The sequence below is a fragment of the Brachionichthys hirsutus genome, chromosome 11 (assembly GCF_040956055.1).
Source record: "Brachionichthys hirsutus isolate HB-005 chromosome 11, CSIRO-AGI_Bhir_v1, whole genome shotgun sequence".
Taxonomy (NCBI): Eukaryota; Metazoa; Chordata; class Actinopteri; order Lophiiformes; family Brachionichthyidae; genus Brachionichthys; species Brachionichthys hirsutus.
In genome coordinates, this window is record NC_090907.1 from 13307869 (window position 1) to 13379411 (window position 71543).

General features: G+C 44.2%; 3 protein-coding genes across 6 annotated transcripts; all 3 read right to left on the reverse strand.

Annotated features, from left to right (window-relative positions):
• Positions 1 to 5634: 5634 nt before the first annotated feature.
• Positions 5635 to 11876, reverse strand: ech1 (enoyl CoA hydratase 1, peroxisomal). Its single transcript, XM_068745259.1, has 11 exons — positions 11792 to 11876; positions 11440 to 11515; positions 10744 to 10912; positions 9983 to 10071; positions 9780 to 9904; positions 9378 to 9426; positions 9078 to 9142; positions 8858 to 8928; positions 8472 to 8543; positions 7741 to 7891; positions 5635 to 7664 (listed from the first exon to the last, which is right to left on the reverse strand). The coding sequence occupies exons 2-11, from the start codon at positions 11474 to 11476 to the stop codon at positions 7560 to 7562; spliced, it is 933 nt and encodes a 310-aa protein (XP_068601360.1). The 5' UTR covers positions 11477 to 11515; positions 11792 to 11876; the 3' UTR covers positions 5635 to 7559.
• Positions 11877 to 12263: 387 nt separating this feature from the next.
• Positions 12264 to 22955, reverse strand: LOC137901753 (heterogeneous nuclear ribonucleoprotein L-like). 2 transcript variants are annotated; one of them, XM_068745794.1, is made up of 13 exons: positions 22837 to 22955; positions 21751 to 21866; positions 21283 to 21520; positions 21034 to 21119; positions 20578 to 20674; positions 20172 to 20244; positions 14676 to 14747; positions 14313 to 14557; positions 14053 to 14174; positions 13444 to 13645; positions 13171 to 13232; positions 12973 to 13067; positions 12264 to 12797 (listed from the first exon to the last, which is right to left on the reverse strand). In XM_068745794.1, the coding sequence occupies exons 1-13, from the start codon at positions 22912 to 22914 to the stop codon at positions 12739 to 12741; spliced, it is 1545 nt and encodes a 514-aa protein (XP_068601895.1). In that variant the 5' UTR covers positions 22915 to 22955; the 3' UTR covers positions 12264 to 12738. The 2 variants fall into 2 exon arrangements, with proteins under 2 accessions (XP_068601895.1, XP_068601896.1); XM_068745795.1 differs by lacking the exon at positions 14676 to 14747.
• Positions 22956 to 23341: 386 nt separating this feature from the next.
• Positions 23342 to 31335, reverse strand: srsf7a (serine and arginine rich splicing factor 7a). Of its 3 annotated transcripts, XR_011105710.1 has the most exons (9): positions 31168 to 31335; positions 27988 to 28215; positions 27399 to 27590; positions 27214 to 27312; positions 26840 to 26881; positions 26683 to 26727; positions 26009 to 26113; positions 24719 to 25193; positions 23342 to 24016 (listed from the first exon to the last, which is right to left on the reverse strand). XR_011105710.1 is itself a non-coding variant. In XM_068745797.1 (8 exons), exons 2-8 carry the CDS (start codon positions 28203 to 28205, stop codon positions 23965 to 23967), a joined length of 753 nt encoding a protein of 250 aa, XP_068601898.1. In that variant the 5' UTR covers positions 28206 to 28215; positions 31168 to 31335; the 3' UTR covers positions 23342 to 23964. The 3 variants fall into 3 exon arrangements, 2 of the variants coding, with proteins under 2 accessions (XP_068601898.1, XP_068601899.1); XM_068745797.1 differs by lacking the exon at positions 24719 to 25193; XM_068745798.1 differs by lacking the exons at positions 23342 to 24016; positions 24719 to 25193 and adding an exon at positions 25645 to 25788.
• Between the last annotated feature and the right edge of the window lie 40208 nt (positions 31336 to 71543).

Below are 71543 nucleotides of genomic sequence, written 5' to 3' on the forward strand. Positions count from 1 at the left end.
CTTCCCTTTAACGGGCAGAAACCTTGGACAGAACCTAGGCTCGTGGTGGACACACCGTGATCAGGATCTGTCATGGCATGTGTGTGCAGGTGTCGGTCAGGTTGGCTAATGCAGGGAATGTTTCTCATAATAGGCTCTTCAGTGCTCTTTTACCGGGATCCTTAGGTTTTCCCTCATTGAGTGTTCTGTGCTACAGGTAAGTCTGTCTGGCCCATGCTGTCAAATGTGGAACGCTATGTTTTTATATAGTAAGATGACCACTTTGGGTCTCAAAAATAAATGAATAAGTAAAATTACAGGCCTAAACAGATCTTTTTACTTTCGTTCATTGCTCTATTCTGGGCTATGAAAAGGAAAACGTCTTAAGTTTAAATGTTTGTATTTTCAAACAAAAAATCAAATAATCTCTCGTTTCCTTGTTTTTTCTTTTTAATATTGTAAACAAACTACATTAAGATTCACAAAAGAATCATGAGCAGCCAGTCAAGGCAAACAAAAAATTGGATTAGAGTAAAATCTGAGCTGTGGCATTTATGTCAGCAACAGTTTCAGTAAAGACCAGAGCAAAAAAAACATTTAGTTTAAATGTCTGCTTACTCAATTCTAATATTGTTTCTTGTTTATTAGGATCCCCATTAGCTCCCATGGAGTGGTTGCTAGTCTTCCTGGGTTCCGATGTTAAAAGGAACCCAGGAAGACTAGGTTCCTTTTAACCTAGTCTTACAATTTACAAAACATTTAACAGCTACATAATGAATATCAAAAATCACATTGATAACGCCGCTCTTACAAGAGAGTCGCACAAAGCAGTGAATTTATTGCACAAAAAGAGTTTCTGCAACAGATCCTTTATTTTCCTCTTTAAAAAAAATATAATTTTTAGTGTCTTTAATATTAAAAGGGAGAGCATTCCATGTCGTTGCTCCTCTATAAGCAATTGTTCTCTTTAAAAAAATGATATTTTGCCTTTGGACAACCAAATCACATGATGATGATGATGATGATTTTTATTTTGGTTGTCAGATTAAGACAAAAAAATTAATAAATACAACTTAAACAAAACTAAATATACATTACAACCAAAAAAGGAATAGGCAGAAGCAATGCTTATTGTAGCCTATCCTATAATACATACAATTATTAGATCGGCTTTACATATCAAATGATTATTTACGCACACTTTTCATATGAATTAATTATTTGACACTTGAGACATGTTTTGAATTTTGATAACGAAAAAACATTGTTTTAAATAATCAGATAACTCATTCCACAGTTTCACTCCAAGAACAGAAACACACCTCAACTTCACGTTGGTTCTTGCTTTAACACATTCGAACATAAATACACCTCTCAGATTATAGCGGGTTTCCCTTCATTTGAAGAAGTCATTTATACACTTTGGGATATTGTTATTTTTCACTCTATGAAGAATCACCAATATTTTAATTTTCACAATATCAACTAATTTTAATGTTTTATTTTGTATAAATAAATTATTGGTTGGTTTAAAATATCCTACTTTATTGATTATTCTAATAGCCTTTTTTTGTAATTTTCCTAATGAACCTACCTGCGCTCCCCCATATTTCTGCACAATATGATAGGTAGGGTACAACCAAAGAACAATATATGAGGAACAAAGCTGTTTTGTTTAATATGTCTCTTGTTTTGTAAAGTATGGCGATAGATTTTGACACTTTGCGTTTAATATATTCTGCATGTGGTTTCCAACTGAGTTTACTGTCTATTATTACACCTAAGAATTTAGTTTCATACTTTTTCCATTTCTGACAACGCAATCTTGTGTACCATTAAGTGTATATAGGAATATGTGACAGCCATCAAATAACCCTTTCTTCACAGAAAAAAAGTTCGGAAATAAATAATAACACTATTAATAAAATAAATAATAACACTCATAATAAAATAAATAATAACACTATTAATAAAATAAAAAATAACACTATTAATAATATCAATAATAACACTATTAATAAAATAAATAATAACACTATCAATAAAATAAAAAATAACACTATTAATAAAATAAATAATAACTAAATAACCCTTTCCGGGTTCGTCACAGAAAAAAAAGTCCATGGAACGTTAACTTTCTGGTCGTATGTGATCATCATTAAAATCTTAGATGCACCCCATACCATTATTGATCCCCCACCGGCTACTGATGTTGTATGGAAAGGAAAATAATAATAAAAAAAATAAAAAAAATATTATTATTATTTTTTGTCTCAGGGGGCCGGGCCAAATGTGGATGGCAGATGGCCGTCCACCATGAGCCCAGGTTCTGTCCAAGGTTTCTGCCTGTTAAAGGGAAGTTTTTCCTTGCCTCCATTGTTCTTGCTCTGGTGGGTCAAGTTGGGTCCTGTAAAGTGCCTTGAGATGACTTTCTGGCACTATATAAATAAAACTGAACTGAATTAAATATTTGAATTGTACTGGAATTATTGATGATGATTCGTTTATTTAACAGGGACAGCGCACATTAATAAACATTTCTGTCAATGTGCCAAAATTAGCCAAAAGGCTATTTTTCATCTGTTGTCCCTGGACAGAAATTCCATGGCCCCAAAATATATATACATATGAAATAAAATTAATAAAAATACAGATATAAAATAACCACATAAATAAAAACTATATCAACTAAAACAATTTCAAGTAACAATAAAACATAATGTCTATTAACTAAAAATTTATAAAGCAACTAAAATCATAAAACAACAGGTGACAGTAAAAAACAACAAATTAAACAGCAGTTTCTTTCAGTGGTTACACAACTGTGTGCTAATGAGCCATTCCTTAAGGTGAAATTTAAATGCATTACAGCTCTCTGGATTTCTGACAGTAACTGGGATAGAATTCCACTCGTGTGCAGCTTTAAAGGAAAAGGCAGACTGACCAAATGAGCTTTTCCTTAGTGGGACAACACAGTCGCCTCTTGCAGCACCTCTAGAGACTCGATGTGTGGCAGTTCTTACATCCACAAACTGTCCGAGCGGAGGAGATGTTAAACCATTAATAATTTTGTACATCAGACATGAATTTATATATTTAATCAAATTTTCCCAGTTTAACAATTTGTATTTATTTAATATTGGGCAGTGGTGAAAATGTGCTGGTTTTTTGTCCAGAGACTGCAGAGGTATTAGAGTAGTGGTACTGGCCTGCGACCAGGTTGTTAAGCAGTAAGTGATATGCGAAAGAATCATTGAATGCATATACGTCAACGACGCCCCCTATTGATACTGTACTTTATTTTACTGTTGAGTTTTTATCATTATTTTTATACGATTGAATTAACATTAATGTGCAAAATATTTATGAGCTACACGCTTTTACTGCCTTAATTTTTGTTTATTTATTTTAGTTTTTGCCTTATGCATATTTACGTATTTATTGTTATTTGATCGTTTCAGGGTTGGAACTATTGTTTAGGAAATGTTTTCCGCACGTGCGCTAATTAGTGATGCAAAGCCAAGCATGTCACAAGTTCCAGAGAAGTCAAGTTTAAAGTCCTCATTTCTGCTTCAAAGTAAGGGTCAGCCAGCGAGGTATGTTATTTACGTTTATATATTTATTTACATGCAATTGTTTGTACTTTATTGTATTTTATGTTGCTTTTAGTTCGACGGTGGCCTTGATGGTGGCGTCGTATGTTGTAAAGCAAGCCAGCAGTAAAAAGAACTCTTCGTTGACTTTCGAACGGAGAAGAAGAGGTGGAAGTGATACACGCCATAAAGTAAACAGCAGGTATATCTCCATATAAGGACATTACAGTTAACGGCGTCTGCCATATTGTGGTATCAAAGAGGGAATATATTGCGTTCATGTGACATTGCAACATTCTAAAGAGCCTGTAATTCATCCAACAGTTTGAGCAGGTAGAAAGTCTACAGCGTAACTATGGTAACTGTCAAAATGGCGATTTCCGTTGCTTGGTTCATGGCTAGTATCTCTGTAATTCCAGTGCTTGTCCTAAGGATATATTATTTTCCTAAAGATGTTCAAAAATACGAACATGATTGTGGTCAGATGAAAGGACTTGAAACCAAATGAATATGAAATGTTTTTATATCCAAGGTCTCATGATCATTGAGAATGTTCTCATTTACATTTCCACCATAGAGTTGTATTGAAACTTGACATCCAATTCTAGAATGTGAAGGCAGCCTATTCTCCCAAAAATACATTTTTTTCAAGAGTCGAAATTAATTTTAATATTTCCTTCTGTGCTGGCGTCCATCTGGCGGTCTCAGTGATTCAAATTTGTGCTCAAAAAGCAGGAGAACCTGGACCCAGTGGCACCGAACAGACCTCAAAGGCCATCCATCTCTTATTCCACTTTTCCATTGCCAGGCCGTGGGGGCAGCAGTCCCACGGGGGGGCACATGAGGATGCCCCCCGTGGGGCTGATTTCACAGCTAGCATTATCTAACCTTTTTGAGTGTGTGCATCCCCTGGGCTTCTAAGTGAAATCACGAGTAGCCCCTGATGACGTGAGTTCACAGGCTGGTTTTCTAGAAATGAGGACCTGCTTTTAAAAACAATTGTTTAATTCACTTAGTTTTCATATGAATCATCTTCACAGCAATCTTTTCAATAACAAACCAATTATTGTGTTCATAAGCATGCTTTCATGACAGGCCTACATAAAATATATTATCAATCATTGATTGATTATTCTTAACTTTTTTATTCAGTGACATGTCTGAGGTGGTTTCTAGCCCATCAGTTTATTAAAAATACAAAGAAAGCTTTTATTATTGCCATTGTTACACTGCAAGCACATAGTGAAATAATAATGTACAATAATGTCATTAAATGACCTCATGAAACAATGAAGGCAATATGGGAAAGAGGAGCTCCACACGACAAGCGATTGACCGATAATATGTTTAACGAGGCGAGTAGACGGTGAAGCCGTAATCAGGCGGCGCTCCACGGCCAGCCTGTATCCTGTTTAGGCTTGATGTGTGTTAAAGCAGAAAAGGTCACTTCACACAAGTAGGTCGATCCAGAAGGCAACAGTTCTGTCATTGCATGTTTTCCTCGATCCACACATTCCTTCTCACACCCAAACTCAGTGTCCTTCCAGAGTGTGCCGTCTTCAGTCAATCAATGCCTTGAAAATGATGTTTGAAATCCGTGCTGAGTTTAGATAGATGCACTATTTTGGCTACTGCTCACTTAAACGGTGGCAAGACGAGTTTCGAGCAGTGGGGAACAGCTCGTCTCTCTCCTCACGCTTCCTCAACCACAGCTCAAGTGTCTTTGTGAATCCGTTCACCCTGTCATGCATGTTTAGGATGTGAGGTGTGACCTTGCAGCGACAGGTGGAGTTCGTTGAGTTTTGTTCATACTCAGTCAAGGTTTCCCACGAGACATCCAGCGGACGTCAGCGTGGACCGCTGTCCTGACAGCATTTAGGAAAGTCTGCAGGTGAGTTAGACGGGAATGAATAAAAGCGGTAACTTTCACCACATCATCCGAAACAGCACCCGACTCAGGGCTCACTCTCTCAACAGTGCATCCATGACACATTTGTTTTGTGTCCGAGCAGCCCCTTTACTCCGTCTGTGCAGATGTGCATGCAGCATTTCCACTCCAAATTGTTCTCTTTGAAAAAACTGTCATTAACCTCAATTCAGTTTCAGTTCAGTTTTATTTATATAGCGCCAGATCACAACATAAAGTTATCTCAAGGAATTTGGGAATATTTCTTCACCCATAGTTTTTCCTGGCCGTGTTTAGCAAAATAAAATACGCTCATTGATATCCGATTCATTCTTGTCATGCTCAAATACCAAGATCTGAGCCTCTCCGCTGACATCCCATTTCACCCAACTGCAGAGCAAACTGCCCCCCCTGTTCATTTTAGAAACCACCTGTTCCCCAATATTAATGGACAGATCAGCGACCCGACGGGACAGTGCTGCTCGACAGGCCATTTGCTGCTTTTTTTAATCTGTAATGTATCTATAATTATTGATTATAAGACTGTGAGAATAAGCTCCTCACCTATTGTGAGGCTTTTTGGAATTGGCAGCGAGCGATGACGCTGCGTAAGAGGCCTCCAGCGCCTTGCTGGAGACACTTTAACTCTTTGAGTGCCATTCGCTTCGGAGCAGATTTTTTTTTAAACCAAAACATTCACTGCCAACCCCGACATTGAAATCTGCCTCTTCAACAATCAATAACTCCGGAATGGGGTAATTAAATTAAAAAAGAGGAATATAATCTCATCAATAAACTTTATATTGTGCAATAACTATTCAATAAATATTTAATAATTACACACCATCTACTCGCCATAAATTGTGGTCCCAATAATTACTTCTGTCCATCATGTTCACGTTTTTTCTTTCATAAATTCCACATTGTTTTTTTAATCCGGGTTCTTGGTCTCTGTGCTGAAGCTGTTTGAATCCTTTATTGTCTCGTTATCGAAGCCGGTCAGCTGCAGATAAACCGAGTTTTAACTCTTAGCCCCGTTTTCTCTTCTTGGAGGTCATCGGCTCCCCCTCTTCTTCCTCCTCTTCTTCCTCCTCAGTTGGACTTTTCTCCTTAGCAAAGAAGCTCTCCAAAGACATTAGTTTTTTTTAATTAATTTTCGCTAGTTTACGGCTGTTTTTTTTAGCAACGTATCAAGAGGCGACTGTTACGTTGGAGAAAATCCGGTCGTTTCAAAATAAAAACCTTTCAGACGCTAATAATCAATACAACGGAAATTGTATACATTATTGTTCTTTCTGTGCGGCCCGGTAACAAAAGCCTCACGGACCGGTACCGGGCCGCGGCCCGGTGTTTGGGGACCCCTGATTTAGAGACCTCCCCGGGTTTTCCCACTCTCTGGATGCTTCGCGGTTAAATGTCGCCGTAGATGAGACGGCTTCATTGAAGTATTCGCCAAGATCTCACCGCAGAAGAAGCACTGAGGCTGCGGGGAACCCGACGATGTCCAGGTGAATCCGTACGGCAGGTATTCTTTCCGTCACTGAACTGTCTTTGCTCAGACTTACCAACCGTTTGACGCTTGCCGGTCGGGAGCCGGTAATATTGAGCATTTTAGCCACTTGTCCATCAACAATTTGACGTTTTAACACCGCATACATGTCAATGAGGTACGCTATTTTAGACTCTTAAAGAATTGTACATTAAATATAAATATTGTATTGTTATTGTGGACAAGTTTGCCTATATTAATTTTACATAAAGATAAGTAATTTTTTTAAAGGAGTTTTTCATCGTTTCCCACGTACCCCCTGCATACTCTTGCGCCTAGATGGGCGCTCGGGCCTAAATAAGTTCCACGTCATTCTGCACATAGATCATTCTTACATTTTACTATAACCCACAGGATTTATCATCAAGAAGCCACATTTTAGACTCGACCCAACAAGAATCCAGATCTTGGACACAAGTCCCCAGACTCAGAAAAACAAAATGGCGTGCCGTCGGTGTTCCGGCAGAATGGCCGCGGCGGAGAAAGAAAGCGGCAGCTTTCATTCCAGAGCGGTTCTTTCCCTTCATGAGCGTCAGAGTTTGGAGAAAGCCGCCGTCTTTGGACTCTTCTTCTCCATGGTGGCCTGAGCTGATTTCATTACATCTTGAGACTGGAGCATGCTCATGTTCCAGGTAGCCTGGGAGAAGATTCAGTGCCGACAGATTAACGCAGGAAGCTTCACGGGGAGCGGGCTGAGAAAGGGGAGATCTCACCATGTAGTCCAGTCCCTCCGCCACGCTGTGGTCTCTGGAATAGATCAGGTTGATTTTGGTGCCCTGCACGGCTACAGGACTGCGGCCGGCGATCTCGCCGGCCATCTCCAGCGCTCCGGCCATCATGGCCTCCTTGTCTGCAAACACTCGACTGGAAAGGAATTCAAAATATGAGCCTGATTTATCTGAGACGGCACAACGTGTCCAAATCAATAATAACTAGAGAGACAATCAGAGACTGCAGACCCCGCCTCCAAAAGACTATTGGATCTTGTGAGACAGTAAACAGGGCTTCCGGATCAGAGGGGCCAAACCTGCTCTAGCTTGCTGCTCTGGAACGTACTACAAGACTCCTTCTGGACTCTTTTTCCCATCATGCCATTCGTGTCCCTCCCTCTTAAAGTGACACTTTACAGCACAGGCACAATTCCAGATGTAAAAATAATTCTAGAATCTGGATCCAAATCCGGATCAACGCCATTCTCGGGGAGGACCGAGCCACGGACAGAACCTTGCTTGTGTAAACATTTCAAGTTGATTGGGTTACTAGTTTTTGAGTTATGCGCTCGGACAGACAAGCAAACAGACAAACGGACCCAATTGCAATACCCTCGCCTCCCCTTCGGCGAGGGTAATAAAGACACAGATGTTCCCACAACTGGACAACGTGGACAGACCGTCCCGCTCCTGTAGGACCGTCGGAACAGGTGAAGAAGAAGTGAAGGTCTCACCTGACCAGGCCGCTGCTCTGGGCTTCATCGGCGTACATCTTCCTGGCGGTCAGAGCCAACTCGTTCACCAGGCTGGAGCCGGAATCACAGGAAGACAGAATGGTTTGAAACATGACTTAAAGCTCAACAGGTGTTCACGGTAACTGCGTGCTCTAATGTGAACTGCTCCTGTGTGACCTGAAACTGTCTAACCTTAATCAATAGTTTCTGTTTTAAGCAGCGCCTCTTCAGATTTCCATTTTGCAAAGCTTTTTTTTGACTCTGCCATTTTATTTAAAGGCAAAGTTCTCTCCTTTCTCATGTTTCATGTGTCCAGGTGGCAAAAGTGCACGTTAATAAAGGAAAATCAATAAAAAGTCAAATAATAATAACAATAATCTGTTTACCTCCGGCTGCCGATGACTTTAGGAAGTCTTTGGAGAGTTCCAACGTCTGCTGCGAGTCCAATATCAACTTCCTGCGAAGCCAACCAGAAAGATTGTAGTAGCGCCCCCCCAAAACGGTGAAACTGCCCCGTCACCCACTGATGGGTTCATCGGTACTGCTCGTACGCTAGAAATGATTTTCCTTTCCACGTCCTAGAAGAGAAGTTGCACCTGAACGCACCTTCACCTGGAACCAGGCGTCCTGGGTGCACAGTCGGATATCACAGGCTGTGATCAGGTCAACGCCTAGCGGGAAACAACACCCAGCGTGAGCATCCAGCAACACCCAACATCCAACATCCTCCCGCTGTCATCCCTCCGGTCATGAATTACGATGACTGAAGGCTCACTAAGGAAACCGCTCCGATACAGCGGCAGTGAAAACCCAAGCTTCATCTCGCAGTGCGAAACGGGCCGCTGGTTCCACCACAACAGTGTGATGATGACGACGATGATGACGATGATGATGGTGGTAGCCTACCTGCCCCCACGCAGGCTCCGTGGACGGCCACGACGACGGGCTTCGGACACTACAAGGAGAAGATAATCAGTTCCCTGTAACAACCCAACGTTTTCCGCTGATCAGCGGAAACATCCCAAAGAAAACACACATAACGCAACTAAGTAAACAGATGTGGTCGCCATAGAAACCGCTACAGCCGTCCCTCGTTTATCGCAGGTGTTACGTTCCAGGACCCCGCGATGGAACGAAGATGTTTATTTTACCTGTATGACGCCACCCTCTGCCGCATCACCCTCTAACACACGCCTACAAACGCTTTAGTATTACAGTACAGTAACTTTAGCATATTTCTTATGCTCCATTAGCTGAACAGGATGTAATCCTTCGGTGTGACAAACAGAACCAGCTTCAGAACCCGACCTTCTCGATGACGGAGAAGGTCTCTTGATATTTGGCGACCGTCTTCCTGACGTTCCAGGAAACTCTGGCCACGTCGTCGCCCTTTGGCTGGAGCAGGAGGTCGGCCGTGTCCAGCAGGTCGAGGCCTGGCCGGCGGAACGACAGAATAAGCACAACCGCCTAACCGAAACAGAGCGGTAACACGAAACCCGTGCGGCGCGTACCCGCCGTGAAGGCCGGCCCTGCTCCAGAAAACACCACCACTCTGCAGTCGGGGTTCCCAGCGATCCCATTAAACAAGTCCACCATCTCACTGGGAGCGTTAAAAGAAACACGTTAGCATCAAGTGCTCCAATCACGACCTCACTGGGCGATTCCTAAAGGCGTCCAATCATGAGCAAAAGTTATTCTGTAAAATGTATCATTTCAAAAATATTTTATTTTCTATTGCTTGTTGTGAAGCATTTTGTAAAACTATCGTTTACAAACATCAATACTGTTAACTTTCTTAATAGCCAATATTCTTTCATTTCCACTTTTGACGATGCGACTTTTCACGAACGCTTTCACACTTACTGCATTAAGGTATTCATGCAACTAAATATCTTTTGTCATTTTCACCTTTAAAACTTTATTGCATCGAATTGGGAAATGATTGCCAGCATCAACACCTGACAGAAGTTATTCATAGATATTTATCATTTATAGCAAATTAGCTGGAGGCCATTACTCAAATGCATTTATGAAACAGAACATTAAACGAATCAGAAAAGGTAAATCCAATAAATTAATACCGCTGCTACCTTTGTCTGTTTGTTAGTTGGTAGAATTTGTTTTGTTTAATGTGGAAAGTAGATTTCGAGGCGGACTAAAGCGAGGATCCAGGACATTTTTTCCACTTTTGCTTTATATTAGTAATTCTGGAATTTCCTGACACACGTAACAAATAAATAAAAATAAGTCGCATGCAGATCATAAAGCTTGCCTCCAGAAGGCTTTGTTCATGGCATTGCGTTTCTCCGGCCGGTGAAGCTCCACGTGCGTGATGAACTCTGCGGGGTGACTGGTGGCCAGGGTGGTGTATGGAGAGGCAGAACCCGCCGAAGAGGACATGGCTCTGACCGCGGCCTGAGAGGGAAGCCGCAACGTCCTGACTGGAAGGGCAGAGACAGAGGATCAAACCAAAGCGTCCAAACGCTGATCCGGGAGGACGAGCCGACACCAGAACCAGATCGGGTGTTTACACATTCTGTAGACTTCTGGAGGCCGATCTGAAACCAAGACAACGCTCAACCTGTGACCCTTCACCTACAATGAAGTTCAGCCTTTATACAGAGCTAAACTCTTTAAGATAAATAAATAAGCACAGCACAAGGGTGAGCATCAAGCATGCACCGCTTATCGCTTCCGCTGTTTTCTTCTTCTATTATTTGTATTTTGTGTTGTAACTGAGCACCAGACGGAGCAGCGCTCCTAACCTCGTTGTAAATCCACTATGCAATGACAATAAAGGCTTTCTATTCTATTCTATTCTATTCTATTCTATTCTATTCTATTCCATTCTATTCTATTCTATTCTATTCTATTCTCTCGAGGGCGCAGAAAGCACTCAGACGTTTCAACGCACGCTCCTTCATAACACGACGAGCCGCTAACAAACACACGAAACACGCTCACTTACGTGTGGCTACAGCCGGCCTGGCAATGCCCGACAACATTCCTTCCGTTCGAGTCCAAATTCCGTCGGTAAAAGCAAACTAGAGCAAACAAGGAGTATAAAGTCACTTCTCGGTCGGTGTCAGCGGCTCCGCGTAGCGTCGTGACCCGGAGTGACGCGCTTCAACACGGGCTAACGCGAGATATCAGCTAGCTAGCTGCTAACACCAGATGCTAGCCATCTAGCTAGCTGCTAATCAACACCAGATGCTAGCTAGCTAGCTAGCTGCTGATAAACACCAGATGCTAGCCATCTAGCTAGCTGCTAATTAACACCAGATGCTAGCTAGCTAGCTGCTGACCGACCGCGGTCCTACCAGATCTCCCGACGAGTCCTCAGCGTCCAGCGGCCGGACTAACGCGGGACGCGGCTTCCCACAGAGTTCAGCGTCGAGACTAGGATTTAGACTTCCTGTTGAGATTCCTCGCTTTACGCGGCTTTAAATGGGGGAGTTGCTGAAATGTGTTGCCAGATATGTACGACAAAAACAAGCGATCAGGTCGGTGGAAACAGGTTCACGGTCACACCTGCCCAGGTGATGGACGGACCGGAGCTTGGCGCCGAAGTCCCGAAGCACCTGCAGCAGTTTGGACCGGACATCCCCAGAAACCAAAGCAGAACCTTTCGAGTATTATTGTTAAGGTATAAATCCTAATACACAAACCCCAAAATAACCATCAGAGATCCATGAATATTCACCCGTTCCAAGTCAAACATGTTCACAGAACCGGCAGGTAAATATTAAAGAACAAAAATACAAACTGCACAATTGAGTCAACTTCAAATGTTTACTTTAGTTTATTTTCTTAGAACAAAATGCATGGTCAGCATTTCAGACATGGAGATGCAGAACTGAAGAAATAATTAAAAGAAAAAGAAACAAAGAACCTTTGATAAAAGTTCAAAAAGACACATTTTACAAAACCATGTCTGCTGCCACTGAGCCTCCTGAGCATAAAAACAACCATTTCAAACATGCCGGCTCACATGTGAGATTTCTGTATAAGCATAATACAAAAAGTAAGGACAACTCAATACTGAAGATACACGGGTACCAATACTAAAAAATAACATCGGGGCATAAAGTTTAATTTAAACATCGGTAAGCATTTAAGTCTCATATCAAATAGGGAGAGGCAATTGTAATGTGAACGGTACGAGTTTAGAGAATTGGAGGTTATCTTTCATAATCCACCCCCCCCCCAAGCAGTCGTGGTCAAAGTACGCAGTGTTGGAATGGTGGCTGACTCGTGTGTTCCTGGCTCAGTTAGCGTGCTGAACGGTGGAGAAGCACAGTTTGAGGGTGTACGGGTAAGGACCAGCTGGAAAGAGAGCAGAGCAGAAACACACCATGTAAAGAATATTTATATTCATTTACGTTTGCAAAAAGATACTGGCAATAGGAGTTCTGTCCATAAATCATAACTTTGAAGGTCATTCAGTCTCAACCTCTTCATTCTCTATTATGAATTGTCCAAATACACGTCTTCGACGTACTTGCGTTTTTCATCTGGTAGTGGTTCATCATGGCCAAAGCCTCCATTGCGTCATTGATGGACTCCCACTCCAGCAGGCCGGAAGCACTGCGGTCACTGGGAGCAGCGCCACCTGGTGGCGTGACGAGGCGGTTAAGACTCGGTTTACTCCCGATACAAATAAAAACAAACCCGTCTCCATCGGCACCGTGAAAGCAACTTACTCTTTCCCGTGAACATTTTGACGTTGACCGGGGGCTTGATACCGATCTCCTCACTAATCTGTGACGCACAGAACATTCAGTAAAGACGACAGCCGAGCAGCAAAGGAGAGTAACAATTATAGGCAACATTATAATCATACAAATCACAATAAGATAATATACAATCATAACTGCAAAAAAATGTTTGTTTTTTTATAAATAAATTCACTGTAAATTCACAAGTAATCAGACTTTTGTTTTATGACACTATACATGTTCTCTCTAGAGACCTGAGAGAAGATCTCCGTGGTAACGTCCGGCTGGGAGTTGAAGAAGTGCAACACGTTGCTCGGGTGCTGAATACGGTTTTTGGCCGCCTGTTCTGGAGAGGTGAAGCGGTTGTTCCTGGAGCCGTGGAAGTCCTTGAAGCTACTCGTACCGTCTTCCAGCTCGTAACACTGACCGGGCACAATGGCCTGCTGCTTGGACACACTGCAGGGAGAAGCATTGCCGTGTTAGTTCTAGAAGCACACGCGTGTTACGATTATGGGTGGTTTGTACACAGCAGAGCTTTTATCCACCTCTGCCATTAGCACAACAGCTCGTGTGACACCGATGCGGCAGCACTTGAGGCTCTGCTCCAGAGCAGAGATACCTTCTTTGAGATCGAATTAGGCCCGAGCGCCTTACAGTAGGGGCATACTTTACACTCAATATACAGTAAATACAAACATGCACACACAAACAAAAAGGGCATGCAGACATGGTGGACACATAGCAGTGTTCAGCGCCTTGCTCAAGGGGTGAACCGACACCTCTTAAGCCATCGGTTCACAATCCGTACTTTGATCCACTCTGGGCTTGAACCGGCCCCCCTCTGGCCCCCCCGGTGAACTCACCACACATTCATTCTCTGTGCGAAGAGAAAAGTGTTGTTGAGATGAGTGATGGCGCGGTCCACTGCGTAGCAGTCGCCCATCTCCACCATGGCGGCCCCCGGCTTACTCTTCATGAACTTCACCTGCCGGAAACAACCGACGTCAGGAGTGAACCGTTTTCTGCTACACCTGCTTGTTGTTTGTCCACCACTCTACATTTACAGCCCGTTTTTCGTCAAAATGTCGCAGCAGAAACACAAACATCCATGTCAGACACTGACCCGCTCTACGTTGCCATAAAGACAGAAGATATTGAAGACCCGATCAGCATTCATCTTCTCAGGGTCCAATCCGTACAACATGACAACAGGAGACTCGGCATGGCCTCCGTACTCTCCAGGGGGAGGGGGAGGAGGTCCGTAGCCCGGCCCGTAGCTTCTTCCACCACGTCCTCTCATGGGCGGACCCATGCGACGTCCTTCGTAGGGCGAAGAGCCGTAGCTTTCATCATAGCCATGGTAACCACCTTGTGAAGAATGGGCCAAAAAGCAAAACACGTCAGAACAGGAAATACGAGCGCAGCACCTTCTAGATGCAGCCACGCTTCAGTGGATTCTGACGCTCCTCAGGCGTTAGAGCCTTACCGTACTCGGGGGGGTGGTCGCCCAGCAGAGCAGGCTGCCTCTGACGCTTGTTGGGGTTGGCATTCACATCATCTGTGAGAGCAGGACAGGCAGGGAAACAGAAAGTAACATCAATACGACTAGACTAGAAAAAGGAACGGCTGAAACGGCTGCATGACAAACCAGCACCGCTGAAATCTATGGACTCTGCTCTCGTCAAGCACGGTAAGAATGAATGTTTATTCTTCAATAGGCCAGCTTCTTGTTTGTTTGTTCCGGATAAAATGTGCAGCAGCATTATTCCATCACTGTGAATACATTTCTAGATAACACTGGTCTAACGATCAATAACGATGCAGAGTAACACAAACATCCCTCTGGTAAAATCAAAGTGCGGTGATGAGTAGTCGATCGACAGTTTGAGTTGACATTAACAGCGTTGTTATTCGGGGGTCAAACGTTTAAAACTAAAAGTTAAATGCCTTCAGTGACGCGGAGGCTAACGTTAGCTGGAGCTAGCTGCAGCCTTTAGCTATAAACACAGATAGATCGGTGACCGAGCTACCCGTTAGTGCGTAATACAGACGTAAACATTAGGTTAAGCACATTAAATCCGACAGTGAATCAGCCCCAACACTAATAACCAGACTTGTAGGAGCTCCTAGCATTAGCCCAAGCCTACGGTAGTGTAAATTAAACTACTACTTTAGTAGTTGTTCATTACTGCATAGAGTTCACTTCTTTAATGGCTCAACTGGTCGCGTGTTCTACAGCTTGACGCAGCGCAGACATTTCTCGTGGTTGTTTGTCGGTTTAGGGAATAAACCGGACGCCTCCTTACAGTCGTTCGGGGTACTGGTCGGCATGGTTACACAATCCGCGACTGCAATGTTTCACCATTTTTGATGACTTTTTATTTGCCTTTGTGTAACATGCAAACCGAAGCATGCTAGGCTCACACACAAGCACGCGTAGCCCAGAGATGACGTGCAGCGTCATGATTGGTCCACCGTCATTCGGCCGTGTTTGACGGGAACGGTGAGAAATGGAAAACATGGCGGTGCTCACAGATCACCTAGGACAGACCTATTCAGTCGGTGGCTCGTGCAGACTCCCAGCTTCAATATTTTCTCAACACTGTCCCTTCTACGCTTCCGTAGCAACGTGATTAATTCTTTAAAGTGATAACCCGGGCTTTAAAGAGAGCGAAACCCAGAGTCAAAATAAATAGCTTCTTTAAATAACCCATTCTGATTAGACACGCATATCTTGTACTCGATTACAAAGACTGAAGTGGCAAAAAAATAAAAAGGTTTGAAATACCAGAGCCAATAAAGCCTCAATGTGTCCACTTCTAAGCAGTAATTGAATAGGCCTGATCTAGGGAAGTAAAACGGCTTAAATGTTAAATATAAAGTTTGTAGAGATACACACACCTGCATTGCTCCCATTGCCGTCTGCATCACCTTCTGTACAGGTACACAATAACCATACAAAATCAGAATAGAAGCCAGGTTAATCAAAAGCACATGCTTCAAGACAAGCGTGATGCTGAGCCAGAGCGCAGTAAAACCTCACGACAACGCTGGCTCGGCACCAGCAGGCGGCCGGCGGCGGCCGGCGACGCCCGGCGACGCCCAGACGGACACTACGTTCAGAATCTGCTCCTTTCCTTTCAATGTCTTTGTGACCAATTCAAGAAATGGCATGCTAACTTTTATTATCAACTCATCTTTCAGTTATTTTCAAAGATTAATCAATATATTTATTTCAGTTTTTAAATGAAATAAAACCAAAAATAATTATAAATTGCTTCTCAGCCGGTAAACATAACAAAACATAGCACATCCTGACACTTAAGATTAAAAGAGCAATTATTTTCAGGATGTTTTTCGAAAAACGATTCCAATGACTCAAATTATTGGGCAATTGATAATGCTTAAAATGGCAGTGACATCAGAAAATCAGGAATCATGTTACTGTGCTGCAGAGACGAGTCGAAAATGAAGGAAGCAGGAAGAACCCCATCATTTCAAAATAAAGGCCTCTAAGCACAAATCTCTGACAGCGATAAATTCACAACATAGATGATCAAGTTTCTTTCACACGGACGGGGGGGGGGGGGGGGGGGGTCCCTCGAGCAATGGTAGGACAGACATCACTTGTTATTAACAGAGATGCTCCTGGGTCAACATCATCCTATGTAAATGAGTACATCAATCCCCAAAGAAACCATCACATGAATCCAGGCGACCACACAGATTCTTGATGGCTGCCAACAGAAGGGGGGGCAAACTGCCATAAGGTAGGTTTGAGTGACACTAGAAATGCAGCCCGGACAGAAGCACAACCATCACCCTCTTCCAGAAAGAGAGAAATCGTCCCTGTAAGAGGGAGAACCCAGTCATATCAGTCTTGTGTGGCGCTGTTGGTGCCGGGCTCCGGAGCCGTGTGGTGCTGTGCAGTTATGTTTCCTGTGGAGGGTCTCGGTTTACTTACTGCATGCTTACACACAGTGGGAGGAAGACATTTGCTGCAGAAGTTCCACTCAATTCATTTCATCCGATACGCTTATCCATTTCCTCTTTTGGGGAAACAACTCGCCACCTGAGGATCGATTCCTGGTAATTTCAGGTTGAATTGGCCTTTGGGAAGGTCGAGTGTCCATCCTTTTAGGAATAGTTTGCTTAGCACCCACTGGTAGGCCTTGAGGCTTCCATAGAGAACATTTCAGTTGGGAAGCTGCATCCTCTTAGCCGCACATTGCCACCTGCATCACATGGAAGGCGTTACACAGGTTCCAGAGAAAAAAGGACTAACTAAACAGTGATATGCAAGGAGATCAGAGGAGGGGGGGTGGGGGGAAAGAGCAAGAGAGAAAAGATGAATTCCACGTGAGAGGAAACACACGCACAACCAGAAATGGGCCTGTCTGGACTTTCAGTGTGCTCGATGGTGTTGTCAGCAATGTCGTCTTCATCAGTTGTCTCGTGTCGACTCCAATGTGATTGGCTACAGCTTGATTGGGCGGTACGAGCCATCTAATGGATCAGTTGGTACGGCGGCAGCACGCAATAGGGCCCAGAACAATAGGAGGGGGGCCACGGCTCGTGAAAATGTGATCCTGGTCGACCGGTTTGTATCAGTGTGGCTCATCTGCTGTGTGGCTGCTGTGTCTTCTCTGTTGTCAGTCTCCATCTGGTGTTGATGCAAGCTTTGGTCTGCTTCAATGTGTCATTCTCTTGGCGGTGGCAGGGGGACCAAGCGTAGCCCAGTGCCCCAGGTTCCCCACCCTCTAGACGTGTGCGCTGTCTTCGCATCTCGTGCTGGAATGCAGAGTTGAGGAATGAGGGGTTTATCAGTCCTACAGCATCATGTCGAATGGTGTCCCGGGGGACGGCTGGCCCTTTGTAAAGTGTCCCCAGTGAAGAAATGGATACTGGAGATGATGGTTGCAGAGTGGTGCTTTTGTCAGCATGTATGTGCCTCTTCTTAGCACAAACGCCTGCGTGTTTTCTCGACTTGCTGATACCACAGATTGTTGGGAGAAAATGAGAGTTAACACGAGGTCACTCGTTTACTGATGCTGGTCCTTCGCTCTGTATTCACTCTTCAGAAAAATCACACCTCAAAATGTGCGTTAGGGTGCTTTCACACTGCCGCCGTTTGCTCCCATTTAAACTGACCAGAGTTCCTTTCCTCAGATAATCCGCTCCGTTTGGGCCAGTGTGAAGGCGCATCCGGACTCTGGAGAGGAACAAAAAAGTCCGCCTGAAAAGGAGGGTCTCGGTTCCTTTGGGCGGAGCAAAGGCAGGATCAGCTGTCCGTAGTGACGCTACGCGGTGCGTCTCCGCTAGAGGAAGTACAGCGAGCACGCCCAGCCGCTCTGAGGGGAAGCTAGTTGCCAAAAAAACTAAAAGTGGTGAAATATGTACCGCTGTGTGTCGATTTAATTGACTAAATATGCGTTATAATACTTTAATCTTTTGTTCAGAATCAGCTCCTTATCACCGGTAACTGACACGACTTCTCCCCGCAGCGCCACGACGCTTTAACAGTTAAGCTCGGAGTGGAGAATCAGCTGTTCAGCAGTGTGGTAGTTTTTCTGAACTGAGCCGGAGACTTTACGGATCCCCGGCGACGTGTTTGTTAAAAACGACTAGCGTTGTGTAACATTTATGATTTAGGCCAGAACTAAATGAGATTCCCTCCTCGAATGAGCAGCAGCCGGCGCACTCAAAACCAAAACAAACATGGGAGAGGGCGGGACTTCCCCTTCTACTTTGTCCAATCGACGAGCGCCCTTTTAAGCCACGCGACGCTGCGCCGAAAGTTCGTTTCGCAAAGAAATCACAGTGTGAACGCAGACCTTTCAACTAACTATAAATGCAGGATTTTGCTCCCAAAGGAACCGAGTCCTCTTGGTGCAGTGTGAAAGCACCCTTACAGATGTGTCTGACAGCTGGACATTTTGTTTTACCTGCACTGAACAATGAGAGTAGCTCACCTCAAAATACATTTGGTTGGAATCGACCAGGCTCAGTCTTGATGGTGTGGGATTTGTTTTCAGTGACGACTTTTGAATTCAAAGTTGAAACACATGTTGCCCCAGAAAAAAGAAATATTGCTATAATGTTGAATTTAATGCATCAATTTAATCTGAGATGCTCAAAAACCCTGCAAAAAGGTGTGGTGAGGACAACAGGAACAGCATCTCAGTCCACTGAAAACTGGTTTGTTTCTTCATGCCCGTCTCAAACTAAGGAGCCCAAAGGCTGCAAACAATGAAATTACCATGGGGTCCTATTGACGGGGCCTTCTGCAGAGGTGATGAGTAGCAAGCAAATGGGGGGGGGGGGCTGACCAGTAACATTTTCTTCAAAGTGTCACGTAATTAACACATTTGGAAGGTGTTCATTTCATTTCATGTGCCAAATTGTGCCGGAAGTATCTTTAACGCTGTTGTGACAAATAAGCCAGCGTGCCAGTCAAGAATGTAGATCAACATTTTCTTCCAGAACGACTAAATGAACACTGGTGTCAAAAAGCAGAGGATCAGGTATTCATGCATCACATCTGCTTCCAGTTGTCCAACCAAGTCTTCCCCCCGATGCGTTCCTGTTATTCCCACACACAGCAATCCCACAACATTGGGATTTGATTTTTGACTACACACGTCAACATTTTTTCCAATTAAATGATGGAAACTAATCTTCACATATAAAACATGGAATATATAACCTAAATGTTTTACACATTGCGTCCCTGATTTCACACCTTTACATTCCAGCATAGGAAAAACCAAATTGTGCATGAAGCAGTGTTAATTCCCCAAAGCAACACTTCAGTCATTCTGCTACTGTAGTGGTCTCTAAATAATACCACATTAGCGGCATCGTCAGTGAATGTTGTCTCTACAGCAGCCCGATTCCTCCTCACAGCATCAGGTTCTAAGCCACGCAGCACGGCCAGCACGTCAACGCTTAGCAAAGTGTCGGCGGTGCATTCAGGGTTTACCTGGGCCTCCCAGGTTGGGGTTTGTGTAGTCCCAGGTGTCTTGGTCATTCTTGAACACATTCAAGCGAGTGGGCTGAGGAAATACGAGTCACGAATACAGAACATTTCAGTCATCTTAAATACTGAGTTTTTGCAAACGTCATGCCAACATATTCAATAAGTTTTAAACAAAGTGTTCCAAAAGTGACTAAACTACAGTCACGTTGGGTCTGAAACATGGGACCAGTTTATAATTTAAACAAAACAAAAGCCGAAGTGCGATAGATGCAGATTAAATTAATGGCAACTGTCCTCATTTATGTACCGTAAACCAAAAATGAGTTTCATATTAAATCACTGCACAGAGTTTAAAACAATAACCTTGTTGAAGCTATAGCATTCATTCGGACGCGTCCTGCAGCAATACCTTGGCATACTCGATTTTCAGCGTGCAGCAGCCGGAGTAGATGTCCGCTCCATTGAGGGAAGCCTTGGCCCGTTGGGCACTTTGCACAGAGTCAAATGTATATACAGTGTTAAGGTAAACACAGGTTCTTAATGAAAAGAGTCCATAGTTAGATACAAGAGGCACTTTATCAGAGGAAACATTACGACTAGTTACCTTTGATTAGTTGGGTTTTACGCTATAATTAGCATGTGTGAAATCCACCCATGTGGTTCATGACTGTATGAAACAGGGTTGTTGTACCGCAAAAAAGCGCGTTTCAAACTGATTTTAACAGTACGGGTAAGTTCCTGGTACAAAGCTACACCAACATTCAGCCCTAAAACGTGAACAAAATTCAGCCGTCCATATTGGAGACACAAGAGCAGTCAACAAATTCCAATCCGATTACCAACCGGTATCCACAGAAAAGGATATTCAACCATTGCCTGGACGCCGTTCTTCCTGAAGATAACAATTCTCTGGACAGGGCCACAGTTGTTACAGATGGTGTAAAGGACATCCTGTGACCAGTTTAAAAACACATACCGGTAAAATCAGAATAACACCAATAATGTGGCGTGTAAACTTAGTTTAAAGCAAATATTAGTAGAAGTAGCGCAATAAGCTTCTCGCCATTTAGTTTGCCTTATAACCCGAGTGTACAGACCGGATCTTTGCTTTTACCGTGGTGATGGGGTAGATGGGGTTCATGATGGTGAGCAGAAGGACATTGTTCACACTCCTAGAATCATCAGAGTCTCCTGGCCTGGAGATCTTCTGGCTAGTGGAGTAATTGATGAAAGCTGGGTGGCCAGCGATGTAAACTTGGTTGTCTGCAGCATAGGTGACGGCTGTGGAGGAGCCATTCATGTCCTCGTACTCCACAAGTGCCTGACGCTTCTTCGGCATCATCACCACATAGCTGAAACCAAAAGTAATGAAAGAGTAAAATGAAAATCACGATACTTGGAAAGTAAATGACAAACACAGGCAGTCGCTCTCTGAAATTGTATTCAAATTGTGATAAAAATCTGCCATAACCCCAATCCTAGATTTTGCTAAACCCCAGAATCAGAGAACAAGGAAGGTGCAATGTGGAGAAAGAAGAATTTCTTACAAACGGTTAACATAGATACGAATGTCTTTCCCAACCTGATTGCACCAAATTCCTGCAAGGCATCCCCAAGATCGGCCTCTGTAACACCGTCCACCAGCCCCCGGACGTGCACCACCACAGAGGGATGGGTCCTGTGAGGATCCTCGTATCCCTGGGTCAAAGGAAACTCAAAATGAGCAAACGGTGGCAACTTTTAAAATAAAAGAGCACCACGTGTTGCTTCAGCAGTAGTAAAACAAAACAACAAGCATGTTCGCTTTTCAATAAAAAAAATATATTTTTCCGTTTCTACCCTTTTATTCTCGACCATCAATTTTGACACGTCAATTTCATGTAGTCCTTTCTATAAGGGATTTCTTTTACGATCCTGTTTCTCTCAAACTCATGCAACTTTTTTTTTACACGCATCAGATTTTTGCATGCCATGCAGCATATCGGTGTCGGTAATTAAATGTAACTTTTTTAGCATCTAATAGGGGAAAATGCATTCAGATAATGTTCAGATCTTATCAGTCAGTGAGCAGTGAGCCTGTAATTTAACAATAGACTCCGGAATTTATTCTCTTCGCTCATTTTAACTGCGTTTTAGGACAAAGCAGAGCGATAACTGAGCCATTTGTTAGATTTTGCTGGCCTTGGAATACTTCTAGCAACACTGGCTACGATTTAGGGAGACGGTGGCTGTTATTTATCCGAGTATTGATTACATGAACTATAATCGAACTGCTAATACGTAATTTATTCATGTTTTCATGTCAAATAGCCACTGATGCTAGCAGTAAACAACGTCGATGCTATAAGTATCGTTAGCTCGTGGCTAGCGTTACCTACACGAGAACAAAGCCGGGGTCAGCAGAGGCCCTGCCGTGGAAACTGAGGAAAAAACACTCCCCTCGGATATGCAGAAGTTACCCTTCAAACGTCGACATATGCCCTTGTTGATCTCATGTAGAAAATATGAGCAGAGTTGCACAAAACCTACGAAAATCAGACTCAAGCGACAAGCATTCACACAAACACGGACGCAGCTAGCAGCGCGTCGAGCCGCATTTCAATGGCTGACACTAGCAGCGCCGCTAGCTACGTGTTAGCCGCGAGTAGCTCGCGTTATAGCAACTCACCGTGGCCATTCCGTCGGTTTTCTGTCTTTTCGGCGCCCGGCCGTCTTCACTGTAGTAACGGCTCGTTGTGGTAGCCATGTTGTCCAGGTTAAAGAGGATAGTGCTAGTGAATGGCGACGAACTGAAATGGACGGAGAAGTCCAGAAAAACGAGGCTTCTCGAACCGCGCCCAGTAAAATGGCGCCGTGTGTTACGATTGGATGACGTCGCTGTCAATCTCTGATGATCTCCGGCGGCAACCAATAGGGAGCAAGGGGCAAATTCAACTTCAGCACATCTAATGCTCACGAAGACATTTGTCATCGTTTCCCTTTTGAGAAGTACACTGAAATACTTGCATACATAAACCCAACATTACGTCATATCTAAACGCTCATTAACAATCATAACGCAGTAGCGCAGCACTAAAGCCTAAGTCTAATCCCAATCTGTCATTGTACACGAGAAACACCAGTACACACACACACAACGAATTTTCATTTACAGTGATTGGGACACAAAGGGGGAAGTATTTTGAGGTTTATTCAAAAACGAAACAGAACAGAACTGCTGAACCAGCCCTTACCCAAATCTAATTGATGCACTGTATGTATGTAATTTAAAATCAGAGGTCACAGGGGCAAATTGGAAATCAAATCAGTGATGCTGATCAGGATTGTAAAAAGGGAAATGCAGCACAACAATAAACAGTAAGAATGTAACCTCATTCAAAAGCATGCAAGCAAGAGACTAATGTCACAATGAGTGGATATATGAAACATTCAAACCAAAAAAGAAATGGGAGAATACATCGTTGAGGTTTGGGTATAAATGTTATTTTTCAATACATCCTTAACCAATGCGTGAAATACGCCATCTTCCACTGCCCCACTCATAAAGTCAACTGTGTTACGTGCAACACTTGCTATGTGTGCAGCAGCACTTAAAACAATCGGCATACAATGGAAATTGTCTGCTACACGAACTATATCTGAGGCTGCACACACAGACTGCAGAGGAAATTCTCCTTTAAAGACTTTGACTAGACAGACAGCTACAGAAAAAAACAACACATTGTCGGGCTGCAAAGGCAGAAAAGGTCGGGGATCTGTCTGTTAAAGAAGTGGAACAAGGGATTAATAGTCTTCTTCAGTCATCTGCCGGCGTAGGGCTTCGGTTTGGACTTGCCGAACGGGAACGACTGAAACAGAAAACAATCAACGTTAGCTTGCCACAGGGGAGGACGAAAAACGATCAGAAAAGTCATCCCTCATAAATCAAAAATGTAAATTCAATGTCTATTTCTAAGAGATTGGACTGGACTGGACAGATTTGTTTAAATCCCTCATTGGTTTTATCTCAAGCCAGATTTTCTTTAATATATAATTTTAAGACAATGATCTTTGTATTTCTGAGAAATTACTCCTGGGTCAAAGGATAAATGGACACCCCCAGCATAAGCTAAAAACTATATCAAATGAATGACAGAATCCTGGGTAGTTTCTATTTATTTTTTACCTACAACAGAATGAGAATAAATTTAGATACACAAAGAGGGGGGTGGTGCTGGGGGGCAGCACAAACGCTCTGAACAGACCAGTGGATAAACTAAAACAATCTCTTTTACAGCATTTGACTGAAATTACATTAAAGCAGCGCACATGGTAATAATCCTACGTGCATCTGACGAAGCCTCCTTAGATTTATCAGCTCATTACCATCCTCTCCTTCCACTCCACCATCCATGCACTCACATGCAAACACATTTGTACACTGAGCATGCATGCTAAAATAAAGGCTAAAATTTAGCTTCGTGATCGCCAGCTTTCCAGACTACATCAAGCCTGAACATTTTCTTTTCACCAAGAACATGAGCTTGTCAGGGGGGTTGATTTTTTGTTACCTTTGGAGACAGTAGCAGAAACAACAAGTACAGAGTGCGAAGGATGAACGGACTGAAGGACGGATGACTACAACTTGGAGAGACACTGCGCTGGAGGCTCTTGAAGACTGATCTCTCGTCAGCTCTCTCTCACTTTCAGAAGCTAAGTCAGAGGCCGAAGAACTCTGGCAGGTAGATAATGGATTAAGTGCGGGTCAGCCCTCCGGTACGTCTGAAGGCCGGCTCTAGGAGAACAACTCTATGTGTGCGTGGGCTGATCTCGTCTGAGCGTGTGCGTCGGTTGAACAGACGGCTGCGGGGAGGGTTCGGTCGGTCGGTCGACCTCTTTCTCGCTGTCTAACACCAGATGCAGGCGAAGGCTGATCTCACGTCAGCGCTTAGTCACCCTCCCGCAGGACGTGCACACCGCCAGCTGGCAGACCGTGGGCCTGGGATCAGCTGTGGTGTCAGTGCAGCACTCAGCTCCCACCACACGCTTTAAAGAAAATATGAAAAATAAACAAAACTGTGCTGCAAGATGCGGAACGAAAGTCACAGCAATGCTGCCGTTTTGTCTGATCTCAACTATAGTTTCCTTTAAATCTAGCCAAATTCAAATCTGAAAAAAACATTTACAATGTTACCTGGACTACATTTCCTTAACACTTGTCAATTCAATAAATAGGAATTTCTCTCTTGCTCTGTTAGCAGAATGGAGTTACATCTGAGATCTAAGAAAAGCAAGAGTACAGAGGAAACTGGGTGCGGCTTGCTGGGCAGAGAGAATCTTCCATGTGCTCTCTTCTTAAAACACTGGCAGTGCAGAGCTACAAAGATTTAGAAAAAAAAGAGCACAAGAAAGAGGTCTGATCTTTCATCTACTTATACATCCCTACAGCAGACAGAAAATCTGAAATTGTCCACCCCCCCCCCCCCCCCCCACCCCGACTCCACTACTGGCCGACGGCGGAGGCAGACGTAGATCTCTGTGTCGAGGAGGCGATGGGTCTTGTTGGCGGTCCATCTCGCCGTCACGTTGCAGCACGATGCTCCCGGGCATTCCCAGCCTACGATGGAGAACCTAGCTCTGGCTAACAAAAATAAAATGGCTGACCCTTGCTAAGAATGTAAACCAGCTGTGAGAAATCTAAACTCTTGTCTATCCTGACTTTATAGGAAATTCATCCTGCAGACAAATGCGTTAGATACATCAAGAAAGCCCTTTTCCTAAACTGATACCGGGCAGGACTAAGAGCTCCGCATTTCCTTTGGACACAGTTTGAACGAGAAACATCCAGAGGGAGCGTTTACCTGTTCCTTTTGTGGTTGGCTGACTTGGATCTTGAGCGGGACCGAGAGGCGGACCGTCGCCTGGCTGCAGAGCCAGACCGAGATCGGGATCGGGATCTTGAGCGACTGCAGAAAAGGAGTTTCAAAATAAAGTTACACTCGACATACAATCACGTAATGCGATTGTAAACTGTATATATTAGTGGAATGGCAGTTATCACTGTATTGATATATGACGGCACCATGCACAGGATGACATGCATGCTGTGTTCATTAAGAACTTTTCTGATGATCCGAAACACGGAGCAGCATCAGCCGTTGCTTCTAAGCTCAGAGTGTGTAGCGGTTCGACAGGGAGCCACGGCACATCAGGACATGCTGAAATGATATTCGTGTGAGTTCACTCCCATGTAAGCGCAAACCTGTCCTCGGGCCCACTGGGATCAATAAGGTATTCTGGTTTTACTATTGAAGACGGGATTTAAGGTGAACAAAAAAAATACATGGATGAAACCAGTTTGTGGCTTTTTTAAGCGTTACCGATGCCATAAGGAAATAAGCTCTAAAACAAGCTCTACCAAGAGGAATTTTTTTTAAATATATTTTTTTTCTCTCACGCTACAATCGTGTCACCAGAACAGAGATGGCTGCAACAGACCGGTTCAGACACAGCCTGGAATCTGGACTCAACTCACCTTCTAACCGGAGTCCTTGACTTGGAACGGGCTTGGGAGCCAGACCTATCGTTACAGGAAGCAAACCGGGTTTAATCACAACTACAACAGCTCGAGTGTTGAATGCTTGTTTGTTTCTCAAGGAAGGTGAATCTCACCAATCCACCAGTGTGCTTACCTGCTCCTGCGTCTGGAATAGGAGGGAGATCGGCGACGGCTCCTGGGAAAGTACAAAGAGCATATAAACAAGTCTGTGTCGGACAGCTGTACATAAAAAAACTCAATACACACTTAGAAACAAGTTAGAATATTTTGTTAGTGTGCAGAATTACAGTATCTAAATATGAATTCGATGTCAGGTGCAGATAATCTCCGACTGGATGGCAAATTGCCAAATCGAGACATTTTGTGCTTTCAGTTGGGTCGCCCTCTGGGTGTTTCTTACGCTAATTAAAGACTTCAGAACAAATTGCTGCAGTCACATTTGAAATAAAACACAAGAACAAGAATTTCTGGTTCCCATTTGGTGCGTCTCTTTCGGCGCTGGCATACCGGCTGTGGCTCCGACTGCGAGAATGTGAACGCGAGCGTGAATGAGAGCGATAGCGGCGTCCACGAGACCTGGACCTGGAGTGGGACCGCGATCGGGACCTGGAATGGAAAAACAAAGCTTGGTAAATTTGATATCTACTAGGTATTATCAAGACCACAAAGCATAATCGACTGAATTCATTCACCTGCTGCGACGACCTCCTCCTCCTCCTCCTCCTCTCTTGCTGAAACGGTAGCAGTCGTAGGCGTAGTGGCCCCGGTCCCCACACTGGTAACACCGATCATTGGGGTCAAACTGGCGGCGACTTGGGCGCCCACGTCCCTTCCTGGAAAGGCCTGTCGACAGCTCCACGCGAACACGGGAACCACAGAGAACCCTGAAGGAAAGTTAGCAAGAGAAGGAGAAAAATGTCTCGTATCCAGCATAATTTATGAACACGGCAAAGGCAATTAAAAAAATACAAGACAGCACAAAGTTCAATAGTTATTATGTATGCTTAACCATAATTAGGTGCTAAAAGGTAACAAAATGACCAATGAGAAATGAAGTCATAAAACAGAAAAGATTTTGTCTTGGACTTTTCAATTTGAGATTATTTTGTCAGTTAGAAGGCAATACAAAAACCTAAGATTGCAAGCACTAGACATGAGGGCTAAATAGAGATAGGACTTTTGAACGGCAGTACTAACTTGTTGTTGGTAACAACTTTGCTTCCTATATGCCCTTCAAGAAGTCAAAAAAATAATAATCACATGAGATATGTTACAACTTACTTTCCATCCATTCCCTTCACAGCATCTTCTGCATCTCTGGGATCCTCAAACTCCACGAAGGCAAACCCAGGGGGGTTCCTGGCCACCCAGACGGTTCTCAGAGGTCCGTAATAACTGAACGATCTCTCCAGCTCGCCCTTGGCAGCGCCATTGCCTAAGTCACCCACGTACACCTTACAGTCAGTGGCCCGAGAAGAACTACGGGAATGGTGTGACATCTCCCCTTGCCTGTTGGGAGGGGGGGAGTATGCGTTAGTAGATCTGGATAATGTCAGTGACCTCTTCACTTTGCTACATCCACAGATAGCACAGAATGTCTATATTGCCAGATATACCTCACCGTCAGAACATATACTCATAAAATTGTGTTTTGAGACCCCAGACAAGGTTTGAATTCTGTTCTGGGGATATTTCTATTCACATGTAAGACTTTTTCACAGTGTAAATAACAACTCGGAGCATCCATTACTGGGAGGAATAAAACAACCAGCCTCTCTTATTCCACTGGTCTCATTTATCCCAAAATGTGAACACCTGTTTTCATGTGCAATATCTATCCAAGATCTAAAGTTCATGCAAATCTGTTAAAGCATTTTTGTTTTACATTTGGATTCTCATGACATTCACGTGAAAAAGCTTTATTGGATACTACAACGACTCTCTAGGACAATGTTCACAAAAGTCAATCAAAGAACAAGATTTTTGGGCAGAATGTCTCCTTTTGTCAACAGAAGTGCTCTCCGGACGCTTGCTGGAGCCTCGTTCAGCCCCTCTTTGACTATGCTAGCACCTCCTGGTATTACAACATCAAAATGTCCCTGAAAACCAGGCTCCAAACCTCCCAAAACAAACCGATTCGGCTACTCCTCAATCTGGGGCCCATGACCCACCTTCTTCCTGGACATTTTGCTAGCCTAAAATGGCTCAGGGTAGAAGACAGGGTTAAACAACTCAAAATGGGATTGGCATTTAAAATAGTCAATGCAGCTCTGCCCTCAGTCCCCTCAATCCCTGCATACCTGACGGAACACCTCCACAGATTTAGTGACACCCACAGCCACAACACTAGGTGCGTTTACACGGACAAAATGTCTTTATTCCGATCAGAGTTCAGAGTAAAATTGTGATCCGATGCGCCGTGTTCATGGACCCTAAAAATCCGATCCGATTAGGATTTGCGTGTTCATGCATCACACTTTTGATCGGAACAGAATATTCTCACATGCGCAGTTTGACCAAAAGCACCGGAAATGGTAGAAGAAGAAGCGTAGCGTAGCAACTTCCGCTGTAAACAAATCATCGCTCCGCGCTTTCCTGCCTGAAACGTCAGCGTTATTTCGCTCGTTTTCCCCGTTTGTGCTTTTAGTTTCCTCCTTTAATGTCTCCGGCAACATGTTTGCCTCAGATATTGACCAGTTGTCTTCCGCCCGCCGTGCTTTTCGCTCGCTCTGCTTCAACTAGCTTCCGGCAATAGCAGCAGCGCGTGTAGCTGACGTCACAGACATGCGCAGTGAGGACGGCTTGTACCGATACGCCGGAATAAGTGTTTTCATGCGCCCTGACCGGGTTACAAATCGGTATAAACCACCCCTCTCCATCGGGATAGAATTGTGACCGGATCAGGCTGGATTGGGTTAGACTATTCCGGTTAAGGTGTGTCCATGAAGCATTTTTATTCCGATCAGGATTTTAACCGGGTTAAATGTGTCCATGTAAACGCACCTGCTAGAGGGAGCTCAAACAACAACCTGATTACCCCCTCCTACAGGACTAACATGGGTAAATCATCTTTTTACAATACTGCCCCCTAAGGGTGGAACTGTTTGACTCCTGCCCTCAAAACATGCACCTCTTTGGCTCCTTCAAAACGGCCCTAAAAATACACCTTTTAGGGGGACAGAAATGGAGATAGTCATCACGACTCTCTCCGGATCAACCCCCCCCCCCCCCCCTTTTTGCCCACCTACGTTGCATATATTATGTGTCTTCTTAATTTATCGTTATTTTACATCTGCGGAGTAATTTATTTTTATTTTATTTTATTGGTTTATTTGTATTGTTAAATGTCGATGATTTATGTACGAAGGACTTTCAACGGAAACAAGACCGCAAGGGCTCTTTAGAAATGCTCCTCTTAGACAGGATGTTTGACTGTACTTGTACTGTAATACATGCTACTGTTTACTGTACTTGTACTGTAATACATGCTACTGTGTGACTGTACTTGTACTGTAATACATGCTACTGTGTGACTGTACTTGTACTGTAATACATGCTACTGTTTGACTGTACTTGTACTGTAATACATGCTACTGTTTGACTGTACTTGTACTGTAATACATGCTACTGTTTGACTGTACTTGTACTGTAATACATGCTACTGTTTGACTGTACTTGTACTGTAATACATGCTACTGTTTGACTGTACTTGTACTGTAATACATGCTACTGTTTGACTGTACTTGTACTCATAACGTTCTATCTAATATATTCATCATCATCATCTCATTTCGTGCAGATTAATATTTTTTGTGTAATCATCAAAATACTAAAAACAAATCCTCATCTTGCATTACTCAAGAAAAGGATTCCCAAATTATTCACTGTATCAGGATTCAATACTGAATTTAATGGCCAATATTCCCACCAAGTTTTATAATAATTTCAGTGCTTTTTGTGCAAACGGACAAACAGATATCACTGATCACTAAATATCATCAAATGAGCTCTAACTAGAAATAAGAACCGGAAACCGGCGCAACGGAATAACAGGCTGTGTGCGCGCCAAACGCAATCTATTCTCTCCAAAATAAATCACATCATGTCAGCTATTTAAATCAGCTTGCATTATCGAACTGTCCCGAGAGGAGCGGTGTAAAGCTCTCGGAATAATCGATATTAGATAACGGAATCGCGGTTGTTGATTATTTGTTAAAAGGGGAATTCGTTTAGGGCGACCAGAGGTCCATTATACTTTGAAGTCGTACCTTTTACAGCAAAGTAAACCTCCTTTAAATGTCAATGAGATAAATGGAATGTTACCGTATAAGATATCAAATGCTATAATTCTAGCCAAAGAGCCCATTCACAAAGAAACGATGTAAAACACGCTCCACGCACCAGGCCTTGCTCCCCGCCTGCTCATAAACAATGGCGACCGCACGCGTTAGCTGCCATTACCTTCTTCCGTCGCTCCGACTATTTCTGATTCAGTTCCAGGCAGATACGAAAACGAACCGTCCCCAACAGGAGCCTGAAGACAATAAACAAATAAAAGACCGTTTCTCGAGGACGAAACCGCTAAACAGCCACGCGAATGGACATTGACGAGTGCTTTACGTCCTCCTACAAGGCTAGCCGACCGGGTTACCGCCAGCAAACGGAAACGTCACTTCCGGACCGGCGCACTCGACTCCCAGTGGATTTATGACCGTAGCAAAATCACGACGTATTCGAATGTTTGATACAAAGTTGCTTTTGATGCATTCAAATGGCCATTGATCAAAGATACACTATTATAAATTGTATAATGGTAGTCAGGTGATGTATGATGATGACGTCACTATAACCTATATCATTCTTCAACAGCAATAACTGAACTGAGCGGCACTCAGGATGAGGTAAACCTGGCAGGGAAGAGGCTGAATATGAATAAATGAGTTCTTAACACATCCAAATGTAAATCCGAGAGGGAGCACCACAGGGTGAATGTGGCGGAGGCCACCACAAGGTGTCGCCCTCTCCTGGGGCCAGTTTCCTGTCGGGTGAAGTGTTTGCTTGGCCCACGTGCATGGTTCAGAAGCGTCTGATCTGATGAGCTAATCTGGTGACTATTTTAATATGTTGATTTTTCGTATTAGGGTTTAGGTTTTAAATGTGTTTTGCTTGATGATGATGATGATGATGAATATATTTATTAGATAGAATGTTGGAGTACAAGTACAGTCACACAGTAGCATGTATTACAGTACAAGTACAGTCATACAGAAGCATGTATTACAGTACAAGTACAGTCAAACATCCTGTCTAAGTGGAGCATTTCTAAAAAGCCCTTGCGGTCTTGTTTCCGTTGAAAGTTCTTTGTACATAAATCATCGACATTTAACAATACCAATAAAACTAATATTAAATTGATGCAAAATAACAATAAAATAAAATTAAATGACACCACGGATGCAAAATAACAATAAATTACAAAGGCACTTAATATGTACAACGTAGGTGGACAAAAAGTTTTAGACGTATCTTATTAAATGTGTTTTAACAAATGGTACTGTTGTATTTGTTTGCTTATTTCAGTGTTTGTGTCACCGCTGCCTGCTGTCTTTCGTATTAAGTTTAGTTTGAGTTTTGTTTTGAGTTAGTCCGCTCCGTGTCGTACATCTGCATTTTGTTTATTGCGTAAACTTGTACGAGCGGACTAACTCTCTTACCTATTTTTATTTCTATCTTTATGTTTCATTCTTTTCTTGTTTCTTTATGTCACTTCCCTCCCTTATTATCCCGTTGACACTCCAATACCCACCATACCTGATCCTATTTTTATGTGTGGTTTTATTAGTGCATGGGTTTGTGGTGTGTTGCTTTTAGTTTGCAGTGAATTGGGGTGTAAACATTGCAGGGTTTTTCCGCCTTGTAGTGCTGTGCTATTCGGGTTGAACTGGGGACTTGCAGACCATAAGTGATAAGGTGAAAGAGTGATTTTCCCTCTGTCATTCTTTAATAAATATATATTGCATCCCTTCTTTATGGTGCTCGTCACTATGTGCTCCCCGTAACATTTGGCGTTGTCTGGCAAAGCGAAACAGGGAGAAGTGACTTTTTTGGTTGCTACGTTAGTTGGGTAAGACAGCAGGAGCGGCAGCGGCGCAGTGATTCCTTGTCGCGCTTTGACATTGGCATGGATCCAGGAAGTGACAGCGGAGTGGCTCGGGAGGAGCCGGACAGACAGGCCATGTCTCAGCGAATCAAGGACTTGGGGAGTGAACTGGTCGCGTTAAGAACTGCACAAGCAGCCACACATTCAGAAATGCCCTCCCCCTCGTCTGGAGCAACGGGTGGAGATGCACGAAATGTGAGACACACAGACTGTTATTTACGTGCAGCAGGACAGAAGAATGCCTCTGTTCTCGAGTAAGGTGGAGCTAACACTGGACGAGTGGATCGAGAAAGTGAGAGACTTTGTTCAAACGAGAGGACGCACTGAAAAAGAACGTGCAAAAAATGGTTTTTGATTACCTAGAGGGCGCTGCCCGTACGGAGATAAAGTTCTTGCCAGCTGTTCAAAGAGAGAATGTTGAATTCATTTTTCATGTTCTTAAGGCAGTGTATGGTTGCATGCACTCCCGTACTACATTACAACGTAAATTTTAAAACCGTAAACAGCTAGAGGGAGAGTCTTTCCTTGATTATTCACATCCTTTAATGGACTTACTGGATCAGGTTTCAGAAACTGATGTGCACGTTGCAATTAAAGATTTACATGACCAGTTTTGTGACGGTCAATGGGCTGCACTTACATAGCGCTTTCCCACCGCTCTGCGGTGGGAAAGCGCTTTTCTATTAGGCCTCGCACTCACACACACATTCACACACCAGTGGGCGACTGCTGCCATGCAGGGTGCGGCCAGACCCACTGGGAGCAATTTGGGGTTCAGTGTCTTGCCCGAGGACGCTTCGACATGCGGACAGTCAGAGCTGGGATTCGAACCACCGACCTTCTGATCACTGGACAACCCACTCTACCAACCGAGCCACAGCCACCCCGACGGGGTGGGAGACCAGGCACTCAGAATGAAACTGAGAAATTTAGTGAATTCTAACCCCCACTGGACTATACGAGATGTTAGAGGCGAAGCCATGAGGTGGATGGCACAACAGGAAAATCAGTCCCCCAAATCCAAATGCGATAACACTTCAGTCTTAAATGAAATGTCTGTCTCCTGCGAAAGTGCTGTGTCTCGTTCTTCTGAGTTTGGTGAGCTGGTGTCTTTGTTAAAGGCACAGCAGATGCAGTTGGAATTGGTCATGAAGGCCTTGATCCCAAGTAGTGCACCTCCCCCAAGAGTACGTAATTTTCAACCCTCAAAAGCTGCAGATGGAAGACCAATTTGTTTTAGATGCAACGAAGTTGGGCATATTGCACGTAATTGTCCTGTGGTTACAATCCATCCTAAAGATGGAACCCAGTTCCCAAAGTCATCGGGAAACTAGAACCCGCCAGTGTTCAGAGCCAGACATTGGTGGGGGCGTTGCAGGGCTCTAGTGAGAGTAAGTCCAAATGTATCTAATCTGATTGGTGAGTGCTTGGAGGGGGAGGGGGATTTTGATGGCCCGCGAGGCCTTTGATGCCGCTTGCATTACGTTTTTGGCTTCACATATTTCAATAGTTATACATTCTAATAAATTATCAATCACAGTTGTCATATGGGCGGCTCAGTGGCGCAGTGGTAAGCACTGTTTCCTCACAGCGAGATGGTCGTGGGTTCGTCCCCGACTTGTGGCCATTCTGTTTCCGGGTTCTCCCCGTGTCTGCGTGTGTTCTCTCCGGGTTCTCCGGCTTCCTCCCACCACCAGAAACATGCAGCCTAGGCTGATTGGTGACACTAAATTGCCCGTGAGTGTGAGTGTGTGGCTGGTTGTCTGTCTCTGCGTTGCCCTGCGATGAACTGGGGGCTTGTCCAGGGTGTCCCCTGCCTCTCGCCCATTGTCCGCTGGTCAATTTACCGCTCCAGCCTGGCCCGCGACCCGATAACAGATTAAGCGGTTGGGACAATGAGTTGTCATATGTTCTACTACTTTATAAATCAAGTTTTATCCACATACACAGCCACTCCTCCTCCACCCTTGTTCTTCCTGTTTGCACAGTTAAATTCATATCCATCCAATTCGAAATCCGTTCCTTTATCTTCATTGATCCATGTTTCTGTCACGGGGGGCTGGGCCGAACTGGACGCTCTAAACAGGCATGACACAGGACGCAGGCTTTAGCTGGTTTAATGGCCCACAAGGCAGCAATGAAATCAAGGGGAAGACTCGATGAAGTCAGCGGCTCGCAGGAATCCAGCCGGAGTTCTGAGACGAGCTGGGAGGACATCGGCGGGGAGGCTCTGCAGGACTGCCAAGGAGACGACACGAGAACATGCAGTGACGTGGAGCCAGGGAGACGATGAGCACGTGGAGTAAGGAGCTCTGGGAGACGCTGACGATCTGGCAGGGCGTGGAGCAAGGGCCCACGATTGGAATCAGCTGTGCAGGGCTGCCACTCCTGCTCCTGCTCAGACAGAGAAAAAAGCATCAGGGAGAACAGAATCATGACAGTTTCTGATATTGTAATTATTTTAAATGTTTTTTTAAATTGACTCAAATATTCTTTGATACTATTAAAGTTTGCATACAGACTTCTGCTATTGAAATTGATTATTGATAGTCCGCTGTCTGCTTTAATGGTCTGGTTGTACTGCTCCTCCGTGTAATAACAGCAATGATCAATGTTGGAGAAGAAATGATTATCCGGGTCTATGTCGTGCTCCAAGTCCAGCATATTATGGTCAGTGTATTGAAATGTTCTTAGTTCAAGTTTTTCATGATCAGCATGTTTTTCATGTCTCCGGATGCCTACGTGCCACTCCAACCAACCAACTGCCAGTCCTTGCTGGAATCGCCCCAGCAGAGATCAGGCGAGAGGCATCCATACTAGCTCTCGCTCGGAAGGCACATCTGAGCGAATCCCACCTCCTCCACAAGGTTGTCATGGAGACACCACATCATACCCACCTCAAGTCCTGTCGCCCTTTTGCCACACAGGCCCAGGAACTGCTTCGTACGACACCAGCTGACAGATCTAAGGAATCCTGGGTGAAGGCCAGATGGAGGAACCAGTGGAAGGTGGCAGCACCATCCAGGCTCCACCGCTACATGGAGGATCCAACAGATGTTCCTGGCCAGGACCTGCCCCGCAAGGAGTGGAATACCCTCAACCGGCTGCGGACAGGAGTTGGATGCTTTGGTGCAACAATGCAGAAGTGGGGTCTTGCAGACAGTGCCCACTGTGAATGTGGGGATGGATCCATTAGAGACTGTGGACCACGTGCTGACCAGCTGCCCCATATACCGCCGGCCAAATGGTGATCAGGGCTTAATTGATTTGGACAATGGCACACTGGACTGGCTTGCTGCTACAGAGCTGAAGGTCTAAGGACATACGACAGAAGAAGAAGATGATCAGCAATCCTTTGAGTTAAGTCCCCTGGAGCGTCGAGATGGTCGGTGAGAGCGGTCGCACCGCTGCTGAGCTCCCGGCGAGCTCCCGCATTCCACCTCGTTCACTGCTCTACAGGAGGAATCAACATCTTCTTCTGAAATCCATCCTAAAAATAATGAACTATTTTGTGCTGATCTATGCGGTAACCTTACAGGGATTAATTTTCATCGAGTCCCAGGAAGTACTTTTACCGAGGATATCGGAAAGAAATGGATCGTTTCCGTGCGCCGCTTCTTCAGCGCATTTTAAAACTCTGGGCGATCTGAAGCGGTTTCAATCCAGGAGGAGAAACGTGCACCACCTGGACGGCAGGACAGTAAGGAAAATCATCTGTATGAGTCTACTTCTGTCCGGAAATATACACCCAAACCCGGGACCCGGAGACGCGAATTCTACGTTCACGGAGACGCCGTTCGACTCGCCCTTCGTCGCCGCTCACAACATCTGGAGCAGCGACACGTGGAGGCCGCGCCCCGAGGACTTCGCGACAAACCTCCCGAGGTCAACCCAGCCAAACGCCACATCGCCCACCACCGAACCCCCCCAGCAGCAAGACGGAGACGGAGCGGCGCAAGCGTTCTCCCTGTTTTCACTTCCGGCACTTCGCGCCGAGGGACGCAGCCACCGCGCGACGGCGCGTCACGGAATTCCCCCGGCGCAGATACGTCACGGTGACGGAAGGGGCTTCCCCCGCCGCCCTGGTAACACAGACAGGGTCACATCGAGCAGAGGCCTCGGAAATGCGGATTATTCCCCCGGAGTTTTTCGCCGCGAAGCAACGCCTGAGAGCACCAGCTGCACTCCCACCCCCCAGCTGCACTCCCCCCCCAGGTATCGGTCGGCCACTCCCTTTGTTTACGATCGATACCGCCACCCCAGCGCCCCCCTCCTGCCCAACGGCCCCACCCTACCCCATTCACCGGCGGACAATATCCCCCCATCGATACCCCCTCCTCCCCCCAGCGTCCCCCCAGAGACAGTGAATGACAAAGGCTTCTACTCCACGGAAGATATGAATAACATTTTCTCGGGGAGAGGTCTTCACATTATTCATCTCAACGTGAACAGCTTGACATGCAAATCCAAGATGTCCGAGTTAACATCGATGTTTGGCAACGGTAAGGTTGGAATTCTCTCCTTTTCGGAAACCAAACTGGATGCTTCTTGTAAAGACACTGAGATTGAGATTAAGGGATACACTGTTATCAGGAAGGACAGGGACCGTCATGGGGGCGGGGTCTGCATCTACGTTAGATCAGACCTCAACTTCACCGTTCTACCAGAACTAGGAACAGACACAGAGTCTGTCTGGGTAAAAATCATTTATCCCAGAGCTAAACCTCTGGTCATTGGCGCAGTATACAGACCCCCAGACCAAAATTCATTCTATGATTTATTGGAGAAGCATGTGATCGGCTTGGGGAGCTCGGAGGTCATTCTGATAGGAGATTGTAACACCAATGTCCTTCGGAAAGACACCCCGACTTTCAAATCCTTCAGCAGCTTCTGTAATCTGCATAACTTTACCCAGCTGATCCAGCAATTTACAAGGGTAAGCACCACTTCTAGAACCATCATAGACCTAATCCTGACATCGGACAAATCTAGAATCAAAAACAGTGGTGTCATCGAGTGCAGTCTAAGTGATCACAACATGATCTTCTGCACTCGAAAAATTCATAGACCTGCAGCCCATTGCCATACCACAATAAACTGCAGAACCATGAAGCATTACTCCCCAGAAGCTCTAACAACAGCGCTGGAGGAAACTGATTGGTCTGAAACTTTAAACTCCGCCTCTGTCGAGGGGACCTGGTCTTCCTTTAAATCTGCATTTCTGTCCGTAATCGATAAGATAGCACCCATAACTGCTGTTCGGGTCAGAGCCCGTACAGAACCTTGGATGAAGGGGGAAATATTGAATGCCATCAAGCTCAGAAACAAATGTTACTCTGAGTACAGAAAAACCAACAACGAGGAACTACTTGAAAAAAGCAGAAAACTACGCAATGAGGTTAACAAAATGATAAAAAATGCCAAAAAGAATTTCTTAAATGAGAACATTGAGGCAAACAAAAGCAACCCACAAAAACTGTGGGAGGCCCTAAAACAATTAGGCTGCAGCAACAGACTCCAAACAAAAACCAGTAATATCTGCATTAACTCAAGTGGTTCGCTCCAGACCGACAGGTTGGTGGTAGCAAATTGTTTTAACAGCTTTTTCACCACTATTGCCACCCTGTTGGTCAGCAAACTACCCCCGCATTCAGGTCTGTACGGTTCTGACCACATCCAAACTCACTATGAGAAGCTAGGTGCTAAAAAGGACACTTTCTCTTTCACACCTGTAAATACCGTTGATGTGCTAAAACAACTAATTGCCCTTCAACCTAACAAGGCCACAGGCCTTGACAACATACCCACCCGGTTCCTCAGAGACGCAGCTGTCTCTATCGCCCCCGTGGTAACCCATCTGATAAATTTATCCATCAATCAGTGCCACGTCCCACAGGAATTCAAGACGGCGCGGGTTATCCCTCTGTATAAAAAAGGAAACAAATTAGAACCTGGCAACTACCGCCCTGTTTCCATCCTTTGTTCCATCTCAAAGGTTATGGAGAGAATAATCCAGGAGCAAATCAACCGCTACCTCGCCGAGCATAGCCTGCTCTTTGAATTCCAATCAGGCTTCAGAACATCCCACTCCACTGACACGTGCCTCATATATCTGACCGACTACATTAAGCGTGAAGTAGACTCGGGCAAGTATTGCGGCATGGTCATGCTGGACCTCCAGAAGGCCTTTGACACGGTCAACCATTCAATCCTATTGAATAAACTAGGGGCGATTGGTTTTGATAGCACATCAACAAACTGGATGAAATCGTACCTTGAGGGACGAGAACAAATGGTAGACATAAACGGAACCTTGTCCTCGTCCCTCCCGGTAAGCTGCGGGGTTCCTCAAGGCAGCATTCTGGGGCCGTTACTGTTCCTCCTATACATTAACGACATGAATGCTGCCTGTAACTGCAAATTGTTCCTGTTTGCTGATGACTCAGCACTCCTGATTTCGGGAGAGGACAAAGTGCAGGTTGAGGAGGCTCTCAGCTCTGAGCTCACCAGAATCCGTACTTGGCTTACCGATAACAAACTGTCACTACATCTTGGTAAAACCGAATCGATTCTTTTTGGGTCTAAACACTCTCTGCGTGAGATAAATGTTAATGATTTCAAGGTCACAGTCGATAATACAGTCATCTCCAGCAAAGAAGAGATTACCTATTTGGGCTGTGTTCTTGACAAATACCTGTCTGGCGATAGTATGGCAACTAAGGTGATCAAAAAAGTCAATCAGAGAACAAGATTTTTGGGCAGAATGTCTGCTTTTGTCAACAAAAGTGCTCTCCGGACGCTTGCTGCAGCCCTCGTTCAGCCCCTCTTTGACTATGCTAGCACCTCCTGGTATTCAAACATCAAAATGTCCCTGAAAACCAGGCTCCAAACCTCCCAAAATAAACTGATTCGGCTACTCCTCAATCTGGGGCCCATGACCCACCTTCTTCCTGGACATTTTGCTAGCCTAAAATGGCTCAGGGTAGAAGACAGGGTTAAACAACTCAAAATGGGATTGGCATTTAAAATAGTCAATGCAGCTCTGCCCTCAGTCCCCTCAATCCCTGCATACCTGACGGAACACCTCCACAGATTTAGTGACACCCACAGCCACAACACTAGAGGGAGCTCAAACAACAACCTGATTACCCCCTCCTATAGGACTAACATGGGTAAATCATCTTTCTACAATACGGCCACCCAAGGGTGGAACGGATTGACTCCCGCCCTCAAAACATGCACCTCTTTGGCCTCCTTCAAAACGGCCCTAAAAATACACCTTTCAGGGGGACAGAAACGGAGATAGTCATCACGACTCTCTCCGGGTCAAACCCCCCCTCCTTTTTTTTTGTCCACCTATGTTGCACGTATTAATTGCTTTAGTAATTTATTGTAATTTATGTAAGTTATTTATTGTCATCTCGCATCAGTGGTGTAATTTATTTTAGATTAATTGTTAGTTTGCACTGGCGGTGTAATAACATTTTATTTTTGTCTTTCTAATGTTACGTTGCATCAATTGCGTAATTTAATATTGGATTTATTTTTATTTGTATTGTTATTTGTATTGTTTTTTGTGGATGATTTATGTACGAAGGACTTTCAACGGAAACAAGCCCGCAAGGGCTTTTTTGAAATGCTCCTCTTAGACAGGATGTTTGACGTTATTTGTACTGTAATACATGCTACTGTTTGACTGTACTTGTACTGTAATACATGCTACTGTGTGACTGTACTTGTACTGTAATACATGCTACTGTGTGACTGTACTTGTACTCTAACATTCTATCTAATAAATATATTCATCATCATCATCATCCAGCTATTGTCAAATTCAAATAGTCAAGCTCGTTACAAGAATCCATAGTCATAATAGTTCACGTCAGTCCCAGTGGTAGACAAAGCCCCTGTTCTGGAGTCACTGGTACTTGTCCAGCTCCTCCATATGTCTTATGGTCAGCACTTTGGCCTCCATTGGCGACCCGTTTAACTTTCTGAACAGTTTGATGTTCACGTTATCTGACTGGATTTTCTTCTGCTTCCTTAGGAAGTGTGACCTTCAGGCAATGTCTGCATTTTTTAAACGTCAGATCCCTTGAGCATCTTCCCTTGTCTTAGTAATACATTTTTGTATTTTCTGTTCAAAAAACTAATTGTTATGGCGGATGTGCCACTTTGGTTTTTGCGATGGAGAGGATAACATGTCTCAATGTATTGGATATGGATATTCCTTTGCTGCTAAAAAAAAAGTAATCTGTTGTTCCACAGATTCCCGGTCTTTGCTGTTACCGCCCTGGCATAGGACCGGGGCCTAATCTCCAGACCGCTGATAATAATGTCATTCATGCGCATGTTCTGCTCCAGATCTGTTACAGGACATTCTAGACTTGCGATCTTCTTATCTTAATCCTCATTTTGTTTTTTCAGATCTTTTATGTCACTCATCAAATTCATAATCGGTTTCTGCTGCTTGGAGAAAGTAGCCAACTCTCCAGAGATTAAATCAAGGGCCTTTTTTATAGCCTCGATTTCTTCATTCTTCTTTGGTGGCATTTTGAGGGCTGCTTGGAACCTAGGCCTAATGGAAGCTGGCTGCACTGTTCGAGTCAGATGCTAAGAGCAAGGAGCAAGTGATTACGAGGCCTGAGCCTGGGGTGGCCTCCAAATCTCCGATCCACTCGCTCCTTACACTCAGCTCTACCCTGTTAGCTCCCTGCTAGCAACTAGCCTCCGACGTCCCGTCAGACGGACGCAGGTCTGGTCCGCTCCAGGACTTCGACCTTCGGATTCTCCTCTCGGTGCAGGATCGCAATTATGTCGGTATTCCGTAAACAGACTGCTAATCCTCCCACTGTTGCGGAATTTAAGGTTTTAAGAAAGAACTTTCAGTCAACTTTCCTTTCACTTTTAAAAATAGAATCTCACGTCACCCGTCATTGAAAAATCCAGTTGTAATCCTAAGTGACTTTGGACTTTGGATGTGTGTCTCAATTAGAAATTCATGGAGCATCATAAGAGAGAAGATGAGTACATCCTTTAGTCAAAAAAGATTTACGGCTTTGACCTTTGACCTAATATTTGACCTTTGACCCAATATGAAAATTAATAATTAATAAAACATTTTATATAAAAAAATTAATAAATTAATAATGACCTTTGGCCTCGTATAAAATATTAATTAAATATTAATTAATAAATAATAATTAATTAATAATTAATTAACATCGTATAAAATAATAGTACTATAAAAAAAAATTAATGGATGGGAGGAGTAAGCGATTTTTAAGGGGAGGAGTAAGCGTGGGTAAAAAAGTATAAAGCCGAGCGGATCCTGACTCAGAAGGCAACAAGATTTTGAGGATGTCGTTTCCGGTTGTGCCTATTTGCGAGACCCCAGTGACCGTATGTCAGCAGCCGAGCAACGCGTTGGAAGCCCCGCGGAAGACTATGAGATTCCTGCGTCGAACCCAGAGAGAGCCGCCTCATGATTTAAAAGGAGAATGGTCTCTGGGCCCTCACGGCGTCGCTGGAGGATGGGGGTACATCTTTCGGTACGAGACCGGAGAACTGATGCTCTACCAGACGGATAATTCAACGGATAACATCGGTCTCAGCGGTTTGAGCTCGCTGACTTCCACGGACTGGGGAATGCTGAGGGCTTTGACCCAAGAGTATCTGGATCAGCGAGCGGGTGAAGAAGGAGGAGATGGAGAAGGAGAAGGAGAAGGAGAAGGAGAAGGAGAAGGAGAAGGGGAAGAAGACGGAGAAGGAGTCGACGTAGGTGGATCATCGCGTATGGCTTCCAGCTCCAAGCGTGCAAAGCTGTCCTCCAACACAGTAGCTACCCTGTACAATGCTATTTGGATATCTAAGCACACGGCTAGCGGTCAATGGTTCATGCGTGTGAGTTTTCAGAAAAAAGAAGATCAAGAGACCTTCACGCTCGAATCCTTCTTCTCGGATTGCGGGGTCTTCCTGAAGCTGCTATCCATACCCGTCTTCCTGGTTGCAGGCAACGAGGGAAAAAAGCCAAGAAATCTCCAACCTCTTTCTACGTTGTCGTGAATGGAAAGAAACTTTGGAAGTTAAACGGAGCCTTACTTTCTAAACCACGCCTACCAGCTCTGCGAGTACATCCCCCTTCTCCCCGCCCACCTTCTGACTTTCTGTATTTTTCTGATTCAACCCGACTTCCATACACGGCTATCGGAAGACGCAAGAGAGCATCTGCCCAAACACACTCGGAATATATATTTCATCATGCAGGCTGAGAAGAACTCTGCCCCGACGGCACCAACGACTAAGCGTGCCAGGATTGTGGGATATATCCATAAGCCTTCGGACGAGTTCTTTGCCGATGGTCCAGACGGTCTGGTTTACGAAGACACTCCAATCTATTTCAGCGGGACAGGAACACCGGCGTTGGAGGATCTTGTATCTGTAGAAGACCGTCCGTATGTGGTGGCAGAATTGCCGCTTACGGGCAGAGCAAGACGCAAGGCCATCTACCAGGCGTATGCGATGAAGATGGAGCAAGTCGACGTATGGCTGACCCCCGTTGTGTTCGACACTATAAAAACTGGTATCCTTCACGTGTTGAATCTAATTATCGATGGTTATCAAGAAGAGAACTGCAACGGGTGCAAAATCAACCATCCGAGCCAGAACCAACATCCTTGTCTTGATCCACCGGATGGTTACATCCAAGCCGAGTCGCTGACCTTGCTCAAGACTGTTTACTCACTCCGTTCTCTTCAAGCCATCCAACTGCTCCTCCGTCTGTGTGGAATAAAGATAGACGACAAATGCGTAGAAACCGTGGTAAAGATTCTACTGGTCGAAATATCTGAAGCCGACAACCTCTCGGAAACCATCGACTCTATTTACGAGACTTCCTATAACAAGGTGAAGACTGCCCATATTCAGAAAGTTTCTAAATTTTGGAAACACATCTGATCATCATCATGGGGAACTGTGTGACACGTCTGACAGGATTTATCCATAACGTCTTTGTCATGAATCGCCTGATAGAACTTTTGGATGAACTTGTAAGAACCAGACTGACTGGCGGCCACGAGAGTGAAAATGTCAAGATTCGAGCGTTGGAGAAATATTTTCAAATCGTCTACTCTGTGGAGACGAAGCCTTCCTGGAAAGAGATGCAAGAGCAATTGCTGGGATTAAACGAGCATCGAGTGTCTGATATCTTTCGAGAAGTTATACAGAAATGGGGTGACGCTGAAATCACACCGGCTCACGTGCTAACGGTTTATGCTATGTTTGTCAATGTCATCGTTCATCGTGTAAAAATTCAAAAAATGGTGATGGATATTTTACAAGAAGTGGAGAGACTGCATTATGCTCTGTACGAAAACGTTGACCCAAATGTTCTATATTCAACATTTAGAGTCATTGTAAATGAAATGTAATCAACGTATAGTTCTAGATCTTTCTTGTTTTTTCTTATAAAATATATATATGCATGATGTTTTTTTTATTAAACACCCTAATGTTCTATACTCAGCATTTAGAGTCTTTGTAATCAAGTATAGTTCTTTTCTTGTGTGATGTTTTTTTTAATAAAACATTATATCTTACTCATGTGTAGGGTTGTTTTCTTCTTGCTACTCAGAGTAAATAAAAAATGAGGATCAAACTTGTTTTTTATCATTCGACCCGGAGGAGACTGGTGTAAAGACGTGGGGTGTGGATTAATAAAAATTACCTTCGATGGAGAAACGGCTCCTGAAAAATATATACTATTCACCATCTCATCCTGGGAGTTTTGGCGGGGTGGAGAGATTGCTCCGCGGTGTGCGAGATGAGGCGAGTCAACGTGTCAAGAAAGCGGATGTAGAAGAGTTTTTAACCGAGCAGGACACATACACTTTACATAAACCAGGAAGGGTCCATTTTCCTAGAAATAAAGTATTAGTTTTTAGACCGTTGAACCAATTTCAAGCTGATCTTTGCGATATGCAAGCGTTGGCTGAATATAACGACGGATTCAAATATCTGTTGACGGTCATAGACGTCTTTTCAAAAAAGGCCTATGCACGAGTATTGAAATCAAAATCTGCCGGTGAGGTGGTCGGGGCGTTTGAATCGGTTTTCAGAGAGAGTCAGTCTCCTAAAAAGTTACAAACTGATGCGGGCAAAGAATTTTTGAATCATAGCTTTAAAGCTCTCATGAAAAAAAACAAGGTCGTGCATTTTACTGTAGCTAGTGATTTGAAGGCATCTACCGTGGAGAGATTCAACCGCACCTGCGCCGAGATGAATAATCAGGATGACGCATGCGTGCATGACGACGGAGCCAGAGCTCTGACGGGTGTTTGGGTGACGGTAGAATTCAACAAAGCTCTGCAGATGGGGTACAAACTAGCTAAAATCATAGAAGTCTGGCATTTTGAACAAAGTAGCAGTAGCATATTTGTCGGTTACATGCATACTTTTCTGAAAGGCAAACAGGAGGCTTCGGGATATCCTGCCGACGTCGTCGATGAGGAGAGCCGACGAAAATACATCTCGGACTATCATCAAAATCAGGGGATTTTGTTAGACGCAGCCAACATCAAACCAAACCAGGCCAAGCGACAGGTGGCCAAACTGTGTCTCAACAGCTTCTGGGGTAAATTTGCCCAAAAAAGTAATTTGCGTCAGACAGTGTTCATTTCAGAGCCGGGGGAGTTTTTTAAATATCTCTTTTCAGGGACGTACGAAATTCACTACTTTCGAATACTCACTGAAAAAATCGCTCTGATTCAATGGACTTACAGCAAAAGAAAGTGTGTGGCTCCGCCAAACAAAACCGATAATGTATTCATCGCCGCTTTTACGACCGCCTACGCGCGTCTAAAACTCTACGGTTACATGGAAGAATTGCAAGACAGAGTTTTGTACGTGGATACAGACAGCGTCATTTACGTAGTGCGCGAGGGACAGGTGCCTTTAAAATACGGTAATTACCTGGGTGATTTGACGGACGAATTGGGGGGCGACACCATTCAAGAATTTGTTTCTGCCGGACCAAAATGTTACGGATATCAGACAAAGGAAAAACTCAAAGTGGTCTTGCGCGCAAAAGGAATCACGCAGACGCAGGATGCACGCCGGACCGTTAATTTCGACAGTTTGAAACTTCTTGTAAACGAGTATTTGAGAGGATCGGTTTATTCTGTCATAGAAACGCCTCAAACCGGTATAAAACGTGATAAAGGGGGATTTTTTTTGAGAGACTCTGCATTTGTGAAAAGATTTCGTGTCGTGTATGACAAAAGACGATTGTTGCCGGACGGCAAGACTTTACCTTTCGGATATTAACCATGTCACAATTCCCCGAAGGCGAACAGGTGGATTTCGACCCCCGACTTCAGTGCCCGTTCTCCTGTCTGGTGGCGGGCCCTAGCGGCTGTGGAAAATCATTCTTTGTAAAAAATGTTTTACAGCATAGTCATCATGTTTTTGATAAACTTCCTGTCAATGTGGTGTGGATATATACGTCTTTCCAGCCAATGTATGCAGAGCTGCAGAAACTGAATAAAGATATTAAATTCATTCAAGGCATCCCCGACTCATTTGAAGATGAAGGATTGTTTCCGGAAGAACAGACTCATTTGGTTATTCTGGACGACGTCATATTCGAGGCCGCGGATCATCCCGAAGTTCTGCAGAACCCACATTCTGGAGGTCATTAAAGTGTGAGGCTGTTCTGCAGAACCCACATTCTGGAGGTCATTAAAGTGAGGCTGTTCTGCAGAACCCACGTTCTGGAGGTCATTAAAGTGAGGCTGTTCTGCAAAACCCACGTTCTGGAGGTCATTACTGTGTGAGGCTGTTCTGCAGAACCCACGTTCTGGAGGTCATTAAAGTGAGGCTGTTCTGCAGAACCCACATTCTGGAGGTCGTTAAAGTGAAGCTGTTCTGCAGAACCCACGTTCTGGAGGTCGTTACTCGTGAATGTGTTGAATTCAAGTCCATAATGAGGCTAGAACTCAAACGTGGGTCAATCAGAACCTTCTCAGACGTGGTTCTGCAGCACTAAAATCTAGGAGCTGGAACATCTCAACTGTTTGTGCTGCATCTCCAGCATCCAGAGCAGAATGAGAAAGAGAACTTAGTTTAATGAAGCGTATTAAAATAGCATCCAGAAATGCTCCTGAAGTGTTTGGAGCAGCTGATGCATAAAGTCAAAGCTGCAGGAGACGAGGACGTCAACCTGGACAACGTGTCCAACCGTGGAGACGTGAGAGGGACACAGGACAAATGAGGTTATACTGTATTTAGCAGACGAGGAGTTCCAGGACTCTCTCCAGACCACAGTGAACACATTTATGAATGAATGAATGAATTAAATTTATTGTCTAACATGTATAAAAATATGTAAATATTTGTACATACAAAAGAAAGAAATACTGACAAAATAACAAAAGACATAAAACGCAGCACATAGTTTGAAAAAGGAGTAGGAAGAAAATAATTCTTACCACTTTGTAACTATTAATCAGTTTATAGCAAAATATTCAACATAAATACTCATATTAATAAACTATAAAATACTATCATATATAAAGAAAAATATATATACTCCTCATCATCCACAGTTAACACCCTTCCTCCTCCGTATACAAAAAGAAATTGTACCTCCTTTGCTTGTTAACTATCTCGGTTTTATTTGTTGATTTTATCTCTTGTTTTTATGTTTTTTTATACTATTGTGCATTTTGAGATTTTCTTTCAAATATAAAGTGCGTTCAACATAAAATGTTTTGTTATGATGTTGCTCAAATTTGTCCGAGGGTCTGCTCAGGGAGTTTGTGTGTTTGCTCAGACACATAATTAGAGGGAACATTGGTCGGAACACTATCCAGTACCCCTCCCAAAGACTCTAAGAAGTCCGGGTACTCTGCACTGCTGTTTGGCACGTAGGCCAGTAAGACACTTGTCCCTGACCAGAAGGCGCAGGGAAGAGACCCTCTCGTTCACCGGGGTAAACAAACACATGGCGGCTGAGTTGTGGAAGTATAAGCAAGCCCACACCAGCCCGCCGCCTCTCACCGTGGGCAACACCTGAGAAATCTAGTTACCTACTAGAGTAGAGTACCTACACAGTGTGAATGTTAGCATGAATGGGTAAATGATAACGGCTTTGATCTAAAAGCACTACAGTGTGCTAAAAGCTTTGATCTTTGATCTAAAAGCACTACAGTGTGCTAAAAGCTTTGATCTTTATTGTCTAATCAAGACATCAAAATCTTAGAAATTATATAAGTCCTTCTCATTAAAAATTACACCAAGGTGTCCTGTAGTGTTTGTATTTAATAATATACAAGCACAAGCGACAAGGATGAGTAACATTTTTGGATTAGATTTTTCTTTTTATAATTACATTGGTCTGGCGCCTAACGGTGGACATTTGTTTTGTAATATCTATAGTCGGCAAAAATCTACTGTCATGTATAAGGACAACGAGCAAGATTTTCAAAAGGAGGTAGGTCATTTTTATGCTTACTGCTTTAATATCTAGACCAGTGGTTGTTAACCGGGGTTCGGCGGAGGTCACGACAGACACGCCCCTCTTGGCCCGTCACTGGCTGCAGGAATTTAGTGCGCTCAGCATTCAACTTCAACCTCACTGTCCTGGTCGTGCGCCGTGTGATTTTAATCCAGACTAACTGGTCGGCACCAAGCGCGGCACCAAGGTGAAGCCACGCACCTGAACCGGTCTCTCAAAGGCAACAGCAGAATCACTCTGATTGGCCGCACTGTGTTGGTTTTGCTCTTTAAATAAGGTGACGTTCACGCACGGTTCATTTTGTGCACCATTAAAAAAAATCATATACCGGTACATATGTCTTTAATTTGAAATGAAAACGTGTTTTTTTTTCACTAAAGAAGGGTTTGATGAATGCGCTGTGACACTGGTGGGGTTCGGTACCTCCAAATAGGTTAAGAACCACTGGTCTAGCTAATCAGTTACAGATCATCATAACAAGTTTCCAAAATGATTGATTCCCTTCTATTGACCTGCAGCTTACCATCCTGGTGGAGTTGATGTGCCGAAGGTTTGAGGCGCATCATGTTATCAACTTTCATGGCTATTTTTTGCACCCAAAGGCGTTGGCATTTGAGACAGTGGATGTTGATTTAGAGAAATTTCTCTCCGCAAACAGGAATTCCATGACCCTGAATGAGATCAGGGACATCACCCAACAGGTAGGACCCACGGTCAATGCAAAGATAAGACAGCCACTAACTCTCGCACCTATACTGTGGAAAACTATTAAGAGTATAACTTACGCTTGTCTTCTGCAGATGGCCACAGCATTGAAGGCCCTGGAGTCCGTCGGGATCATCCATGGAGACGTATGGCTAAAAAACATCCACATAGTAGACCAAAAGACAAGACCTCTACGAGTAAAGCTGGCAAATTTCAGTTCAGCCTACCTGAGATCAGCCCACAGGAAAGCTCCGGAGCCGGAACCTGGTGAATTTAGGTGAGGACGACGAGAACAGTGATTACGTACACCCTCCAGAGCAAAGCGCTCTGTCTGTCAGCAGAATGTGCTGCGAATGCTACAATGTTTGGTAGCTCATGTTAGCAACAATTCTAAACACTACATGGTTGCTCATGCTAGAATTCAGTGTTTTAGCAGTTAGCATTGAGTGGTGAACACATTCTTTAAAGCTTTGAGATCCAGTTCATACGAGATAGACTCTTCCTGACCCTTAACACTTTCACCAATCAGATATATTTCAGTAAAATTCTTCATAAATTGATTTAAACAACCTTGGTGGCAGATTGTGTTTGTGACTGGGATCATTCGGCGTTGATCGGGATTAAGGAAGCCTTGTTTTTCTTTTTTACGTTTTCATATGTTGCTTGCAGCTAATGGGGAGAACAACGGTTTTGGTGGTGGTTTGCATTCTAATGAGGAACCAGTTCATCTTTAAAATGTTTTTCTTCTACACGTAGAGCTCCAGAAAGATCTTCAGGCAAACGGGCGGATGAGGACTCTGATGTGCGGTTTTTGGGCATTTCCTTGTTCGTCGTGCTCTCTGACTGTGAACGTTACAGACAATATAAGGAACAGAAGGTAAGACACCTACTGTAATGAGATTATTTACTACAGACTGAGGCTGCTGCTCCATGTCCCCCACCCCATGGACCAAAAGGAACAGCCTTTCTCTAGCCGTTTAGAGCACAGTAAGGTTATGAGTGGTTGTTGTTACAGGCTGTTACAGCAAGAGAAGTAGCTTACTTCTTGTTTTGTGAAAATATTAATAAAAACGGTGAATCTCTTCTACGCTTCAACTGCAACAGCAAATGCTTGAAATAAGTAGTACTCTATATTGCCTATGTTAGCTTTGGCCGTTTAAAAGGCAGTTGAGCAATTAAGTATAAAATCCATTTCCTCCAGAGAAAAAGGCTTTAAATGTTAGTGACAAATGGACGTGATGTCATATTTACTGGTTTAGTGGTTCACTTCTAAACTCTAGTTAATTCAAGACGCTTGCAGCTGCAAATACATTTCTGACTGATGGTGGATTTGAACATTATTTTCTGCCTCCCAAGGAAAACGGTGTCACAGATGTGGAGATGCAGGAGTGCGATAATCTTCTGGGGATGATGATGAAACTGAATCCCAAGAAAAGAATCACGCCTACTGGCATTCTTAATCATCCCTTCATTCTCCGTGCATCCTACCCATGGGCAAGTCGGTACATATCAGATGTCACAGAAGAGTTCTGCATAGATTTCCTCGATTATGAGATCATGGAGAAGCTGGGGAAAGGCAGCTTTGGAGAAATTAGGAAATGCAGAAATAATGACACTGGAGAGCTTGTGGCTGTGAAACAACCCCTCAGTCGACGCTGCGCTGCCAGGGAGGTAAGTGGGCTACTTGTTGAGTTTTGTGGTCACAGCTGTCATTTTGTTAGTTTCAGTGAGTGCAGAGGACACAAATGCATTGACAAAAACATCCTTTACCGGACCATGAATGTGAACAGATTAGCTCTCTGTAAGGAACTAATCGTGTCACACTTGTCATATTTTTCCAGGCTGCTATGTTAGAACATCTGATGGCTGTCCACGCGGACCAACACAATATAATCAAGTGCCATGGTTGTTTCAATTTCACGGTTGGAAAGGCAGCAGTTTTTGAGTTGCTGAACGAGGACCTGGAGGTAATTATTTACAGAAGGAGAAAGCCAATGCTTCTTGGTGACATCAGAGTCATAATTCAACAGGTAAGCTAAATAGCAGATAGAAATCACACCACACTGTGGGTTTATGACCTGGAAGAATCTCTGAAACTCTCTGCCTGTGTTCTGCAGATGGCTGAGGCTTTGGTGGCACTGAAGGATTTGGGCATAATCCACGCCGACATAAAGCCCAATAACATCATGACGGTAGATAAGCACAGACCCTTCCGTGTCAAGCTTATCGACTTTGGCTTGGCCACGTACAAGGATACACTTAAGACTGGTCAGATTAAGCAAAACGTTTCTTTCAGGTAAAGTATATTAAAATAAAAATTATTAGAATACTGATGTTAATGAGCAGATTTGTCATGAAGAAGCATGTGTAGGCTTCCTGTCCATTGCCTGTTATTTAATTTGGGACATGCACTTCTTTAATATTTAGAATATGTGACATTCATATTGTTTGTTTTTTCTACATTTAGGGCTCCAGAGGTTTTTTTCGGCCTCCCACTCTCTCAGGCTATTGACATGTTTTCTCTGGGCTGTGTGATGGCTCAGATGCTCTTGGTCAATGATCTGTTTGCTCACCAAGCAGAAGAAGGCGTGGTAAGATTATCTGTTGTTATCAGTCCATGTGGGGTCATCATTCTGAAGAGACCCCGCCCCGTACCGGACAGACTTGCCCCATTTCATTATAGCTGCTGGAAACAGACCTTTATCTAGCTGCTAGGAGCGCGCACACACACACACATTGTATAGTCTCCTGGAATATTTATTGCTTTTTTTAACTTTTAATTGTGCTGATCATCACTTCTGCATGATGGACAAATGGTTACCAATCTGAAACGATGTATGAACAAGACAGTTCAGTGGAGAGAACTGGCTACGCTGCAAAAAATAACCATGCCTTGTTTTATCTCTAGGTTGCACAGATGATTAAACTCCTGTGTATGCCAGCTAACCGTGATCTTGCCAAAGGAATTTACGTTAAGAAGTTTTTTGACAAGCGTAAGTTCGGCAAGTGGAGACAGAAGGTCAGCCTTTAAACTTCTCAACTTCAATGAACATAACTTGATTACAGCTGCACAACATTTTCTGAAACACCAATACGAATGTATTAGTCCCCCTAAACAATGCTGTTGTTCTGTTTTTCTTCTTCAGCCTCTTCTGCACCAAGTCGTTCCAACTTTTCTTCACATGGGCCAGGAGCTGAACTCTCTGGATGACCTGAAAGGAGTAAGGGTTACAATTTATTTACTGTGATTATGTTCTCATGCATCACAAGAGGGACTGATAATGATTTGACCGTTGCTTCCTAAACTAGGTGAAGCTGGAGTTAAACAACAAAGCAGAAGAGGAGGAAAGGGAGCAATGCATCGAGCTTCTGAAAGCCATGTTAGAGATGGATCCTAAGAAGAGGATCACCCCTCAGGAAGTCCTCGGCCATCAATTTATTAATAAATATCATGGGCCTGCTTCCTGCAAAAAGACTCCCAAACCAGACTACTGCAGCCCTCCACCAGCAACCTCTCTACCAGCTGTGATGATCGTTGAACCTGCTGCACCTCCTCACTTGGACCATGCTAAGGCCGGCTGCCAAGGAAACAACTGCAGTCTTCCACCAAGATATCCACCAGGTGTGATCGTGGTTCAGCCGGCTCCACCTGAGAAGAAGAAGAAATGGAGGTTCTTACGTTTCTTCTCCAAGAAAAAGAACATCGTACCACCATGTGGGACCGTGGTTCAGCCTGCTCCACCTGAGAAGGAGAAGAAATGGAGGTTCTTACATTTCTTCTCCAAGAAAAAGAACATCGTACCACCATGTGGGACCGTGGTTCAGCCGGCTCCACCTGAGAAGAAGAAGAAATGGAGGTTCTTGCGTTTCTTCTCCAAGAAAAAGAACATCGTACCACAATGTGGGACCGTGGTTCAGCCTGCACCTCCTCAGCTGGACCATGATAACGCCAGCTGCCAAAGAGATAACCACAGCCCCCCTCCAACAACCTCACAACCAGGTGTGATCATGGTTCAGCCGGCTCCACCTCACAGAAGAATGTGTACGGTGGACAAGAGGCCAAGGCCTTCAGTGAAAGTCCCTGAAAGCATCGCAATGGCTTCTATCCGTGAGGACCCCGTCACACCAGGTAAGGAACAGTCCCCTCTACTCCTGAATGACAGCTAGGCATTGGAAGGATGGTGGGAGTGCTGATGTCATTTCATTTGCAGAGACCAAAGGAACACAGACGGAGAAGAAGAAGAAGAAATGGAGGTTCTTACCAGGGTTATAATAGTTTTGGATTTTTAATTCTAGTTTAGTTTTAGTTAGTTTTGAATTTGTTTTCTCTAATTCAGTTAGTTTTAGTTAGTTTTTAGAGTGGATTTGTTAGTTTTTATTAGTTTTAGTTTTGTTTTTATTAGTTTAATTTCGTTTTTATTAGTTTTAGTTTTTTATACTTTCAGTTATTTGTCAGATGCAGGATTAAAATATAATAAAATAATACAAATCAACAAAAGATAACATATAAAACATTTATTCAGTAATTTTAAACAACCAACCGTAACAGTCCGCAACATAGCTGCTAACGTGCTACAATCTCAGACTTAATACTTCATTTGCCGCTGATGATTTGCTCTCAGCGTGGACGAGCTTTCTGGCTCTTGATATCAGCGAGTCAGTATTTGGGTACTTCAGGCAGCGTTCAGGGTGAGCTGAAGGGTGAGAGCACCCTTCAGCTGGAACTTGTTGGTTTCTCCATCTGGCAGGTCAAGCTCTGAGCAAAAAGAAAAAACAAATGTAAACCACACAAAGAATAGTACAGTTTAATAATTATTCATGAATTACGACTGTCTGTAATAACCCTTGTTTTTACAGCAGGGATAATAACGTAACTTGTTTCATGATGTTTAATTTCTTACACTGTTAGCACCCTAAACTAGTTTCCCCAGGATAACCCATTTAATATTGTATATTTATAATGAAGCCCAATATTAGATCTGAAATCATGACATGACAATAACGATGATGTCAGTGTGACAATTATACATTTCAGGTTTTAGCAGATGGAGGCTCCAACATTTGTGATTGGCATTTTAGGTTTTGGATCAGAATGAGTAAAACAAATAATTTATTTCATCTCCTTTTGGGACTTTATGGGGTTTTAATATCAATTAAAGTTTACAACACTGATTATTGTTACATTTTATATCAGCATAAAAGGTCAACAAGACTAATGTATTTGGGACTAGAACCACTCACCAACGTGTTCAGTGTCCTCGTCGTCCGTCTCTAATCCAATCCACGGTTCATCCAGACCATCTCCAGGGCCTCCTGGCTGAGGGGGGCTCCATCGGGGGGGCTCCATCAGGGGGCTCCATCAGGGGGCTCCTCACTTCGGGCTTGGCCTCTGTCTCCAAGCAGCTCATCTTCTTCTCATGTCTCATTAATGCAGCGAGCCATGCCCCCCCCCCCCCCCAGTGTGTGTGTGGGGGGGCTCCAGTCGGTGCAGGTTAAAAGCAGTCCCTTATTGTTGTCTCCTTCGCGGTGCTAACTGCTAGCCGGGGGGCTGCTTCTGTTACGGGGGGGGGGGGCTAATCGCGGTTAGCTTTCTTGTTTCCCTCCGTCGTAATAAACACATCCCACATGGGGCTGGAGCGCTCGGCGCTTCCTGCCGGCTTCCGTCGGAAGTGACGTCACCAACCCGATTCTCAACGAGCAGTGACGGGAACAGCCGGACGGAGCCGCCAGCTCACGTAACTCCTCGAGCAAAATAAATCAATTTCAAAATCGATTAAAACGAAAACGAAGAGATTAGTGTCTTTAATTTTTATTAGTTTTAGTTAGTTTTGTGAACGGACAATACCGTTTTAGTTAGTTTTCGTGTTCTATTTTAATTATCGTTTTTATTAGTTCTAGTTAACGAAAATGTTTTTTCAATTCTAGTTTTCGTTTTTTCGTTAGTTTTCGTTAACTATAATAACCCTGGTTCTTACGTTTCTTCTCCAAGAAAAAGAACATCGTACCATCATGTGGGACCGTGGTTCAGCCTGCTCCTCCTCAGCTGGACCATGATAACACCAGCTGCTAGGGAGATAACCACAGCCCCCCTCCAACAACCTCACAACCAGGTGAGCATGGTTCAGCCGGCTCCACCTGACAGAAGTGTGAGGGTAGACTTCCTCCAACAACCATCATCAGAGTGAGGTTTATGGAATGCTTTAAGATGTCTTGATAACAGGAATGCATTTCTGTGTTTAAATTGCAGAATGTCCCACATTTGGATCACATCGGCCCATCACAGGTCGAGAAGGAATATCAAAGCTTAACGCCGGTCTGCTGGTAGGAACCTTCCTTTAACAACCTTTTGAAACCTTATGTGACGGTAAATGGAGAGGAGCGACCTTGACACATGACAGACGAATCCCGCTACCATAATCTTGGAGGATAGGCTTTTAAAACCATCAGGCCTTTGTATTGGCAGACCGGGGTGGTGGTCCCTCTTTATAAGAAGGGGGACCGGAGGGTGTGTTCCAACTACAGAGGGATCACACTCCTCAGCCTCCCCGGTAAGGTCTATTCAGGGGTACTGGAGAGGAGGGTCCGCCGGATAGTCGAACCTCGGATTCAGGAGGAGCAATGTGGTTTTCGTCCTGGCCGTGGAACTGTGGACCAGCTCTACACCCTCGGCAGGGTTCTTGAGGGTGCATGGGAGTTTGCCCAACCAGTCCACATGTGTTTTGTGGATTTGGAGAAGGCATTCGACCGTGTCCCTCGGGGAGTCCCGTGGGGGGGTGCTCCGGGAGTACGGGGTGTCGGACCCCCTCATACGGGGTGTCCGCTCCCTATATGACCGGTGCCAGAGCTTGGTCCGCGTTGCTGGCAATAAGTCGGACCTATTTCCAGTGCGGGTTGGACTCCGTCAGGGCTGCCCTTTGTCACCGATTCTGTTCGTAACTTTTAGGGACAGAATTTCTAGGTGCAGCCAGGGCGTTGAGGGGGTTTGGTTTGGTGACCTCAGGATTGGGTCGCTGCTGTTTGCAGACGATGTGATCCTGTTGGCTTCATCAGGCCTTGCCCTCCAGCTCTCACTGGATCGGTTCGCAGCCGCATGTGAAGCGGCCGGGATGAGAATCAGCACCTCCAAATCCGAGGCCATGGTTCTCAGCCGGAAAAGGGTGGAGAGCACCCTCCAGGTCGGGGAGGAGATCCTGCCCCAAGTGGAGGAGTTCAAGTACCTCGGGGTCTTGTTCACGAGTGAGGGAAGGATGGAGCGAGAGATCGACAGACGGATCGGTGCAGCGTCTGCAGTGATGCGGACTCTGCACAGATCCGTCATGGTGAGGAGGGAGCTGAGCCGAAAGGAGAAGCTCTCGATTTACCGGTCGATCTCCGTTCTCCTACCCTCACCTACGGTCACGAGCTTTGGGTAGTGACCGAAAGAACGAGATCCCGGGTACAAGCGGCTGAAATGAGCTTCCTCCGTGGGGGGGCTGGGCTCTCCCTTAGAGATAGGGTGAGAAGCTCAGTCATCCGGGAGGAGCTCGGAGTAGAGCCGCTGCTCCTCCGCGTTGAGAGGAGCCAGATGAGGAGGCTCGGGCATCTATTCAGGATGCCTCCTGAACGCCTCCCTGGTGAGGTGTTCAGGGCACGTCCCACCGGGAGGAGACCACGGGGAAGACCCAGGACACGCTGGAGAGACTATGTCTCTCGGCTGGCCTGGGAACGCCTCGGGATCCCCGCGGAAGAGCTGAAGTGGCCGGGGAGAGGGAAGTCTGGGTTTCCGTGGTGCGTGGTGCTGCAGAACCTGGACTTGTGGCCCTCACCACTGATGTCCACATTGCTGGTATTGGCATTTCTAGTCTTATACATTTTGTTTTTGTCTGCTCCTGCTGTCTTGCTATCGCTTCCCTATCCATCTTCTTGTTTTTGACTCCTCCGAGCTGCCATTCTCTCTCTCTCTCTCTCTCTCTCTCTCTTAACCCAGCCGGTCAGACAGATGGCCGTCCACCATGAGCCTAGGTTCTGTCCAAGGTTTCTGCCTGTTAAAGGGAAGTTTTTCCTTGCCTCTGTTGCCAAAGTGCTTGCTCTTGTGGGTCAAGCTGGGTTCTGTCTTTCCCTGCAAATCCTGTAAAGCCCTGAGACAACTGTTACGATCTGGCGCTATAGAAATAAAATTGAATTGAATTGAATGGTGTACAACTTGTTTGTAAGTTAAACTCCACCAACACTATGGACTTAAACAGTCTGGCAGGATTTGGAATATGATAGAGAGAAGATGAGTACATCCTTTAGTCAAAAAAGATTTACGACTTTGACCTTTGACCTAATATTTGACCTTTGACCCAATATGAAAATTAATAATTAATAAAACATTTTACATAAAAACAATTAATAAATTAATAATGACCTTTGGCCTCGTATAAAATATTAATTAAATATTAATTAATAAATAATAATTAATTAATAATTAATTAGCATCGTATAAAATAATAGTACTATAAAAAAAAAATAATGGATGGGAGGAGTAAGCGATTTTTAAGGGGAGGAGTAAGCGTGGGTAAAAAAGTATAAAGCCGAGCGGATCCTGACTCAGAAGGCAACAAGATTTTGAGGATGTCGTTTCCGGTTGTGCCTATTCGCGAGACCCCAGTGACCGTATGTCAGCAGCCGAGCAACGCGTTGGAAGCCCCGCGGAAGACTATGAGATTCCTGCGTCGAACCCAGAGAGAGCCGCCTCATGATTTAAAAGGAGAATGGTCTCTGGGCCCTCACGGCGTCGCTGGAGGATGGGGGTACATCTTTCGGTACGAGACCGGAGAACTGATGCTCTACCAGACGGATGATTCAACGGATAACATCGGTCTCAGCGGTTTGAGCTCGCTGACTTCCACGGACTGGGGAATGCTGAGGGCTTTGACCCAAGAGTATCTGGATCAGCGAGCGGGTGAAGAAGGAGGAGATGGAGAAGGAGAAGGAGAAGGAGAAGGAGAAGGGGAAGAAGACGGAGAAGGAGTCGACGTAGGTGGATCATCGCGTATGGCTTCCAGCTCCAAGCGTGCAAAGCTGTCCTCCAACACAGTAGCTACCCTGTACAATGCTATTTGGATATCTAAGCACACGGCTAGCGGTCAATGGTTCATGCGTGTGAGTTTTCAGAAAAAAGAAGATCAAGAGACCTTCACGCTCGAATCCTTCTTCTCGGATTGCGGGGTCTTCCTGAAACTGCTATCCATACCCCTATCTTCGTGGTTGCAGGCAACGAGGGAAAAAAGCCAAGAAATCTCCAACCTCTTTCTACGTTGTCATGAATGGAAAGAAACTTTGGAAGTTAAACGGAGCCTTACTTTCTAAACCACGCCTACCAGCTCTGCGAGTACATCCCCCTTCTGACTTTCTAAACCACGCCTACCAGCTCTGCGAGTACATCCCCCTTCTCCCCGCCCACCTTCTGACTTTCTATATTTTTCTGATTCAACCCGACTTCCATACACGGCTATCGGAAGACGCAAGAGAGCATCTGCCCAAACACACTCGGAATATATATTTCATCATGCAGGCTGAGAAGAACTCTGCCCCGACGGCACCAACGACTAAGCGTGCCAGGATTGTGGGATATATCCATAAGCCTTCGGACGAGTTCTTTGCCGATGGTCCAGACGGTCTGGTTTACGAAGACACTCCAATCTATTTCAGCGGGACAGGAACACCGGCGTTGGAGGATCTTGTATCTGTAGAAGACCGTCCGTATGTGGTGGCAGAATTGCCGCTTACGGGCAGAGCAAGACGCAAGGCCATCTACCAGGCGTATGCGATGAAGATGGAGCAAGTCGACGTATGGCTGACCCCCGTTGTGTTCGACACTATAAAAACTGGTATCCTTCACGTGTTGAATCTAATTATCGATGGTTATCAAGAAGAGAACTGCAACGGGTGCAAAATCAACCATCCGAGCCAGAACCAACATCCTTGTCTTGATCCACCGGATGGTTACATCCAAGCCGAGTCGCTGACCTTGCTCAAGACTGTTTACTCACTCCGTTCTCTTCAAGCCATCCAACTGCTCCTCCGTCTGTGTGGAATAAAGATAGACGACAAATGCGTCGAAACCGTGGTAAAGATTCTACTGGTCGAAATATCTGAAGCCGACAACCTCTCGGAAACCATCGACTCTATTTACGAGACTTCCTATAACAAGGAGAAGACTGCCCATCTTCAGAAAGTTTCTAAATTTTGGAAACACATCTGATCATCATCATGGGGAACTGTGTGACACGTCTGACAGGATTTATCCATAACGTCTTTGTCATGAATCGCCTGATAGAACTTTTGGATGAACTTGTAAGAACCAGACTGACTGGCGGCCACAAGAGTGAAAATGTCAAGATTCGAGCGTTGGAGAAATATTTTCAAATCATCTACTCTGTGGAGACGAAGCCTTCCTGGAAAGAGATGCAAGAGCAATTGCTGGGATTAAACGAGCATCGAGTGTCTGATATCTTTCGAGAAGTTATACAGAAATGCGGTGACGCTGAAATCAAACCGGCTCACGTGCTCACGGTTTATGCTATGTTTGTCAATGTCATCGTTCATCGTGTAAAAATTCAAAAAATGGTGATGGATATTTTACAAGAAGTGGAGAGACTGCATTATGCTCTGTACGAAAACGTTGACCCAAATGTTCTATATTCAACATTTAGAGTCATTGTAAATGAAATGTAATCAACGTATAGTTCTAGATCTTTCTTGTTTTTTCTTATAAAATATATATATGCATGATGTTTTTTTTATTAAACACCCTAATGTTCTATACTCAGCATTTAGAGTCTTTGTAATCAAGTATAGTTCTTTTCTTGTGTGATGTTTTTTTTAATAAAACATGATATCTTACTCATGTGTATGGTTGTTTTCTTCTTGCTACTCAGAGTAAATAAAAAATGAGGATCAAACTTGTTTTTTATCATTCGACCCGGAGGAAACTGGTGTAAAGACGTGGGGTGTGGATTAATAAAAATTACCTTCGATGGAGAAACGGCTCCTGAAAAATATATACTATTCACCATCTCATCCTGGGAGTTTTGGCGGGGTGGAGAGATTGCTCCGCGGTGTGCGAGATGAGGCGAGTCAACGTGTCAAGAAAGCGGATGTAGAAGAGTTTTTAACCGAGCAGGACACATACACTTTACATAAACCAGCGAGGGTCCATTTTCCTAGAAATAAAGTATTAGTTTTTAGACCGTTGAACCAATTTCAAGCTGATCTTTGCGATATGCAAGCGTTGGCTGAATATAACGACGGATTCAAATATCTGTTGACGGTCATAGACGTCTTTTCAAAAAAGGCCTATGCACGAGTATTGAAATCAAAATCTGCCGGTGAGGTGGTCGGGGCGTTTGAATCGGTTTTCAGAGAGAGTCAGGCTCCTAAAAAGTTACAAACTGATGCGGGCAAAGAATTTTTGAATCATAGCTTTAAAGCTCTCATGAAAAAAAACAAGGTCGTGCATTTTACTGTAGCTAGTGATTTGAAGGCATCTACCGTGGAGAGATTCAACCGCACCTGCGCCGAGATGAATAATCAGGATGACGCATGCGTGCATGATGACAGAGCCAGAGCTCTGACGGGTGTTTGGGTGACGGTAGAATTCAACAAAGCTCTGCAGATGGGGTACAAACTAGCTAAAATCATAGAAGTCTGGCATTTTGAACAAAGTAGCAGTAGCATATTTGTCGGTTACATGCATACTTTTCTGAAAGGCAAACAGGAGGCTTCGGGATATCCTGCCGACGTCGTCGATGAGGAGAGCCGACGAAAATACATCTCGGACTATCATCAAAATCAGGGGATTTTGTTAGACGCAGCCAACATCAAACCAAACCAGGCCAAGCGACAGGTGGCCAAACTGTGTCTCAACAGCTTCTGGGGTAAATTTGCCCAAAAAAGTAATTTGCGTCAGACAGTGTTCATTTCAGAGCCGGGGGAGTTTTTTAAATATCTCTTTTCAGGGACGTACAAAATTCACTACTTTCGAATACTCACTGAAAAAATCGCTCTGATTCAATGGACTTACAGCAAAAGAAAGTGTGTGGCTCCGCCAAACAAAACCGATAATGTATTCATCGCCGCTTTTACGACCGCCTACGCGCGTCTAAAACTCTACGGTTACATGGAAGAATTGCAAGACAGAGTTTTGTACGTGGATACAGACAGCGTCATTTACGTAGTGCGCGAGGGACAGGTGCCTTTAAAATACGGTAATTACCTGGGTGATTTGACGGACGAATTGGGGGGCGACACCATTCAAGAATTTGTTTCTGCCGGACCAAAATGTTACGGATATCAGACAAAGGAAAAAGTGGTCTTGCGCGCAAAAGGAATCACGCAGACGCAGGATGCACGCCGGACCGTTAATTTCGACAGTTTGAAACTTCTTGTAAACGAGTATTTGAGAGGATCGGTTTATTCTGTCATAGAAACGCCTCAAACCGGTATAAAACGTGATAAAGGGGGATTTTTTTTGAGAGACTCTGCATTTGTGAAAAGATTTCGTGTCGTGTATGACAAAAGACGATTGTTGCCGGACGGCAAGACTTTACCTTTCGGATATTAACCATGTCACAATTCCCCGAAGGCGAACAGGTGGATTTCGACCCCCGACTTCAGTGCCCGTTCTCCTGTCTGGTGGCGGGCCCTAGCGGCTGTGGAAAATCATTCTTTGTAAAAAATGTTTTACAGCATAGTCATCATGTTTTTGATAAACTTCCTGTCAATGTGGTGTGGATATATACGTCTTTCCAGCCAATGTATGCAGAGCTGCAGAAACTGAATAAAGATATTAAATTCATTCAAGGCATCCCCGACTCATTTGAAGATGAAGGATTGTTTCCGGAAGAACAGACTCATTTGGTTATTCTGGACGACGTCATATTCGAGGCCGCGGATCATCCCGAAGTTGTGAAAATCTTTACCCAATACAGACATCACAAGAATATGAGCGTAATTCTTTTAACTCAAAATATTTTTCATCAAGGCAAGTTTAGCCGCACGATAAGTTTAAACAGTAATTATCTAGTGCTGTTTAAAAACCCTCGAGATAAACTTCAGACAAATATATTAGCTCGACAGATTTACCCCACGCAAAGAAAGTTCTTCCTAGAGTCCTTTGCAGACGCAACTTTACAGCCGCACGGATATTTATTGATTGATTTAACTCCGAGCTGTCCAGAACCTCTTAGGTTGAGAACGGGAATACTTCCCAACGAATGGCCCGCAGTTTATTCTCGTAAATAATTGTGTTTTTCAATAAAAGTAATTCATTAATTACATAATGTCTGCGCGTATGAAAAGAAACGCTCCTCTGCTCAAGGCTTTGTACAACGCCACACCACGGAAACGAAGAGACATTATAAACCACTCCTCCGAAGATTTCTTAAAAAGCTTATGCGAGATTGCTGTAAATTTATTGAAGGGAAATATTCCACTCTCCCCTGCCCTGTTCAAAAAACTCCAAAGGCAGAAAAAGGCAATCAGATTATTAGCCGACAGAAAAACCACGTTGGCGCACAAAAGACGCGTTCTGAAGAAACAGTCTGGGGGTTTTCTGCTGCCTCTGCTATCGGCCATAATCCCTCTTGTCGGTAACTTGTTTGCCGGTTTGATAAACAGATGAGTGGATTAAAAAATACGCAGAAAATGTTCCTGCTTTCGCCGCAACAGTTTAACCGTTTAAAGGCTGCACCTGACACATCCATCAGAGAGAAGGCGGAGAGTGGATTGGATCAACAAATGTCAGAAATTCTGTCTAACGTGAGTTTGGATCCTTATGAAAAAATGAAAAGATACGACTCTTTATTGCAAAAATATCTGTCGCTCATGAAACAAGGTAAACAGGAAGAAGGAAGAGTAACTTTGACTCTGGGAGAGAAACAACCGGAAGCCTCAGAACGCTCCAACCAACCGGAATCACCCCAGCGTCTGACGGATGGAGTGACGTCTGACGTTTTAAAAAGCCTGCCTTTGCGTCATCGTCAAAACGCAGAATATATCATGAAAAAATTATCTGACGGTCGCGTCGAGTGGACGGACAGAGGAGAGTTTATTCATCGCGGGGAGCGTCATGAGGGATCCCATGTGATTGATTTAATGAAATATTTAATGGTGCCCCGTAAAGAGAGCAAAAAAACAAATCCGCCCGTGGGCTGGTCTTTGTTTCTGAAATCTTTACAAGATCTGAACGTTCCTCATTCTCTGATAACCAACCCGCGAGCGAGAGAGGAATTAGGACGTCTTAAAACGGTTAACCCCTCCCCCTCACCCTCAAGGAGGAGAAAATCTGCCACACTCTCTCCACGCTGGACTACGCCCATGACTCCGAAATATCCTGGTTGGATAACCTTCTCATCTTGAAATAATGAAACTTTAAGCTTGTTTTATTCTTAATAAAATATTTTTATTACAAGAATCATCGGTTACAGTCGTCTTTTTTTTTTTACAAAATACACTTACACACAAAGGTTTTTAAAGAACGTTGCATTGGCTGAAAATTGCATTGAGAGGATAATTAATCAGCCCCACTTCGGCTCCGTCCGGTAAGTCAGTGCCATCGGTTTTGGTAATCTTCAAACTCAGATGGAGCAATGTATCGTTCAAATCCAAATATTTATCACCGTCCCCTGGAATGAAAAACTCTATCGGGCCGGTAGAAGTTATAGCCGAAAGGGGACGTATTTCTGTAGTTATCTTATCTTCGACGGACCATTGCGTCATTGGCGTGGAGAAAAGATCCAATTCAGCCAGCGTACACTCTGCCGATTTCAGGTGCGGGGCCGTCATGTCGGTGAAGTATTAAAATATGTCAGAGTGTGAGAGAGATCTACTCTTTCCAGAGGGGTTTTTCTTTTTTGAACGTTTCTTCCTGCGGGTTTTGTTTTTATGCTGTGATGGTGGGAGACGATCGCCAGGGGGGCGTTTCCTCATTCGTCTAGCCAAAACCATCATTCCGCCAGCGCCTCGCTGGTCCGATTTTCGTTTGAGATTAGTCATAACCTGACCTATAACGTCAGTCGCTATATTTGCTCCGGCAGTTTTCAGATGGGGTTTAACGACGGCGAACCCTTTTTTATTAAAGGGCTGACGAAGCGAAATAATCTTGAAAATATCGAGCCGATTCCACGTCCGTACATAACAGGCGCTCCGGAGAATCCCGGTAGAGCGCCCCCTACCTGGCTCTCGTAGTAATTTACAAGACGATGCGGATCATCTATTCTGTGGTGAAACTCTTTCATTTTTTCACAGAGGTTTGACGGGGTCTAAAGTGGAGCTTGAGAATAGATTTTCCGTATTTGAAATTAAAAAATAGATTAGTATCCGATTTAATTTCTACGCGGATGGTCTTGATGTGATTCTTTGACACCGGTACGTAATGCACCGTGGAAAATTTCTCATGTACAGAATCGCCAAATTCACCTCGGACGTCTACAACGGCCAGCAGTGGTGAATAGCTGTCTCCGACTGCTTGAGGTTCTATAAAGTCCGTGTATATAAATAAATTTGAAAGTCCCGCTTGAAGATCGCTCAGGTGAGGAGCCGAGCGATTGTGAATATTCCACCACGCGTTGGGAATCAAACCTAGTATGTAAGCTAACGTAGGCCGTACGTGAATATTCGTTCTCCCGGGGCCTTTGAATTCGAAACATTTTTTGATATTGTTGTAAGACATTGCGTTGCCATTGTCAAACTTCTTAATTACAGGGTTAATCTGATCCAACAATTCTGCACGGGATGAATAGTAACCTCTGGTCAATTTCTTATTCTCTGGAAGGTAGGCATCATCTTGGATTTGTACAATAGCTGCTACGCCCTCGACATTATACCACGTTCGAGGATACGTTATTTCAACGAGACCCACTACCCAATGTCCATTCAACTCCAGGCTTCTAGCCAAATCCGTCGTAAAACACGAGCTGGTATTTTCCGGATATATGCCTTTACTGGCGTTTGACGGCAGCGTGATGTAGAATCCATCATCCAACGACGGTTCCATAGTTCCTGAATGCAGGACCCTACGCACGCATGTTCCTTTTAAACGTTCTTCAAATCAGAAGCCTTCACCCAGCTGTCAAATTTTCCCGGCCAGTTTTTCCAATGCACCAAAGCGTATGTTTTCCCCCTCAACTTGCGACGTTTTAGAATTTTCTCTACCAGGTAAAATTTATCACCATCAAATTTCACTTTCTGTAGTTCTGACTCGTAAAACGATCCCTGAATTTCTTCTCCATCAAAATCCTTAAGTTTGTAGACGGGAGGCACGCGATGCAGGCGGTCAGACACTGTAAAAACCTCGTCGGTAAAACTCTGCTGATATTTCTTGTCAAAAACTCCTCTCATTTTCGATATTTTCGATCTCCCGTTTCAAATTTCATTTTTGAATTACTCGCTTGGATGGGGAAAGTACCATAGAGATTTTGAAATACCGCGTCTCTATTCTGAGAGTTGACTTGCGTCGGACACATTTGAATACTTTTATGATAGCTGTGGTTGTAAGAGTGCATCAGATCCGGTAATACATCCACATAACGACGCGTGTTGTTGGCTGTGAAATAGCGCCACATTCTAGTTTTCAGGGTGCGGTTGAATCTCTCCACGGTAGATGCCTTCAAATCACTAGCTACAGTAAAATGCACGACCTTGTTTTTTTTCATGAGAGCTTTAAAGCTATGATTCAAAAATTCTTTGCCCGCATCAGTTTGTAACTTTTTAGGAGCCTGACTCCTGACCGATTCAAACGCCCCGACCACCTCACCGGCAGATTTTGATTTCAATACTCGTGCATAGGCCTTTTTTGAAAAGACGTCTATGACCGTCAACAGATATTTGAATCCGTCGTTATATTCAGCCAACGCTTGCATATCGCAAAGATCAGCTTGAAATTGGTTCAACGGTCTAAAAACTAATACTTTATTTCTAGGAAAATGGACCCTCGCTGGTTTATGTAAAGTGTATGTGTCCTGCTCGGTTAAAAACTCTTCTACATCCGCTTTCTTGACACGTTGACTCGCCTCATCTCGCACACCGCGGAGCAATCTCTCCACCCCGCCAAAACTCCCAGGATGAGATGGTGAATAGTATATATTTTTCAGGAGCCGTTTCTCCATCGAAGGTAATTTTTATTAATCCACACCCCACGTCTTTACACCAGTTTCCTCCGGGTCGAATGATAAAAAACAAGTTTGATCCTCATTTTTTATTTACTCTGAGTAGCAAGAAGAAAACAACCATACACATGAGTAAGATATCATGTTTTATTAAAAAAAACATCACACAAGAAAAGAACTATACTTGATTACAAAGACTCTAAATGCTGAGTATAGAACATTAGGGTGTTTAATAAAAAAAACATCATGCATATATATATTTTATAAGAAAAAACAAGAAAGATCTAGAACTATACGTTGATTACATTTCATTTACAATGACTCTAAATGTTGAATATAGAACATTTGGGTCAACGTTTTCGTACAGAGCATAATGCAGTCTCTCCACTTCTTGTAAAATATCCATCACCATTTTTTGAATTTTTACACGATGAACGATGACATTGACAAACATAGCATAAACCGTGAGCACGTGAGCCGGTTTGATTTCAGCGTCACCGCATTTCTGTATAACTTCTCGAAAGATATCAGACACTCGATGCTCGTTTAATCCCAGCAATTGCTCTTGCATCTCTTTCCAGGAAGGCTTCGTCTCCACAGAGTAGATGATTTGAAAATATTTCTCCAACGCTCGAATCTTGACATTTTCACTCTTGTGGCCGCCAGTCAATCTGGTTCTTACAAGTTCATCCAAAAGTTCTATCAGGCGATTCATGACAAAGACGTTATGGATAAATCCTGTCAGACGTGTCACACAGTTCCCCATGATGATGATCAGATGTGTTTCCAAAATTTAGAAACTTTCTGAAGATGGGCAGTCTTCTCCTTGTTATAGGAAGTCTCGTAAATAGAGTCGATGGTTTCCGAGAGGTTGTCGGCTTCAGATATTTCGACCAGTAGAATCTTTACCACAGACTACTCTTCACGTTAAACAACACTGTAACGGATCCAGAGGGCCGATACATTATTATTCAGGCAACCGTATTCAATAAATTATACACAATTGTGAATCTGTACGCTCCTAATAGTGATGATTCGGCCTTCTTCCACACATTGTTCTCCCAGCTACTCGAGCTAACAGCAGAATCAACTATCATCATCGGCGGAGACTTCAACACAGTTCTAAATCCATCAGTAGATCGCTCCAGTACTACAGTACACACGAGGCGTTCACAATCAGCCAAAGTACTACTGGAATATATGGATGATTTTGGCCTTGGCGACGGCTGGAGATTAAAAAATCCAACGAAGAGGGAATACACGTTCTTTTCTTCTGTGCACCGTTCGTTTTCAAGAATTGATTATTTTCTCACAAATAATTCTGTGATTGAGAATATTTCTACTAAAATTAATCCAATAATTATCAGCGATCATGCTCCGGTCACGCTTACCTTACAAATCGCAGCGACCTTTAAACCCCCGTCGACGTGGCGCTTTAACACCTCTTTGCTTAAAGATGCAGAATTTGATAGGGTCATAAGAAGAGAGTGGGCAGACTATCTGGAAACAAATGACTCTCCAAACTCATCTCCGTCTTTACTCTGGGAAGCAGGGAAAGCTGTAATCAGAGGTAAAATTATATCATATGCCTCTTACAAAAAAAAACAGGAACAGAAAATGGAAAAGGAATTAGAGGAGAAAATTAAACTATTAACCGATGCTTACGCAGCGAACTCAAGCAATCAAATGTGGACTGAACTACAAAACACAAAACTAAAACTAGATGATATATTATCAAAGAAAACAGAGTTCATATTACAACAATTGAGATACAACGACTTTGAATATAATAACAAATCAGGCAAGTTTCTGGCGAATCAACTCCAACGTAACAGAGAAAGATCTCTCATAACAGCAATTAAAGGGTTAAATGGTGAGTGCACGCAATCACCAGAAGAAATCAATCAGATATTTTACACGTTTTACCACAACTTGTATTCAGCAGCTAATAAACCCAACCCGGAGGATATTGAGGCATTTCTCAGTAATCTGAATATGCCTCAACTATCAACAGAGTATAAGAACATTCTGGAAGTTCCGCTGTCTATAAATGAACTCCACAGCGCCCCCTAGATAGTATGCCTAACGGCAAAGCACCAGGCCCGGACGGCTTCCCGGCTGAATTTATGAAGCATTTCTGGACTATGTTAGCGCCGTTATTCTTCAGATCAGTGACAGAAATGAAAAACAATGGTCATATACGACCCCACATGAATACAGCAGCAATTAAACTTCTACTGAAGCCGGACAAAGACCCCACCCTCCCTTCAAGCTACCGACCTCTATCATTAATCAACGCCGACATCAAAATTATAGCAAAGGCACTCGCATCCAGGCTGGAGACAGTGATCCCGACTGTAATTCACAGCGACCAAACAGGATTCATTAAAGGTCGACATTCCACCAACAATATTAGAAGACTGCTAAATCTGATCAGTATGTCGCAGCGACTTGGAAAAAAGGCAGTGGTTGTATCGCTGGACGCAGAAAAAGCCTTTGATAAAGTTAGCTGGTCCTTCCTCTTTGCCGTCCTACACAAGCTTGGGTTTGGAGAGTCATTTATTCACTGGGTGTCAGTATTATATAACTCTCCCAAAGCGACCGTAACCACCAACGGGATTACCTCACAGAGCTTCACCTTGCAGAGAGGTACCAGGCAGGGCTGCCCACTCTCTCCTTTATTATTTGCAATATTTATTGAACCCCTAGCAGCAGCAGTGCGGCAAAATACCAGGATTAAGGGAATCAACACTGCGGTGTCAGAACACAAAATCAATTTATATGCTGATGACATCTTGCTTTATTTACAAGAACCCTCGGATTCGCTGCAGGAAGTATTCAAGTTGATAGCTAAATTTTCACAACTTTCAGACTATTCCATCAATTGGACAAAATCAACATTACTTCCCATTACAGAAAAGTCATGGAACCCTGCAGACCAGGACCCAAACTACTCCTTTCCTACGGGCAATTTAAAGTACTTGGGCATTAATATTTCACCTAAACTGTCTGAGTTAACCCGATTAAACTTCACCCCACTTCTGGATAAAATCAGCAGTGATCTGAAGCGTTGGAATAACCTCCCGATATCCCTTTTGGGAAGAATAGCCACCATCAAAATGAAAATTTTACCACAAATAAATTATTTATTTTCAATGATTCCGTTTAAACCAACTTCCAACTGCTTCCAGTCGTTGGATTCAGCCATCACCAAATTCTACTGGAAAAATAAAAAAGCAAGAATTAGTCTATCTACCCTTCAGAGGAGTAAATCTAAAGGAGGCCTGGAAGCCCCAAATTTTATGAATTATTACTTGGCTAACCAGCTACAATATCTTGTACTATGGATGCACCCGAATAGAGACTCTAATTACTGGTTAGAATTGGAACAGAAGGACTGCAAGGATATTAGACTCGCAGATCTCCCCTTCATCACAACAACCATTAAACGGCATAACTGTTTTAAAAACCCGATGATTTCTTCCACCTTGTCCGCCTGGTGGAAAGCGTTAGAAGTTACAAATTCTAAACTGGAACCCTGCGTGTTCTCTCCAATCTGGAATAACCCTGACTTTCAGGCTAGTAATCAACCTTTCCATGTAGGTATGTGGGAGCAGAAGGGAATCTCTCAACTCCATCATCTCTTTCATGACAATACGTTTATGTCATCTACAAAATTGTTCCAAAAATATGAACTCGGAAGCGGAAATTTCCTTTACTATCTTCAGGTAATGAATACAATTAAGAAAAGAATTCCAACGCTCCGGGGCCCGCCTCAGCCACCTGTATTTGTTATGGAAGTCACAAAGATTTCCCCGACAGTTAAAAAGACCCTTTCTAAGATTTATAAACTCCTCTCAAGCACAGATACGTTACTTCTTCCCATCTCAAAATGGGAGACGGATCTGTCACTAACCCTAGATCATGACTTTTGGACACAAATCTGTGAAAATGTATTTAAAATGACAAAACACAGAAATCTTCAACTCATCCAGTATAAGATCCTTCATAGAACACACATTACTCAATATATGATGAAGAAAATGGGCTTTTCTGAATCTGACATCTGCTCTCAATGCTCCCAAAATACTGCTGACACTTATTTCCATGCCCTATGGTTGTGCTCACCCGTCCAGGATTTCTGGGTCGCAGTATCACATAGACTGTCGTCCATCTTAGATTGTACGTTCCCTTTATCTCCGATCACTTGTCTACTCGGTGACTTGGCAGAAATCATTATTTCAAAGAAACATACGCACCCCACACTCGCAGCCCTCGCCATCGCCAAGAAAACAATCCTCGTTAACTGGAAAAATAAACAGTCTTTAAACATCAATCATTGGTTGAATCTCCTCATAGAACACATATCAATGGAGAAAATCTCTGCTTCCAAAAAAATAAATAAAGAACATTTGAAATATTTTACAGAAAGTTGGTCTCCTTTTATTAAATCATTAAATATAAATATTACAACCTGATTCTGCCTGCTAGCGAAAGCCACCACAACGATGTAAATGGTAATGCTGCTTGTTTCTGTTTTCTGTATCCAGGACCGAGTGGATCTCAGAAATACATCGCCGCCCAGCCATTCTAACTTTCTATGTTTCAGCTCCAGTCTCCACCTCAATGTTCTTCACACAAGGATGGTTGATCTCCGGGGCTGTTGGCATGCTGGGCTAACTCTTCAGGGGCTGTCCCCGTGGCTTGATATGTGCAACCCGGCTCCTCGGGTCTCTCCTGGGTGGCGCATGCTTCTCGGGCGGCCGCCGGTGTTCCGCTAGGCTGCCATGCGGGGGTGCTGGCCTATGCGTTTGGGATGGCACTGAGCTGGCGCAGTCTGTCACTCCTCTGCTGGTAGTAGCGGCCGGGGTCTGGCTGGTGACCTGGCGTGGCCATGGCCCCCTCACCTCCCCTCCCTCCTCCCTGACCTCTCTCCTCCACCCTCCCCGTCCCCTGCTCGCCCTCTTCTCCTTGGTCTCGTCTCCTGTCCTGCCTCCCCCTTGCCCCTCTCCCCTCTCCTTCGCCTCCCTTCCTCTCCCCTCGTGGTCTCCCCCTTCCCCTCTCTCCCCGCATCTCCTCTTCCGGCATCCTGCCTCCCGCCGGGGCCTCGCGGCTCCCTCCTTCCTGGGGGCTTGATTATGGGGGATGGGTGGGATGCGTCGGGGGCGGCGCTCGATCCAGGCCCTGTGCATGGTTGGGCCCTCTGACACATGTGGGTGGGATGGGTGAGGCTGGGGACTATGGTCGGGCTCCCTCCTCCCCCCGCCTGGTTGGCTGGGGCCTCATGTGCTGCGCCTCTTAACTCACCACCTTAGCACAACACATT

Excerpts from the sequence above, each read along its gene's own strand:
- ech1 (XM_068745259.1), bottom strand. The coding sequence starts at position 11,476 with ATGTTGTCGGGCATTGCCAGGCCGGCTGTAGCCACAC. Across the intron at positions 10,072-10,743 it reads ATGAACAAAGCCTTCTGGAG|TGAGATGGTGGACTTGTTTA; the intron begins GCAAGCTTTATG and ends TAACGCTCCCAG. Across the intron at positions 7,892-8,471 it reads CAGAGCAGCGGCCTGGTCAG|TCGAGTGTTTGCAGACAAGG; the intron begins GTGAGACCTTCA and ends ATTCCTTTCCAG.
- LOC137901753 (XM_068745794.1), bottom strand. The coding sequence starts at position 22,914 with ATGGCTACCACAACGAGCCGTTACTACAGTGAAGACGGCCGGGCGCCG. Across the intron at positions 14,748-20,171 it reads CCCCAACCTGGGAGGCCCAG|ATGATGTGAATGCCAACCCC; the intron begins GTAAACCCTGAA and ends CTGCTCTCACAG. Across the intron at positions 13,646-14,052 it reads GCACAGAGAATGAATGTGTG|TGTGTCCAAGCAGCAGGCCA; the intron begins GTGAGTTCACCG and ends TTCTCCCTGCAG.
- srsf7a (XM_068745797.1), bottom strand. The coding sequence starts at position 28,205 with ATGTCACACCATTCCCGTAGTTCTTCTCGGGCCACTGACTGTAAGGTG. Across the intron at positions 27,591-27,987 it reads GTGAAGGGAATGGATGGAAA|GGTTCTCTGTGGTTCCCGTG; the intron begins GTAAGTTGTAAC and ends ACTTTCCTTCAG. Across the intron at positions 26,728-26,839 it reads TATTCCAGACGCAGGAGCAG|GTCTGGCTCCCAAGCCCGTT; the intron begins GTAAGCACACTG and ends CTGTAACGATAG.